The sequence below is a fragment of the Hemiscyllium ocellatum genome, chromosome 2, assembly GCF_020745735.1.
Source record: "Hemiscyllium ocellatum isolate sHemOce1 chromosome 2, sHemOce1.pat.X.cur, whole genome shotgun sequence".
Lineage (NCBI taxonomy): Eukaryota > Metazoa > Chordata > Chondrichthyes > Orectolobiformes > Hemiscylliidae > Hemiscyllium > Hemiscyllium ocellatum.
Window position 1 is genome coordinate 83,655,047 of NC_083402.1, and position 72,089 is coordinate 83,727,135.

The 72,089-nt window shown below is 40.1% G+C and overlaps 1 protein-coding gene across 1 annotated transcript; it reads left to right on the forward strand.

Moving 5' to 3' along the window:
- Positions 1-617: 617 nt before the first annotated feature.
- On the forward strand, positions 618-50,973 carry psat1 (phosphoserine aminotransferase 1). Its single transcript, XM_060838049.1, has 9 exons — positions 618-804; positions 21,568-21,628; positions 21,707-21,776; positions 29,831-30,036; positions 30,125-30,297; positions 37,879-38,048; positions 40,752-40,880; positions 44,012-44,149; positions 44,354-50,973. The coding sequence occupies exons 1-9, from the start codon at positions 742-744 to the stop codon at positions 44,457-44,459; spliced, it is 1,116 nt and encodes a 371-aa protein (XP_060694032.1). The 5' UTR covers positions 618-741; the 3' UTR covers positions 44,460-50,973.
- The last annotated feature ends 21,116 nt before the right edge of the window (positions 50,974-72,089 follow it).

Below are 72,089 nucleotides of genomic sequence, written 5' to 3' on the forward strand. Positions count from 1 at the left end.
TTGTATGGAAGCCGCAAACCGGTGTGCCGGAAGTGTCTCTAATGGCAATTACGGAAATCTCAGTGGGAAGCAGAAAAGAGAAAGGAACATGATGATGTCAAGTGTTATTTACGGCCAACATGTTTATAAGCTCCAGCTGATGTATATACCTCGATTCAAAACATTGTACTCCACAATTCGTTTCAACTACATGGGAACATAAAATCAAATCATCCCTCCCTCTAAAAATATGCATAATTTCATTACAACGAAAATACAGGGCATGAATGAAAGCTCTGAATAAACAAAAAGCTGTTTTTTTTTCTCGGGCGTCAGATTTCCAGTGAGGAGTTTCCTTGCATATTTGATTAACAGATTCGTTGTAAATCTTCCCCAAGGTATAATCTGAGCATGTTTGGGGGATAGTTGAGTGACTGAGTAGGAAGGAGTGAGAGCAGTCATTCACCCGCCGGTCTGCTGCAATCGGGGCCATTCTTGCACCAAACTGCAGCGCTCACGCAGACCGCGCGTGCTGGAGCCAACAGCCAATTGGATACAACATGAACCATGGGAGAGCCAATTAGAAATCACCGACTACAATTGCCATGTGAAATGAACCAGTGAGCAGCAAGCGATGCCGTGAAGGGTTCGCAGAGAAGCAGAGACATATCCATATATTTCAGCGTTTAATTCAATATCGAGACACAGGCGTTTATAGATACATTTAAATATTCAGATACGGGCATATATACACGATCCGAAATGGAAAGTGGCAGGAAGCAAATTATCAACTTCGGGGCTGGTCCTGCCAAGCTACCACTGCCGGTGAGTTACTGTATCACTCGTGTTAAGGATTAAATTGTTTAACACTGAGATTGGGGTGCCAGGGAATTGAATAGAAATACGTTTGGAGCTTCAGATGTACGTGTAGGCGAAAAGTCCACATCACAAGAAATGAATGGAATAGAGCGCTTCTTATGAATTGTACTATTAACGATAACGCCGCATAAATTTTGATGAGTAGCAACTGCCTACAGATAGAAGAAGAGATTTTTTTTAAAAAAATGATTTTAACATCGAATATTTGTATTGTGTGTTATTAAGTGTTACTCGTTTGTTATTTCCTGGAGTAAGCGATTCACTCTAATCAGATGTCATCTTTCTGTGCCTTTTTTTCCCTGAAGTATTTCTCTCTGGCTTAATTTCCCATTTCGCTTGATGAAAAGTGAAGTACTTGTAGGTGGTGTCATCTGTCTTCTAAATGAATATTACTTGATATCCTCCTAATAAATTCTAGGAAAACTGTATAAACGTTTAAAAGATCCACATTTCATGCATACCCCTGCTCTTGAGTGCGTCGGCAGTAAGCTCCAAAAAAAACTTTTATATTTTCCTTTCGACCTCGCTTTTCCGACTTCTTGGCGAAAAGCCAGTGGATCACATGCAGGGTTTTTTTTAGACCAATTATGGATACTTGTCTTTAGCTTATTCTGTTTCTCATTTATATGCTACCCCTTGGCCATCTGTTTCTGCATTTATGTATTTAAATTGTCAGTTTGCTTGTTGACACCACTATTGAGTAGAAATTTGCTCCAATTATATAGCAAAGCCATTGTTTATGATGTGAAGGCCAGTGTGTAGTTGAATTTGGTTGTGACACTATTTTGAGGAACTTTACAATGATGTCCCGGAATGAAGACATCGACGTCCATCAACCACTCCTTCTTTCCCCGTGCATAGAATTCAGCTCTACGTTTTTTTGGTCAGGATCACATTATAACTTTTATGCAAACATAAAATAGATCATTAAATACCATTTAATAGTCCTGTGACAATACTTGTGTTGAAACCTAGAAGTAGGAGTAGGAGGGGGCCATTTGAACTTTTGTGCCTGCCCTGCCACTTAATGTGATCATTGCTGATCTGCTTTCTCCCTATATTACTTATACCTTTTAAAATCTAAAAATGTATCAATCTATCTTAAATATATTAAGTGACTTGTCTGTTTTCAAAATGCAGAATACAAAAAGATGTTAGTGGCTCAAATGGAGTTTGTTATTTTTTCAATACAGGATGTACCTGACAGCTTTACCCATTATTGGATAGATGTGTTTCTAACTTGACCAGGAATGCAGTAATTCTGGATCACAAGTGTTCAGCATTGATAAAACACTTTTTTATATCCAGTGTATTTAGCTGTTCCTTCATACCTTGTGAAGTGAATCAGATTGACTTGTACTGGTGGAGCCAAGATGATTTCCTGACTCAATGCTTCAAGCTTGTTGCAAATGTTAACTGCAGACATTTGCAAGCTGGATTGTGCTGCCTGTTAATGCGAGAATTTGATGGAGCCTCTGTTATTTGTCCCCTGAAATTCACAATTGGATGTGGCAGGTGTGCAAAAGTTTATTTTTGATTCGGAGGTGCTGGTATTGGACTGGGGAGTACAAAGTTAAAAATCGCAAGCACCAGGTTATTGTCCAACAGGTTTTTTCGGAAGCACTAGCTTTCGGAATGCTGCTCCTTTGTCAGGTGGTTGTGGAGAATACGATCATAAGACACAGAATTTATAGCAAAGGTTATATATGATGTAACTGGAATTATATGTTGAAAAATACCTGGATTGTTTGTTAAGTCTCATCTTTTTAGAATGACTATGTTGGTTTCAGTTCTTTAAAATTTCAGTTCCCAGAAATTTCTTAAAGTTACATTCTCAAATGAACTGGAGCAGTAGGTGCCATGTTGGCCCAAATAATGCATTGAAGGTGTGAGGTACCGTGTGTGAGGCTGTCTGTGCCCCAATGTTCAGACTGATTTCAATCTAAAAAAGGGATTTACAGAATCTGCCATGGATTCATGCAGTTTTTGAGCAAAATAGAATGTAATTCTGTAAGTATGTCTTTTTCAATATATAATTTGTTACATCACACCGAATAAATGTTTGCTATAAATTCTGTGTCTTACGATCTTATACTCCACAACCACGTGATGAAGGACCAGCGCTCCGAAAGCTAGTGCTTCCAAATAAACATGTTGGACTGTAACCTTTTAACTTGTGATTTTTAACTTTTTAGTGCAAAAGTTGTGTTGTGAGTGAATCTAAGAACACAAGAACAGGAGTGGGCCATTCAGCCCAAAGAGCCTTTCCACCGTTCAGTGAGATAATGGCTGATCTAACTCCATATATCTGCCTTTGGTTCATATGCTGTAATTTTTGTGAAGCAAATGATATTATTTCAGATTTAACATTAACAACTGATTCTGCATTCACTGCTGTTTGTGGAAGAGTTCCAAACATCTACCACCCTTTTGCATAGAAATACTTCCTATCATTGTTCATGGACAGTCTGTCCCTCGTTAGCAAATTTGTGGATGATACCAAAATTGGTGGCATAGTAGACATTGAAGGTTTCCTAAGATTAAAAGAGGATCTTGATCAAATGGGTCAGTGAGCTGAAAAATGGCAGATAGAGTTCAATCTGGATAAATGCAAGATATAGCATTTTCGTGCAACAAACAAGGGTACGGCTTACACAATTAATGGTAGAGTCTTGGGTAATGTTGTAGAACAGTGTGGCTTAGGGTTCAGATACATAATTCTTTGAAGTTTGCATCACATAAAAAGGGTGGTTAAAATAGCATTTGACAAACTTGCCTTCATTGCTCATTCCTTTGAGTATGGGATGTTGTGTTGAGGTTGTAGTGGACATTGTTGAGGCCTCTTCTGGAATACTGTGTCCAGTTCTGGTCATCCAGTTATAGAAGGATATAATCAAGTTGGCAAAGGGTCAGAAGAGATTTACCAGGATGATGGAAGGTTTGAGTTATAAAGAAAGGCTAGGACGTTGGACCAAAGGGTTCTATTTCTACAACTCTATTGACTCTGCTGCCTAGATCAAGAATTTCCAAACAGTGGAAATAGTTTATCTTTATTTATTATGTCTTTATCTTGAAGACTTCAATTAGATCACCCCTTAACCTAATATTATACATTAACATTCTGGTTAAAGGAATTGAGGGCGTTGTTACAGTTTGCAGATGACCAAGATAGGTGGAAGGAGACGTCATGTTGAGGAAGTGGAAGCTGCCGAAGGACTTGGACAGGCCAGGGCAGTAGGCAAAGAAAACATTATGCACTGTTTGGAAGAATAGAACCATAGATTACTTTTCCAAGTTGGGAATGGCTTTGGAAATATGAAGCAGAAAGGGACTTGGGAATCATAGTTCAGGATTCTGTTAAAGTTAACAAGCAGTTCAGTTGGCAATTAGGAAGGCAAATGCAATGTTAGTATTCATTTTCAAGAGGGCAAGAATATAAGAGCAGGGCGCATCTGCAAAAGGTTCTGGTCAGACTGCATTTGGAATATTGTGAGCAGTTTTGAGCCCCTGTATCTGAGACAGGATATGCTAGTGTTGGAGGGAGTCCAGAGAAGCTTTGCAAGAATGATCCTGGGAATGAAAGACTTGCCATATGAGGAGTGCTTGATGACTCTCGCTCTGTACTTGATGGACTTCTGAAGAATGAAGGGGCAGGATCTGATTGAAACTTACAGATTACTGGGAGGCCTGGATAGTGGGGATTGGAGACGATTCCAATCATAGGAGAGAGAATGGGATTGAAAAACATATCAGTTCACGATTAAATGATGGAGCAAACCGTGAGCCACATAGTCTAATTCTGCTCCTATATCAATATCTAATGGTCCTATACCTTCTAAATTTTCAAAAACAGGCCTCCACAGCAACTGCTGGAGTCCACGTATCATTGTTGTAAACCTAAATTGTACTATATATCTTGGTTAGCCAATAGATCTTTCCTAAGTACCGACAGAACTGGTGTCGGTACTACAAGTTGGGTCGGAACAGTGTGATGAAAGTGTAAGGGGTACTGTACCTTTTAAGAGAGTTAAAAGCTAGCAGAACAACCTGACACTGCACCAAGTGTTCTGAACAAGGTAACAATGTAATATTTGGTCAAACAGCTAGAGTAGCTGGGTTGCCTGGAGACAAAAACAAATTCATATTTGGCCAATCAGTATAAATTATACCCCAATACCAAATACTAATCAAGTTTGAATTTAGCATTTTGACAATATTAACACCAATGAAACAATCTGATGCTTTGGGGTATAAAACTGGAAACAGTTGGAGGAGAACTGCCAAAAGACCAACAAATGTGAGCTGCTAGTGAGAACTCTGTGACGTGCGTGTCTAGAGAAGGATTTTGCACAGAGTAAAAAACATTGACACCAACTTGGAGAACAAATCTGCAGAGGAAGATAAAAGAGAAGATTTGACAGCTGGCTGGTTCTGAAATTTGAATTTTGCTGTAAATCTTAATGGGAATTTTATCTGACTAGTATTGTAGAGGGGAAGGTAAAAGACAGGTTACAGAAAGGAGTTGTAAATAGTTGTTAATTAAATATTCTCTGTTAGACTTTTAAAGTAAAAATTAACAACTTTTTTTTTAATAGTGACTTTTGGGAACAGTTCCTTGTCCTTTGATTTTTAACAGATTACAAAGTAGGTTAAATTATTTCTGTTACAGGTTTAAATTAGCAGGGGGCATTTACCCCACGTCATAACAGGATTTTGTATAATTGCAGCATAATTTCCACATCTTAGTACTTCAGTCCTCTAGGTATAAAGGCTGGCATTCCATTATCTTTCTTGATTATTTTATGCACCTATTTGTGACAATTTAAAAGTCAATGCACCTGAACACCAGGTCACTTTGGACATCTGCGTGTTTAACTTCATACTAACTAGAAAGTATCCTGATCTTTCCTTTTCAGTCCAAAATGGATAACTTCAGCTTGCTTACATTTAACTCCATCTACCATAGTTTTGTCCATTTACTTAATTTATCAATATGCCTTTGTAATTTTCTGCAGTCTTCTATAATGTTGCCTAACTTTTTTTGTCACTTTTCAAATTTGGATATGACTTTCTATGCAAATACCCAAGGTGGTGTTAATGTGAATAATTGAAGCCCTAGTACAGATCCTTTTGAGACACTACTGGTCACATCCTGCCAGTTTGAGTCCCTATCCATTATCCCTTTTTTTTAATAGTCTGCCACTTAACCAATTTCCAGCCATGCCAGTAGTTTTCCCTCTGGTCTGTGGACTTCTACCTCAGTTAACAGTCTCTTACGTGGGGCTTTATCAAAAGCTTTCTGGCAATCTATATAAACACAGTTAGTTCCCTCTCCACTATCTTAGCTCCTTTTTGAAAAATTCAAGTGAGGTTTGTAAGTCATGAATCTATGCCCGTTCTTCCTGGGTGAATGATAGTTTAAGTTGTTCTGTCATCCAATTCTTAATTATAGACTCGAACAATTTCCCCACCACAGATATTAGGCTAACTGGTCTGTAATTCCCTGCTTTTCCTCTTTTCCCGCTTCTTAAAAATGGATTGACATGTGCAGTTTTCCAATCTACAGAGGGTGAATCCTGTATCTAGGAGATCTCCTCCTGCTTTTAAAGTTTGCAGACCCTGACTAAAAATGGCTGAAACTTGGAAATCAAAAATTCTTGGAAGTAAATGTATGAGTTATTGTGGGCTAAGAAGGCAAGGGGTTACATTATATGGATGATAGGTCAGAAAAGATTTACAAGGATGTTGCCAGGGTTGGAGGATTTGAGCTATAGGGAGAGGTTGAATAGGCTGGGGCTGTTTTTCCTGAAGTGTCGGAGGCTGAAGGGTGACCTTATAGAGGTATTGATAGGGTAAATAGACAAGGTCTTTTCCTTCTGGCGGGAAAGTCCAGAACTAGAGGGTATAGGTTTAGGGTGAGAGGGGAAAGATTATATTAGTTTCCCTACCACGTGGAAACAGGCCCTTTGGCCCAACAAGTCCACACTGACCCTCCAAAGAGTAGCTCACCCTGACCCATTACCCTATTCTATTTTTACCCCTGACTAAATGCACCTAACACTATGGGCAATTTAGTATGACCAAATCACCTAACCTGCACATCTTTGGATTGTGGGAGGAAACCAGAGCACCCAGAGGAAATCCATGCAGACAAGGGAAGAACGTCAGATGCAGGAAGTCGCCAGATGCAGGAATCGAACCCGGGACCCTGGCAGGTTGTGAGGTGGCAGTGCTAACCACTGAGCCACCGTGCTGTCCACAAAGATATAAAAGAGACCTAAGAGGCAACTTTTTCCACACAGAGGGTGGTGCGTGTGTGCAATGGGCTGCCAGAGGAAGTGGTGGAGGCTGGTACAATTGCAACATTTAAAAGGCATCTGGATTGGAATATGAATAGGAAGGTTTGGAAAGATATGGGCCGGGTGCTGGCAGGTGGAACTAGATTGGGGTGTTTATCTGGTCAGCATGGACAAGTTAAATCAAAGGGTCTTTTTCCATGCTGTATACCTGACTCTGACTGTGACACTAAACTACTGAAGATGAGTGGGACCTTGATATGTGTTGCGATAGATCTCTGAGTAACAGGGCAAGTAAGATAGGTAAATATCCACTATGCTTTCTTAACTATATTAGCTGAAGCATGGCATAACCTCCCTCCTTTTTGTATTCTGAAACCCTATAAAATGCTGGTTAGGTAACAACTAAAGAATTGTTGCAGTTATAGAAAGGATGTGATTGTGCAGAAGACTTACCAGGATGCTGCCTGAACTAGAGAGTCTGAGTTTTGAGGAAGATTGAATAGGCTAGTGTTGTTTTCCTTGGAGCAGTGAAGGTTGAGAGGGGTCCTGATAGAGCTGATAAGATTAGATAATGTGGATAATAACCAGGGATCATAGGCTTAAGGTAAAAGTAGAAGGCTAGGAGAAGCGTTGAGGACTTTGTTTCTCTCTCTGAGGGTTGGGAGTCTGGAACTTGCTGCTTTCTGTGCTGCAAATATTTATTTATATATAAAAGGATGTGGGTTGTAGCTATGGATAAGTCCAGTGGTGCACAAAAAATCTAATAAAGTAATCCAGATACTGAAACTGACAGTAAGTTGCTGTTGCTATTTCTGTTACTTGAAGATTACATTTGGATCAGAGTTTAGCAGAGTTGTCCCATTTGTGGTCAGGACTCTTTCTGCAGGCATGTAGTCCTCTGTTTTCAGATTCTTTGGGTTGACACCTCCATTTTCTTGTTTGCTTCTGGCAAGCTCTCTTCTATACTCTTCACTGAATTAGAATTGATCCCTTGACTTGATGGTAATAATAGAATCAGGGATATGCTAACGCAGAAGTTTAGATTATGGTGGTGTACAACTTTTGTCTACAGCACCTCTTAGGTGCCCATTTATGAGCTGTGAGATCAGTCTTGATAAGTTTCCTAGTTTCAACACTAGTAAGGGCCATGATAAACTATAAAGTATTTTCATTGTGAAGACAGACATTTGTGTGGGATGGTCATTTGTGCCATTACCATCATGAACAATGACAAAATACTGCAGATGTTGGAAATCTGAAACACTCCTACAATGTTGGAGAATTCTGGTCTGGCCTTATCTGTGCAGAGAGAAACTGAGCTAATGTTTAGAGTCTAGTGTGACCTTCTTCACAACTAGCTCTGGATCGAAATGTTGATCCTTGATTTTCTCTCTCCAAAGATGCAGCCAGACTGCTGATTTATCCACCATTCTTTGTTTCTGTGCTGAACAAATGCAGCTGTGCTGGAATAATGTGAGGTTAAGTAGCTTTTCATTCCTTTCAGATCTGGGCATATAGTGAGAGAACACAGTCTGGCAGCTTTAACCTCGCTATTCAGCCAGTCATGAAATCCAAACATACTCTCAGTGGGGTCCTGCAGAACAAATTTCTGATTTGGTTATCTCCAATGCTTCTTCCAAATGGTGTTCAATAAGGGAGTATTGATTCCACATTTGCGAAAGAGAAGAGGAGATTTCCTTGTCTTCTCTTTCTAAGATTTATCTTTGACTCTACATTAACTCTGTTTCTGTCTCACTAGATGTTGCCTGAAGTGCAGACTTCTAACAGCAGTCAATGTTTGTTTGTTTTTATTTCCTTCATGTTTCGGAGTCTGAATTCCAGGTTGAAGGTTCCCAGGGCAGATACCCATATATCACTACCACCAACTCTGAAATTGAGGATACCAGCGATGGTGATGGAGAGTTGGCTGTAAGATAGGAATCTGTCTGATTTTTGACAGGCTGTTTGACTGGGGTTTGTAGGAAAATACTTCAATTTCAGATGCACAGACTAAAGCTGGTGTGGTTGTAGAGTTGACTGAACTGGATATACCTTTTTGTCTTGCCTGATGCCTAGGTTGATGCCAAGTCATGTTACTCTTGTAAATCTTTTTTAAAAATGATGGTGGCATGCTATGTGATTGGAGAAGACAGTTGCTATGGGTCTGGGTTTGGATGAGCCAAATTAGATATGAACAGGAAATTCCCTTCTCTAAAGAATTTGCTGAACCAGATGGATTTCATTTTTCAAGTCTGCTCATTTCATGGGCTTCTACTGGCACCTTTTTTTGAATTGCACAGTCTCCGTATGGTCTTCAGGCTTTCCATTTTGGTGCACCTGGAGAGAAGGACTGATTTTGTTTTACAAACAATTACTCTATAGAACTACCAACATACAGAGGTAATGTTGTAGATAGAGAGGGGTTGTGTGATGTGTAGGTGTGTACAAAAAGGCAGGTTCATGATTATCTGGAAGGCAGGTGAGACTCAATGCAGGTAAGATTAAATGACAAAGGGAGTTGATAATAGGACAAAGCAGAAAATGGAGCTGGGATAAATGGTAATAGTAAAATTAGGACATGGAACTGCAGCTCTCCCATGTTGATTCTGGAACGCTGTGAAAAGCTTAATTGAAAGATTAGATGGTGTTTCCCATCTTCCAATATTATTGAAACAGTATAGGTTGTCAGAGTGAATTCGAGAATTCAACTGATAGGCTTGGTTACACCTGTGCCCTAAAGAGGTTAGGGCACCATACATGGTGTCCCACCATACGTGGAGGAAAATAGTGCAAATGTTGAATGCATTTTGAAGCCAATTGGATAAGTGCCATCTGTCCAAACATTTAGTACAAGATACAGTTTCGCTACTGAGAATAAAACCTAATAAAGTAAGAAATATATAATAATGGAAAGTGTGACAATTAAGAGTTTCCAACATGACATGTTAATTTTAACACCAAGTTATATAAATATTACAGAAAGCAACATGGCAGACTACGCTTATACAGTGTGTACTTCCTAGTCAAGAAAATACAGTGCAGTATATCATGGATTCCTTCCAGGTCTCAGCCTTTTCATATTTAATTTAGGTGCTCATGATTTTTTTTTACTTAAGTTTTTTCTGGAAATTGTGGATAAGTAAACATTGGACCCACAATGAACAAGTTGCACAGATAAGTGGATTTGCGAATGACAACACATCACTGTAGTCTGGAGACAGAATAGATTGCTCAAGCCTACTCCATGCTTTGATCTCTACCTCAATACTTTTTTGTAAGTATCCTATGTAACTCCCTTGATTGGTTGGTCACTGTCTCCTGCAATTTGATTTCCTCAATGTAAAGCATACTGTATTGTTTGTGGATTGAGTGTATTGATCACTAAGTCCCTATTTCTGGTCAGATGTTAGTGACTGCACAGTAGGAAAAGAAAAGGGAAAAGAACAAAAGTTTGCCAGGAAGAGCTTTTGCAAATGATTGAGAAATAAATTAGTGTTGTGGTGCACGGCCAGAAATGCTTGGAGGTGATAGAAATGGTGATTGATGATAAGTTTAAGTGTAGAGGCTTATGTGGGGAATGATACAAGGGGAATCCTTATTTCCAGAAAAAGGAATAAGATTACAAGTGCAGACTTTGACTGCATCTGCTTCAAAGACCCTGTCAACCACACTGGAGGGTTTTTTCAGTTAAGGGAAAAATTTACAGTATGCTTTACCAGATATTTCTGTCTTCAAAATAGATGAGATGGAGAAATTGGAATAATGGAACAGAATTCCTACAACAGACGAAGTGGGAAGAAGTATATTCAAAGTAGCTGGCATGGAGTCTGGACCTAAGACTAGACACTGGAGTGGAGACTTAGGCTCTAGATCTGGCATGGATCATGTGAAGGGGAGGAAAGGTTGGCAACTGAAAGAAAATGTGTTTTTCAGTTTGGGATGCAGTTTGGGATTGGCACCACTTAAGTTTTCTGTGTATTATAAAAATCAATGAGGAAAGGAAATCCGTGTCGGATGAGTCCAAAGAGTGTTCCACTATCTCATAAAAGACAAAAATAGCTTAGGATTCTGAAGCTTTTCATAAAAATAGATTTTTGGAAGAAGTAAGGAGCCAAAGGTGAGGGTCTTCAATGTGAGAGCAAGTTCAGCCCAGTGGAAAAGCGTGATAAGAGGTGAGGATTGGTTGAGTGTTCGACCTGGAAGAAGTGGAGAGGTATTGGGTGACTCTGGTGGAGGCATAGAGGAATTTTTCCCATTTTGTGTTCTAATACAATATAGATGTCACAGGCAGAGGCAGCATTTGTTGTCCACCCCTAATTGCCCTTGAACTGAGATGACTTGCTAAGCCATTTTAAGAGTCAACCACATACAATCGAATAGGCAGATTTCCTGCACTAAATAACATTGAATAAGATTATCCTAGCTGATAGCTGTCATGGTCTGCATTATTGAGACTAGCCGTATATTCCAGGCTTATTGATTGATTTTAAATTTCACTAGATGCCATGATGGTATTTTACTTCATTTCTAGCCAGGGCACTAGTTAGGGCTGGAAATATTGTGGATATATGGGGGAAGAAACTAGATCAAGGAGAATGTTAGGCTCTTTTCCTGAAGTTTCACACACGAGATGTAATTCACACACCAACTTCTGCAAACAGTTAAAGTTTATTAAAACGTACAAGCTAGGTGAGCCCTTTGACCCTCTTCATGGGTGTGCAAAGTCAAGTCAGAGGCCCCGAACAAAGAAACCACATCACCTTTATACTGGTCAGTTGGTAATGCTCACAGATACTCTGGATACTCCCTCACAGTCACATGCCACTCAAGACAACCCAGCCACTCCCTCACAGTCACATGTTACCGCAGGTACAATGGTAGGATGGGATCATCCTCGGAGATGATGTAAATGCCCTAATCCCAGGGAATCGTTATGTAGACTATTTCCTAACTCAGTGATTCCCTAAGACAATCCCATCCCTAAGATATGTGATATATCTTGCTTCGAGAGATGGCTATGAAAGCACTTCTAAATGGAAGAGATTGAATGATAGTTTAATTTGATAATAGTAGGGGAGTAGTAACAAATAACTGACTAAATGGAGTGGAAGTCATCTGCATTCCTGCATGAATGTCATCCCCACCCACTTCCAGAATGTTCAGTCAGTGCAGTTTAACCCTTTAATGTTCAGCGAGATATTCCAATTTAATCTTTTAATATGACAAAAACACTTAACCTGTTATTACCCTGAGTAGTTGGACACAGTGCTTCCTAACATGATTCTGTAGCACAACTCTCTTCAGCCTCAACTAGATACACCATGTTTTTTTTACCTGAATGGAGAGCTTGCAATCTTGTGCTGGTTAGAGGAGCTTTGGGCCAAACTTGCTATAACTAAATAGAAGGAGCAAGATATATTTATGAGAATCATTTATCACAGTACTTAGAGCAAGCAGTAAGTGATGTCTTGTTAAACTTCAAAGATAGAAATTCTTGGCAAAACTCAGCAGGTCTGGCAGCATCTGTGGAGAGAAAGTAGAGTTCAGGTCCAATGACCCTCTTTCAGTTGTGGACTGAAACGTGAACTCTGCTTTCCCTCCACATGCTGCCAGACCGGCTGAGCTTTTCCAACAATTTCTGTTTTAGTTAGTGATGTGGGTTTTTCCTCCAGCAAGATATGATACCTGAGTATGTTGTCCCTCATAACTTAAGAAACTATTTGGATAAAGTGATCAAACAATTTATTTGCTTATTATGGCTGGCTATTATAGAAACTATTACATTCACAGGCAAGTGTTTGGGCTAGTGTTAGATGATTTTAGTATAGTTCGCTTTAAATGATGCTGGGTTAGATGTCTTCTGAGGTAATTATCCATAGCACGTGACTTGAGGGTATAATGATATTAAAAGATGAGTATGAGACAACACAACAGTGAGCCTTCCAAAGTTTGATAAGTGTCTGACTTGAGGTTTTGAAATGTAAGCCTGGGTATGGAAAGAAAGTCGAGTTAAAACATTTTAAATTTGGAGTACAAGTAATTGTGTACATTTACATGTTTATTACTCTGTTTAAGATAAATGATATTATTTTATTTCAGTTCAATTTTTTTGTACTCCATTTAGTTTAAACTGCAGGCCTTGTTCAATAGAATCTGAAAATTCAGTATTTAATATTACTGTTCATAAAAATCCCAGTTATGTTTCATGGAGCAAATTTTAAACACAGCTGTAATTATGCAAGCCTCTTTAAAGCAAAGTTATTTTTTAAATCAAAGTTTTGGAACATTTAGCAAACATTATTACACAGTTTAAGATTTTGTTACTTTGTGGGACTGTCTTTAAGTGAAAATGAAGTGTGTCTGACAGTCATCATGTCTGGACAGTTTGGTGATTTTTTTTTGAAGAGGACCTTGATTATTTTACTGAGAAGAATGTTCGGGACTTTACACTGGGAGATAATGGGAGTGGTCTGTACTTTTCATTGATAGGCTGAGCATTAAGTCCCAGAAAAGTGTTGAATTTTCAGGTTGTATACAGTTGGGCTCTAATCTGTCTTTATTCCCAGAGAAAGGTTGGGATTTCAAGGATATGAGGCATATATGTTTCATGTTGCCATAGAAATCTTCTTAAGGAGGGTAAGGATTTGAGCTACCCTTGAAAATGCTCATGCCAGGGTAGAGACAGCAGCTAGAGGCTGCAAATTTCTTTTGGTTCACTACACAAGAACACAGATGAGATTTTTCACTTTGAATTGGAAAGACCAAATATGTTAGGAGATAAAACAAAGCTGGAAGATTCACCTAACTCGTGCTAGAGGAGGAATATCCAAGGATCAGGAACCTCATTGTAACCATCTGAAATTGCAAGTTACTAAATTAAGGTGGGTGGGGAGAAAAGACAGAAATAAATTTTTCTGCAGCTAAGTATTACTTTTTATTCTGGATGCAATGCATCTTATACTTTAAAGGATAACATAGAGTATGCCTTCAAGTGATTTTACAACTGTTGAATTCTTATTAGAAATAAACTGGATCAGGAGTAGTTCCCTGATGACCATGATCTAATGGGTTCAAGCTAGTCAATTCAAGAAACACTTTATTTTGGGTTTGTAAGATTTTAGATAACGATCCCATAGGAGAAGCTATGTGAAAATGTTACAATCCTCCAAATAGCCTGCTTAATTTTAGTAATTAGCTATGAAAAAAGCATCCTAGATTTTTACAGGGCTGGGATTTCTCTCTTCACTTCTTCATTTTAATGAACTGTCTAAGATATTGGGGCTTGTTTCCAGTGTAATCGAAAAACCTAATTTCACAGAAACTAACAAATATTAGTTTTAAGTGGGTATGTAAACTACAGAGCTGACAGTGATCAAAACTCTAATAGAATCCAGCTTAATGATATTCATAATTATTGAGGAATATATAACAATTTTTTGAAGAATAGAATGTATCCATCAATGTTTAAAGTATTTTTTGACATATTTAAAACTGATTTAAGGAAGGTATCTTCTCCTGCTGTGCGAAAATATCATTTGACAGATTTTAGAGGTTTTAGTTGTGGTTGTCAATTGGCTGGATAACTGGTTAGTGAGGCCAACAGTGTGGGTTCAATTCTTGCATCAGCTGAGGTTACCATGAATGATGCTATTACTTAATCTCTCTGCCTCCTAGCCCCCGCAGCCCACCCTTATCACCTGTGGTAATCCTCTAGTTAAAACAGTTGTTTCTCTTAGAAAGCACCCTATGGTTTGTAGGTCTGTGGTGACTTTACCAATTATAAGAGGATCCTGATACTTATGAAATTTCACAGAGAGGTCTTGGTCTTAGTTTTTACGGTTATTTGCATACCATCTACTTGGCAAATATGAGTGTTAGACTTCTGTATAAAGTCCTCTCACTTGAATGTGTCATTTTATCACTATTCCTCAAGTATTTGGTGAAAATTCCTTTATAATAAAAGCTTTAATTTAATCTATTTATTTGTTTTTTTTTCCAACTATCCCTTTATCTGTTCAGTCTGAAGACAATCCTTTACTTTAAAGCCTTTTCAGTAAAGATATTTCATTTGAGTGCAGTTTATCCTAAAATAATTCATGCGATAGTGATTTTTTTCCCTCCATTTTATGCAATGGATGGTTCTAGTAATCCTCCTGTTAATTAACATCTTACGTTAGTGCGTGGTATTGCCATGCACCTTTTCCTGGCTTTCTAGATATTTTTAAACTCTATACAAATACATTTTTGTTGCCTTTGCTGAGTATAAGTTGAACTAATTGCAAACGTATGTTCTACCTAATTAGTTATAATTATTTCTCAATCAAACTTAAATTTCTAACCAGATATTATTATAACCTGTGAAGTCCTTTACTTCCATTGTGCAAAAAGGGAATCCTTCTGTTCTGTAATTTTAATATATGTTGCCTACAAAGTAGTATTTTCAGTCTTTAATAGCATAAGTCTTGTTATCCTTCAGCAATTGACTTGCAGCTGTGAGGCTTATTCTTTTTATCAGTATTTGAACTTCAGAACAAAATGTTTGGTTCTGAAAAATATCTTTAACAATGTCCCTTACTATATATTTAAAGGAGAAAGTGAGGACTGGAGATCAGAGTTGAAGAGTGTGGTGCTGGAAAAACACAGCCAGTCAGGCAGCATCTGAGGAGCAGGAGGATTGACGTTTCGGGAATGAAGGGCTTATGCTTTTTGGCTATGCTTTGACTATATATTTAAAGTCGAACTGAACTTTTTTTTAATGATCGCATCTTAACATTCCCTTTAAACTACGGGGTGGAGGGATGAGATTGTTATTAGAAATCTGAAATTGGAAAAGTTTTTTGGAAACACTGTGTAGGTCGTCATCTCGAGCTTGCTGCAGTGCTTCACCGAGTCTCTGTGCAAGATGGAAGAGCAACACCTCCCGTTCCTGCAGCCTGTTGGACTCCATATTGAATTGAATAATTTTAGGATCTGAACATCAACTTCCATGTCCTTAACTCACTTCCACATCCCTGGTCTGTCATGGCATGGGCTGCTTTCATCACAGCCAACCCATTTTAATCATACAATGCTGCCTAATTATCAGCTTTTTTTCTTTTTCCTCTGGCTCACCATTATTTTCCCCCCAACATCACCCCCCCCACACCACACCCCAGCCCCAACCACATGTCTTCTGCATATATACCATCCTCCACCATTTTTTATTGCTACCATCCACTCTGAAAAAGGGTTACTGGCTCTGCAACTCTCACTGTTTTCTCTTCAGATGTTGTCAGGCTTGCTAAGGTTCTCCAACAAAAGCAGAAGTTACTGCATTTGAGAAAAAGAACTTGGGCTGGATCTTATCTCTTTCTTGCTTTGGTTAAGTTTGAGTTGCACTGAGCTTTTTTTTTAATATAAGCAAGTTTTGAGAAGATTTGTAGCTCAGGTTGAGATCCTGGATGTAGATTTGCTCACTGAGCTGGAAGGTTTGTTTTACAGATGTTTTGGCATCATACTAGGTAGCAGAATCAGTGTGTCTCTGGATGAAGTACTGGTTGTATGGCCCACTTTCTAATTGTGTTTGTTTCCTTGGGCTGGTGCTACCATTTCCTGTAATTAGAGAGTGGTGAATGGGATCCAAGTCAATGCAGTTGTTGATGGAGTTATGGTTGGAATGCTATACTTCTAGGAATTTTCATGCATATCTCTGTTTGGTTTGTCCTAGGATGGATGCGTTGTCCATCACAGAACAAAATTACAGCCCTACTCAAAAACTTAAGAAATCTGGATAAATAAACAAGGCCAACTTCCAAAAAATGAAACCAGACAGATCCAACACACCACCACGCTTCTTCGGATTACCCAAAATTCACAATCCAGAAGCCCCCCTCAGACCCATAATCTCGCTACCTAGAATACCAATTTACAGATTAGCCAAGGAGCTACACCAAAGACTAAAACACTTAGTAGAAGACTCACGCTACTCCATTCACTCTATCCAAGAATTCCTGAAGACCATCAAAAATACCAAGATTGAGGATGACATAATGGTCTCCTTTGACGTAACAAACCTTTTCACATGCATCAACATCAACCTGGCCAAGGAAACACTGACTACACTATTAGAAGAATCAAGACACGTACACCAAACACCGCCAACTACATCAGCAAGGACAATATTGTCAAGCTAGTGGACCTATGCCTTACCACTCACTCCTTCAACAAACCAATGGAACACCCATGGGATTTCTGCTATCAGGGTTCTTAGCAGAAGCAGTAATGCAGAGATTCGAACAAACAGCTCTGCCAACCATCCAACCCAAACTTTGGGTCTGCTACGTGGATGACACTTTTGTCATCACTAAACAAAACAAATTAGAGGAAACCTTCAAGGCCATCAATAATACCCTTACTGGCAAAAAATTCACTAAAGAAGATGAAAACAACAAACTGCCATTCCTAGATGTCGCAGTAGAGCCAACAGCCAATGGGGAACTTCAAACCAGTGTCTTCAGAAAAACAACACATACGGAACAAATACTGAACTACAGGAGCAATCATCCCAACACCCACAAACAAAGGTGCATTAGAACATTATTTAGCAAGCCACTGCACACTGCAGCACAGAGGAACTACGCAGAGCAGAGGAAAATCACCTATACAGTGTATTCAAAAAGAACAGGTACCTAATGAACACCGGCCGCCGATTTCTGAGCAACAAACTGCAACAAGTAGACAAAACATGTCCAGAAACCCTAGCTACTCTCCCCTACATCAAAGACATCTCTGAAATGATTACTCCGATCTCTTGGGCATCATAGTAGCCCATAAGTGAACTAACACACTAAAACAGCAGCTAATGAACTTGAAAGCCCCTATTACAGACAACAAGCAAAACTAATGTCATTTACTAAATACCTTGCAAGAACTGTAACAAACCTTACATTGGACAAACAAACAGAAAACTCGCCACCAGGATACATAAATATCAACTAGCCACAAAAAGACATCACCCACTCTCACTAGTATCTTTGCATACAGATGAGGTGGGGCACCACATCCATTCTAGGACAAGCCAAACAGACATGTGCGAGAATTCCTAGAAGCATGGCATTCCAACCAGAACTCTATCAACAAACACGTTGACTTGGATCCTAATTACCACCCCCTGAGAAAAAGAACAGGGAATGATGTCACCAAGCCAAACACATAAATAGAAAGCAGGCCATACCACCAGTGCTTCATCCGGAAGCTCACTGATTATGTTACCTAGCTTTTTTTTAAGGTTTATTTGCTGTGTGCCCTGGTCCTTTTTTTTTTGCTGTATCTTGCCAAACTTGCCTCATTTTGCCTATTTATCCATCCCTTGTGGTATCCCTTTTGTCCAATACCATTCCAGCTTACTATGGGTCATTTTCAGAACAACTCACCACTGCCAGGAGATCCTGGATTTGACTGGTGTCTATAGCATTGGAATCATCATTAAAGGCTGAAGAGCACTTGGACAAGCAGTGTCAGTCTGGAGCTGCCCTGTACGGTTCCTAATGTTTGCTCCAGACGTGACAGCCAAGGGAAGTCTGTCACCTTGCTTTGCTGGTAGGGACCTGGAGATGTATAATATGGATGTCCTCTTCCCCCCCAGGACCAACGGGGGGAGCCCCAACACGAGACCATGCCAATTTAGCCTGAGGCTGCCAACCAGGACAGTTCAGTCTCAGCAGTTTGGAAGAATGCACAGCAATGTAAGAAAAGGTCAATATGCACTACAATCTTCCCTCACTTGCTATCACCCACTTTTTAACTTCCAACGCCACTTCATGTCCTCTGAGCTGCCTAGTCACTTGCTCGAAACGCCTCCCCACCTACATCAAAAGTAACAGCTGTGCCAGCCACTTGTCTCTCCCTTTTAATACCTGCCTCTTTCCATCCAAAAAATGCAGGACTGCCGACAATTAGGATCAGCTTCAATTAGGCTGTGCTAATACAGTAATACCATGAGTCTGGTTTCTCTGGCTGAGGGGTCAAAGTGCAGAAAGGCAAACTGGATGCTGAGAGTATCCCTCTGAGTATGCTCGGGGAGTGAGTGAGTGAGTGTTAAGATGGCTAGTGAAGATCCCACCGATGCAACAAGATCCAGGTCATGGACTGGATGTTCAGTGCCCTTGCTGCAGCATTACAATGCTAGTTGCTGCTGCAGCATTGAAGCAGAGACGTATATTCTGATTGGAGATATTTCTAGAGGCTGTCACGTGTCCGATGTCGCGGATGTGGGGTGTGTCGCTCATGTCCATGGACCATGCCCTAAGATATTGGAGCCAGGCACCAACATGGATATTCTTGGAGGAAGTGGTGAACTGAAGTTGCCAGGCAACCACTCTGACTCTCATGTTGACTAGTCCCAGCATCATTCTTTTTTTTTGGTGCATTTGCTAAGCGAGGAAGCTGAATATTAATAAGCTGATTTTCTTCTGGTGTTAAGGTTATTAACAAGCTGTAAACCCCTTTAATTAGCAACTTGCCTTGTGTAGCAGGAAACTCAGTTCTCCATTCAAAGGCCTAAACGATGCAGAAGGCTGCTCCTGGTGTCGTGGTAGGCTTCATGAGATCTTTTGTACGATTCTACCACAAATTCCACCATGCAGATCAGACCACTGTAAGGTTCTGTCTCCTGCTTTTGTAGATGGCAAAGTCTCCAGTTCATAATGGTTTTTGGTGAGGAGCTAGGAACTGGTTTCCCTTCACTGTGACTCTCTCTCTCTCTCTCTCTCTCTCTCTATTAGCCAGCACAGTATCAACTTAAAACAATTAAAACTTTTTTTTTGTGGATACTTATGCTCGTTCCAATGTACTTGTTTTAAATGGAGCTAATTAAACCAGGCTTTCAGGATTGAGTTTATTGATTACTAAAATGGGATAAAACAAATGATGTACGCACATTAGAAATGGCTAAAAAAAGGCAAGATTTTAAAAATCAGTTTGTCTATCTGAGGAGTAGATGGCTATTTTAAATTAAGATTTTACAAAAGGGATTCGAACAGGAGTAAGGTAACGGCTCTTTTTATAAGGTAGGCTGTAGTGTGCTTTATGGCACCTTTTTTAGGGTATTAAAGGTTCTTGCTGCTAAGTGTCCAGAAGAAATGACTGTCTAGGACCCTTGTGCACCTGAAGGCCTGGTCAACCTTGGCACCAAACTAGAGAGTATGAAGAGCTTCCTACAAACAGGATAAGAGACTGAGAGTGGACAACGTCTCACCGTTCATATTGTACAAGAGTGAAATTTTCTGTTTGTATTAGATGGACACCGGGCTGAGATTGGAAGGACAAAGTTAGACAGTACTCTTTTTAACCAGTGCAAGACTAAAGTTGTTTCAACAAATACCAATTTAACCTGCACAGTCTTGTGTAAGGAGAGTAACCACAACAGCTGATCCAGTGGCATTGACTGACTGCGTGACAGTTGAACAATTGGTTTGGTGATTCTGGCTTCAGCAAATTCTTTTTTGAGAGGAGTTGTCTAATTTCTTCTGTAATGGTTTCAGACCGAAGTCTTGCTTCTAGCAATTGGTTTGTTTTTTTTTTCACTTGCAAGCAAGGTTAGATTAGATTAGATTACTTACTTACAGTGTGGAAACAGGCCCTTCGGGCCAACAAGTCCACACAGACCCGCCGAAGCGCAACCCACCCATTTACCCCTTACCTAACACTACAGGCAATTTAGCATGGCCAATTCACCTGACCTGCACATCTTTGGACTGTGGGAGGAAACCGGAGTACCCAGAGGAAACCCACGCAGACACGGGGAGAACGTGCAAACTCCACACAGTCAGTTGCCTGAGTCGGGAATTGAACCCGGGTCTCAGGCGCTGTGAGGCAGCAGTGCTAACCACTGTGCCACCGTGATAGCCAGTAGATACTTTTAGCAATAATCCTCACAGCATATACTAGCCCACTAGCACTTGAACACCAGACTAGGCCATACTGAGCTGGTTTGTAACCCTTTCTCTTGTGAATGATCCTGGAAGGACATCGACATCTTTTCAACCAGACTACTCTTTCTTTTATCTACTGTAATTATGGCCTTCATCTGACAATGTAACTCTGAGGGTGATTCAGGTTTTTTAAAATTGTATATTTCGTTCAGAAATAATCTTTCTGAAGTTTCTCAACACCATTTAGGGTATAATATTCCAGGCTACCTCTCAAAGCTAAGAGTAATCCACACAGGAATTTTCTAAATAGTCCCTCAGTTGCATTCTCAGCCATCCCAGACTAGTATGTTCTTTCTAAATAAAAACAAAGCAGCCTGTCTTACTTAAAAGTTCAATATGCTTAGAAGTAACTTGGGTCTATAATCTGCTGTTGTGATAAATATTATGATTTGATGTATTAGTGTGTCATTATTTTAATGGATAATGTTTCATGTCTCCAGGTCTTGCTCCAAGCACAGAAAGAACTGCTGGATTACAAGGAACTTGGAATTAGTGTTCTAGGTGAGCCTGCAAAACTATAGATTACTTTAAGTTAACCTCATGCATTTATGCTTCAACTTTTTTTTCTTGTTTCAACAGAAATGAGCCACAGATCTTCAGACTTCATCAAAATTGTCAACACAACAGAAAATGATCTGCGAGAACTGCTGTAAGGATAACTTCAATTCACTTACTGCAATTAGGAGTTTATAGAATATAACACTATTTTCACAATCACCCTGGTTTTTGTGGTTTACCAGTCATGAAAATACTTTTACAAAAATAATCATTCCAATGTAAAAAATGTAGCAGCTAATGTAGACTTGGTCAACTCCCACCAGTAGCAATGTGACAACAACCAGATGATCTTTATCTTTTTTTCACTTGTGATGTTGATATGAGAGAAATACTATCCAGAACTCCGGGAATAACTCCCCAACTCCCTCTTTGAAGCTGTTGTTATAAAGACCATAAGATATAGGAGTGGAAGTAAGGCCATTCGGCCCATCGAGTCCACTCCGCCATTCAATCATGGCTGATGGGCATTTCAACTCCATTTACCAGTATTCTCCCCGTAACCCTTAATTCCTTGTGACATCAAGAATTTATCAATCTCTGCCTTGAAGAAATTTAGCGTCCCGGCCTCCACTACACTCTCTGCGGCAATGAATTCCACAGGCCCACCACTCTCTGGCTGAAGAAATATCTCCGCATTTCTGTTCTGAATTGACCCCCTCTAATTCTAAGGGGGTGTCCATGGGTCCTAGTCTCCTCGCCTAACGGAAACAATTTCCTAGCGTCCACCCTTTCCAAGCCATGTATTATCTTGTAAAGCGGAGGTTAAACACACCATGCCCCCACCTCCCCAAGAACTAAAACTGAAATGCCCAGAGAGAAGCACCTCGCCCTATAACCTGTAAAGAATGTGAAAAGTGATATAAACTAATCTGCAGGAACTTTATTGTGGTTAAATACAATAAATCCCTGATACTTTTTTAAAATCAACAAGTAACAATTTATTTATCTAACTCCAACAATGAATAAGTTAACTAAACTATTAACAAACTAAATAAATCCTTCCTAGCTACTAAACTATTTCTGAATAAAACAAGATTCTAATGGCATGCTGTTTCAACAAATACAAGTCCCAATCATATACAAAAAAATAGAATTTGGTCTCTTGAAATTAGAGCCATGTTTGTGTCAGGAAGGTATCCTCCGATTCTTCAGTCAGGAATGCCTTTTCCGTCACTGGTACTGTTATTGTTTTTCAGATGATGCGTTCTCTAGTACATAAGTGAAAGCCAATTTCTTCCTTAACAGCTGGGGGCAGTTGGCTCTGGCGAGTGGCAGGTAGCTCTCCGATCTTTGTCCAACTGCCCCCTTCTTTTATACCCGGGATGACATAACAATATTCCTTACGTAGGATTGGTCCAATGTTGTCAAAGTCATCCAATTTTAAAAGTTTTTAGTAACTGAAAGGCCTGGTTCAAATTGATTTGGCTAAATTCAAAAACCTGTTGTCTTTGTAAAAACTGCTGCTTGGCCTGCTAACTGTACAGCCTTTTGATACAAATGTTTCAGTTCAGGCTCTCAATACACCTGCAAACCCCCTAGCTGCTGCTCACAGACATTCATTTATATCTCTAAACACCAAAAGAAAACCCATCTTTTAAATATGCCACACAATGTTTTACCCCCTAGCATTTTACAATTTTACATACACCAAATTCTACTTTCCAGTCTTCCAATGTACAGTTACTTTACCCAACTTTGCAACATTGTGAAACTGAATTCTTCACGCCAATAGGCATGTAGGGCCTAAGTTTAACACTTTATCTGAAGTTCATCACCTCCAAGAATTAATTGCGTCCTCAGTTCTGCAATGGTGTGCCAGCTTTGAGGTTTTGAACTTCAGACCTGAAATCCAACTTGAATCCAGTACTTTGTGGTTTCAGAGGCAGTCTGTCAACTACCTTCGCCATTGCTGACACAGTAATCAATGATCAATATCCCTAGTGAGAATACAGTTGAACATCTAGGGATGATGAAATCTCAGAATAAATTAGTTGAACATTTTTAAAGGATATAAGAGCATGTACGAAGCTGGTGAGATGATGCCGCATGATAATGACATTGGATTAGAAATACAAATATCCCAGGCCAGTGTTCTGGGGAACAAAAACTGAAATTTAGCAGCTCCGTCGGCATTTGTGGAGAGAAAACAGTCAATGTTTTGTGTAAAAAATGAGGTCTGCAGATGCTGGAGATCACAGCTGCAAATGTGTTGCTGGTCAAAGCACAGCAGGCCAGGCAGCATCTCAGGAATAGAGAATTCGACGTTTCGAGCATAAGCCCTTCATCAGGAATAAGAGAGAGAGAGCCAAGCAGGCTAAGATAAAAGGTAGGGAGGAGGGACTAGGGGGAGGGGCGATGGAGGTGGGATAGGTGGAAGGAGGTCAAGGTGAGGGTGATAGGCCGGAGTGGGGTGGGGGCGGAGAGGTCAGGAAGAGGATTGCAGGTTAGGAGGGCGGTGCTGAGTTGAGGGAACCGACTGAGACAAGGTGGGGGGAGGGGAAATGAGGAAACTGGAGAAATCTGAATTCATACCTTAATGTTTTGTGCCCAGTGTCCTTTCCTCGGAATGAGAAGTCTGAAGAAGGGCCACTAGACCCAAAATGTTGACTCAATTTTAACTCCATAGATGCTGCCAGACCTTCTGAGTCTCTCCAGCAACTTCTGTTTTTTTTGTTTCATACTTCTAGCATCTCTAGTTTTTTTTTGCTCAATGTTCTGGAGACATGGGTTTGAATCTCACCGTGACAATGATGAAATTTTGAATTCAGTACAAATCTGAGATAAAAAAGCTAGTGTAATGCTGTTTTTTTTTTATTAAATGAAAAACCCATCAGGTTCATTAATATCCTATTATGAAAGGGAAACTGCCATTTCCACCTTTGTCCATATGTGACTCCAAATCCCCAGCACTGTGGTTGACAGGTAACTGTGCTCAGGCAATTAAGAATGGGCCATAAATGTCTATCCAATGAACCGTTTTACAAATAAAATCACCTTCTGATCACTTAATTTACTCTGAAATGTTTTACAGGTCTGTTAATGTAAGTGGCTAACCAGAGAATTTGTTTGCTGAATGAGAGTTTTAACATATTTGTGCAGTCAGGACAAGTGCAAAGCTTGCAGATAACTGAAAATTTTGATAAATGTAAAGTGGTGAGGGAACCATGTCGAACTTCAAAATTACATTGATAAGTTGATGGAGTGGACAGAGAGGTGGCAGATGATGTTCAATGGGGAGGTGCTAAGTGATACATTTTGGTAAAAAGAATATGGAGAAACAGTAGAGTGCTATTGTTAAAGCTGTACAAGAGCAGAGAGATCTGATGTACACTTATTTCTCATTATCCACTGATTTGCCACCTGTGGATTTGTATACTCATGAGATCGGATCCAGTTCCATACTGTATGAACAATTTACTGTAGTTACTTCTAACCTTGTCTTCCTCAAGATTGCTCTGATAAAGGTGTGTGCATTCTTATGGTTTTAAAAAATTAGCTAACCAAATATTTTTATTGTATTAAAGTATTTGTTTGTTTGTTTCAAGACATATTGGGTACAAAGGAGAGGGTCTTAGTGGAATCTGCATTTTTTTTTGGTTATCCACAGGAATTCTGTGCCCCTACCAATGTCTCGGATAAGGAGGACTGAGTGTATCTGCATGTGTCATTCAGGGTAACAGGATGGGTAGAGAGATTTTATTTTTAGAAATCCTGTGATATTCTAGACTTAATTTAATTGGGGCATAAGAGCAGCGAAATTATGCTGAATTTGTGGAGCCTTTAATGTCACCTGCACTCGTTTGAGTGCAGTGAAAAGTTTATAATGTCGCCACATGGCGCCATCTTAGGTACCTAGTACAGATACTTTTAAGAGTTACAGAATTAAAATAGTAAAAAAGAAAAAGACTGACCTGGGAATACAGTGTTTTAAATGTCTGAATGAGAATGAAAAGTTTCTTCAAAATACTCAAGTCTGTGCCTATCAACATTCAAACACGAGGCCTAGCTGTCTCCATGCTCTGGCCTCAGTCCCAGACTCTCCTCCAGGATTGTCCCTCTAGCTGGCCTGGGCTCTCCCTGCTCCAGCTGTGACTTGGCTCCCTACTTGGCCTGTGCTGGCTCTTCTCTCACTTTGGCCGTGGCTCGCTTCCAGGACTCTGCCTGCATTTGCTCTGCTTCTGCTCCAGCCGTTACTCACTTTTCTGTTTAGACCTCAACAGGAATGTTGCATGCACCTTCCGGAGGGACGTGAATAAACAGAACGGTATGCAGAAGAGGGTTTCAAGAAGCTTCAGTCATAGAGTCGCAGAGATGTAAAGCATGGAAACAGATTCTTCGGTCCAATTTGTCCACGCTGACCAGATATCCCAACCTAATCTAGTCCCATTTGCCAGTACTTGACCCATATCCCTCTAAACCTTCACATCCAGATGCTTTTTAAAAGTTGCAAATGTACCAGCCACCATGTCTTCCTCTGGCAGCTCATTCCATATATGCACCACCCTCTGCATGAAACAGTTGCCCCTTAGGTACTTTTTATATCTTTCCCCTCTCATCCTAATCCAATGCCCTCTAGTTCTGGACTCCCTCACCCCATAGAAAAGACTTTGTGTATGTATCCTATCCATGCTCTTCATGCTTTTATAAACCTCTATAAGGCCACTCCTCAGCCTCCGACACTCCAGGGGAAACAGCCCCAGCCTATTCAACCTCTCCCTATAGCTCAAATCCTCCAAGCCTGCCAATATCCTTGTAAATCTTTTCTGAACCCTTTTCAAGTTTCGTAACATCCTTTCAATAGGAAGGAGACCAGAATTGCATGCAATATTCCAAAAGTGGCCTTACCAATATCCTGTACAGCCACAACATGACCTCCCAACTCCTGTACTCAATACTCTGATCAATAAAGGGAAGCATGCCAAACACCTCCTTCACTATTCTATCTATCAGCGACTCCACTTTCAAGAAACTATGAACTTGCACTCCAAGGTCTCTTTGTTCAGCACTCCCCAGAAACTTACCATTAAGTATTTAAGAACTGGTTCAAAGATAGAAGACAGAGGGTGGTGGTGGAGGGTTGTTTTTCAGACTGGAGGCCTGTGACCAGTGGAGTGTCACAAGGATTGGTGCTAGGTTCTCTACTTTTTGTCATTTACGTAAATGATTTGGATGTGAGCATAAGAGGTACAGTTAGTAAGTTTGCAGATGACACCAAAATTGGGGTGTAGTGGACAACGAACAGGAGATGGGCCAATGGGCTGAAGTGGCAGATGGAGTTTAATTCTGATAAATGCAAGGTGTTGCATTTTGGGAAAGCAAATCTTAGCAGGACGTATACACTTAATGGTAAGGTCCTAGGGAGTGTTACTGAACAAAGACCTTAGAGTGCAGGTTCATAGCTCCTTGAAAGTGGAGTTGCAGGTAGATAGGATAGTGAAGAAGGCATTTTGTATGCTTTCCTTTATTGATCAGAGTACGGAGTACAAGAGTTGGGAGGTCCTGTTGCGACTGTACAGGACATTCACTGTTGGAATATTGCGTGCAATTCTGGTCTCCTTTCTATCGGAAAGATGTTGTGAAACTTGAAAGGGTTCAGAAAAGGCATACAAGGATGTTGCCAGGGATGGAGGATTTGAGCTTTAGGGAGAGGCTAAACAGGCTGGGGCTGTTTTCCTGGAGCGTCGGAGGCTGAGGGGGGACCTTATAAAGGTTTACAAAATTATGAGAGGCATGGATAGGATAAATAGACACAGTCTTTCCCCTGGGATCGGGGATTCCAGAACTAGAGGGCATAGGTTTCGGGTGAGAGGGGAAAGATATAGAAGAGAACTAAGGGGCAACTTTTTCACGCAGAGGGTGGTGCATGTATGGAATGAGCTGCCAGAGGAAGTGGTGGAGGCTGATACAATTGCAACTTTTAAGAGGCAGTTGGGTGGGTATATGAAGAGGAAGGGTTTGGGCGGGTATGGGCCAGGTGCTGGCAGGTAGGACTAGATTGGGTTGGCATATCTGGTCGGCATGGACGGGTTGGACCGAAGGGTCTGTTTCCATGCTGTACATCTCTATGACTCTAAGACCTGCTCTGATTTGCTTTCCCAAAATGCAGCACCTCCCATTTATCAATATTAAACTCCATCTGCCAGTTTATGGAGCAGATACTCCTCAGCCCATTGGCCCATCTGATCAAGATCCCGTTATAATTTGAGGTAACCTTTTTTGCTGTACAATACACATCCAATTTTGGTGTCATCTGCAAAACTATTAATATACTTCCTATGTTCACATCCAAATCATTATTATAAATGACAAAAAAGTAGTGGACCCAGCACCGATCCATGCGGCATATCACTGGTCAAAGGCTTGCAGTGTGAAAAGCACCCTTCACCACCACCCTGTCTTTTACCTTTTGCGGGAGGATAGATTGGAGAGAAGGCTGAGGGAAGATTTCATGGAATCTTTAAATCACGTGGGTTCTGGACAGGGTACATCGGGAAAGATTGTTCCCACTCATGAATGGGTGAAAAACCAGCGAGCATAGTCTTAGTGATTGACAAAAGAAGCAATACAAGATGAGACTTCTTTTCTTGCTGTGAGTGCTTGTGCTCTTGAATGCATTGTCCAGAAATGTGATAGAGTAGGTTCAATTGAGGCATTTAAGAGGGCATTGAATAATTCTTTCCCTATAACTCTCTAAATAGAAAGGCAGGAGCCTTTCTGCACTGTGACATTCTGTGATTATGCGACAAAATTATGTTTCCAATTGTAAGTTGTATTGGTTAGAATTGGTGATTGTATTAAAATGGTCAGAGACTAGCAATTCAATTTGCATTACCTAGTTTAAAGTCTCAGTCTTGACTCACTGAATTGCTATATTGTCTTTTCTGAATGTGATTTTAAATACAGCTCTACCAGCCTCATTGGGTGAACTAAAAAGATCCCAAGGCACTTTTCAAAGATTAGAGAAATTGTGGCTGTTACCTTTCCCTCTGCTTTAAACTGATAGCCGTATAGAAATATTTTTGTATGCTTTTGCTGATTGACTCCCCAGTTGCAGATGGTGTGCAACCTGCACACTTACAGCTATGTCCTAGAGCTCCGACAGCAATAAACACAGCATCACCTTTTCTTGCTGACTGTCACTGTCACTTCTGCTTCCCTTCACCTCTCCTCCTGGCTTAACTGGCAGGGATTGTGATTGAGTGATAAGGGGAGCCTAAAGTTTTAGATGGTAAATTGCAGATGTACACAGAGGTGACATTAATTTGGGAGAAATGTAGCAGGGACGGGTGGCATCTGAGTGCTTGTTCAGTGATAGGAATTGATGAGTGTATTCTTATTGGATGTGAAGTGCTTTTGGAACATTTGAAATTGCCCAAGTGTTAAGTCCATTTTTGTATTGAGGTTCTTACACACTTGATGCAACTGCACCTCACCAACATCTGTGAACAAGCTAGATGTTATTAAGCAAAGTACAATACAAGCTTTGGGGAAACACTGAACACTGAACACTCTTTGCCATTCCTGCGATGCATGTCCAGGAAAGCTTTCTGAACAAAGGAAACAGTCCTTCCTTTATACAAAATTTTTTCATCACATCCAGTGATGTCCACCAGACAATCCCCAGTCACTCCGTCAGGGTCACATGCCACTCAAAACAGTGTTTCTGGAGGTGAGGTGGTCACTGCAATGTAATGCAAATTATTCCTTAATGGTCAGATCTGGTGTGAATTCTATTTTTTTTTAACCAAGTAGAGTTGTCAGAATTCCAACTTATTGATTTCTGAATAGGGAATGATGATGCAAATGGATATGAATGGCAAAGGAATGGCCATGTAAATGGTTCTGAATAATGGGAGAGGATGATGTAATTTTCTTACAATATATCTGTAAGTCAGAGGCATCCCATTTCCTGTAGGTTAGCAGAGCAAATTAACTCCTTTGCATATCAAATTACTTGCGTGATATTAGTGCTGCAGTTGGAGGAACAACTATTTAACCTTTGTGATATTTCAACAAAGTTGCCATTTAAGAATATTTGTATTCTAATTATATTTAAGCTAATCTCAGCAAAGGTTTACAGCAGACTTTGGCATTCCTCCTCAAGGAAGGGGAAGATTCACCTGTGTTTATATGTCTTTAATGCAGGAATATTCCAGAAAACTACAAGGTAATTTTTCTCCAGGGAGGTGGAACTGGTCAGTTCAGTGCTGTCCCTTTAAACCTTATTGGATTGAAAGAAGAGAGGAGTGCTGATTATGTGGTGACTGGATCTTGGTCTGCTAAAGCAGCCATTGAAGCAGCGAAATATGGAAAAGTGAATATTGTTCATCCCAAACTTGATGCTTACATAAGTAAGAACTTCTTGTGTTATGGATCCATTATGGCCAACTGGATATGTAAGATCTAATCTTTTTTAAAGACAAAAATCTTGTTTTCCAGCAATTCCAAATCCAAGTAGTTGGAATTTGAATCCAAACGCTTCTTATGTTTACTATTGTGCCAATGAGACGCTGCATGGTGTGGAATTTCCCTTTGTCCCAGACACAGAAGGAACTGTGCTGGTCTGTGACATGTCGTCATGTTTTCTTTCAAAGCCAGTAGATGTCTCCAAGGTAAGGCCTTTTCACCTAACTTTCAAGACCACCTATGTCTTTACATTGCAGTGGGTATTCTTAGAAAAAAAATGGTGTATTAAATGAAAGATTTCAATTGCATGGCGGGGATCAGGAAAAATAGTTCGTCCAATGAGGAAAGTTAGATAAAGGTATATGAAAATCTGAATGTTTTGAAAAAGAAAATGAGATGAAACAGCTTCTGATTATAGCATGAGGATAATGCTTATAAGGTAAATGATAAAAGAACCAGGCAAAACATGACTGGGGGGGGGTGGGTTGGGGGGAGAAAGGTTATGGCCTTGAAAGGTGATGGAAAAATTAAATCAAGTATTCATTGAATTTCCTTTTAACATTGTGGAAACATCTTGCACAGACTGAGGAAAGAGTTAGAAATGGGACATTTTTCTCCAGTTACATAATTATATGTAACTGGTTTTAACTTTGTATTATCTGCTTTCTAAAAAAATGGGATTACAGGACACATAAATTCAGTAATACATTCTGCAGTTTCAGCAAACTGTCAGTAATAACCACTAGAAAAGCTAACTTAGATCTGGAGTTTGATGTTAACAAAAATTTGTACTTGGCATGTTAAATAAGATGACAAAATGATCCATGGGCTGTACAGTTAGTCATAGAGTTGTACAGCATAGAAACAGAATAGTCGGTCAAAATTATCCATGTTAACCAGATATTCAAAATAAATCTAGTCCCATTTGTCAGCACTTGGCTCATCTACCTCTAAACCCTTTATTTGTGTACCCATCCAGATGCCTTTTAAATGTTGTATTTGTACCAGCCTTCACCATTTCCTCTGGCAGCTCATTCCATACATGCATCATGCGCTCTCTTTTTTTAAAGAAAGGAATTGTCCCTTTTTAAATCTTTCTCCTCTCACCTTAAACTTATTAGATTAGATTAGATTAGATTAGATTAGACTTAGATTAGACTTACAGTGTGGAAACAGGCCCTTCGGCCCAACAAGCCCACACCAAACCGCCGAAGCGCAACCCACCCATACCCCTACAATTACCCCTTACCTAACACTACGGGCAATTTAGCTTGACCAATTCACCTGACCCGAACATCTTTGTGACTGTGGGAGGAAACCGGAGCACCCGGAGGAAACCCACGCAGACACGGGGAGAACGTGCAAACTCCACACAGTCAGTCGCCTGAGTCGGGAATTGAACCCGGGTCTACAGGCGCTGTGAGGCAGCAGTGCTAACCACTGTGCCACCGTGCCGACCCTAGTTTTATATTCTCTAGTTTTGGATCTCCCTACCCCGGAGAAAAGACCTTGGCTATTCACCCTATCCATGCCCCTCATGATTTTATAAACTTGTATAAGGTCAGCCGCTGACTTTCCAGGGAAAACAATCCCAGCCTGTTCAAGCTCTCCAACCCTGGCAACATCCTTGTAAATCCTTTCTGAACTCCTTCAAGTTTCACAACATCCTTTCTATAGCAGGGAGACCAGAATTGAATGTATTCCAAAGGTGGCCTAAACAATATCCTGCAATATGACCTCCCAACACCTATACTCATGCACTGATCTATATTAGCAAACATACCTTGAATATTAAAAATTTATTAACAAAATCTAATATGTGTAGACACGAGTTATTGTTGTGGTTCTGTTCACCGAGCTGGGAATTTGTGTTGCAGACATTTCGTCCCCTATCTAGGAGACATCCTCAGTGCTTGGGAGTCTCCTGTGAAGCGCTTCTGTGAAGTTTCCTCCGGCATTTATAGTGGTTTGTCTCTGCCGCTTCTGGTTGTCAGTTCCAGTTGTCCGCTGCAGTGGTTGGTATGTTGGGTCCAGGTCGATGTGCTTATTGATTGAATCTGTGGATGAGTGCCATGCCTCTAGGAATTCCTTGGCTGTTCTCTGTTTGGCTTGTCCTATAATAGGAGTAATGTTGTCCCAGTCAAACTCATGTTGCTTGACGTCTGAGAGTGTGGCTGATAGCTGGTCGTGTCGTTTCGTGGCTAGTTGGTGTAATGGATACGGATCGTTAGCTGTCTTCCTGTTTGTCCTATATAGTGTTTTTGTGCAATCCTTGCATGGGAATTTGTACACTACATTGGTTTTGCGTGATGGTACAGAGAACACCGAACGTAGAATTCACTACAAACGTATACAGGAAAGCCACACACTCAGACCAAGTCCTGAACTGTGAAGGCAACCATTCCAACACACACAAAAGAAGTTGCATCAAGACACTGTTCAAAAGGGCCACAATACACTGCAGCACACCAGAACTGCAAAAAGAGGAAGAAGAACACCTCTATAATGTATTCGCTAAAAACAGATAACCCCACAATTTCATCAACAGATGCCTAAGGGAAAGACAACGGAATGAGGATATGCCACAATCCAAAGGACTAGCCACGTTACCATACATCAAGAACATTTCTGACTGACAGCCAGACTACTACGACCACTAGGACTCCTAACAGCACACAAACCAACAGCCACTCTCAGACAACAACTTACCAGGACAAAGGACCCGATACCCAGCATGAGCAAAACTAATGTAGTGTTCAAAATCCCATGCAAGGACTGCACAAAACACTACATAGGACAAACAGGAAGACAGCTAACGATCCGTATCCATGAACACCAACTAGCCACGAAACGACACGACCAGCTATCCTTAGTAGCCACACACGTGGATGACAAGCAACATGAATTCGACTGGGACAACACTACTATTATAGGACAAGCCAAACCGAGAACAGCCAGGAATTCCTAGAGGCATGGCACTCATCCACAGATTCAATCAATAATCACATCGACCTGGACCCAATATACCAGCCACTGCAGCGGACAGCTGGAACTGACAACCAGAAGCAGCAGAGACAAACCACTATAAATGCTGGAGGAAACATCACAGAACTGCTTCACATGAGGCTCCCAATCACTGAGGATGCCACCTAGACAGGGGACGCAATGTCTGCAAACAAATTCCCAGCTCGGCGAACAGAACCACAACAACGAGCACCCGAGCTACAAATCTTCTCACAAACTTTGAACACTTATTTATGAGCAATGAGATGGGCCAAATCAATCTCAACTTTTTTTATTGTTTTCTTCACCAATTTACTTTAATTTTGCACACTTTTTAAAGCAAACTCCATTTTTCCCTAAGGCTCTGATCCTTATAACCTGATATTTCCATTTATGTGCAAGCCTATAGTGATCTCCAAGCCATGACATTCCTTTCCATGTGTAATTTGGTGCCAAGTTGTATCCAAGGTTTAGAGCATTTGTTACACAAAATTTTAAATTTTCATAAATTTTAACGTTCAACATTACTGTTCTTTTTATGTTTATGCTAGAGGCTATTGTGTTTAAATTAAATCATTGAATTTTTGCAAGCCAGAACACAGTAGATATGTTGATCAATTTTAATAAGTAAAGGATTTGTTTGAAGAATGTATCTGATTTCACTGGTTCCATTACTTTGTGGTGATAGTGCTGTTTAATGACTCTATAGAACTTTATTGTTTAAACATTGAATTGCCACTACTTTTCCAGTGACAGCTGATTACATGATTGATTGATTGATTCAATATTGATTTCTGCCAGTTTTAGCAAATACATCACTTTGCCTTTTCTAGTGCATTCCTTAAAGGTATAATCCTTATGACCCATCCTGCTGCCCCTCCGTGTTTCAGAGCTGAATGAAACTCCCAACAATCTTTCAGTAGTACTTTGGAGATCTCTTTTTGGATGAGATGGCAAGCTGTTTACTGCTATCTGGAGAGAAATTATCCTAACGCAGTTTGAAGAAGCGGAATAATGTTTCGTCATTTACATTATTTTGTTTTTGGGGAGGTTGTTTTCTATAATTAGTTGTCATGTTTCCTGCATTACCCTGCTGAGGTAACTACACATAGACACATGAAATAGGAACAAGAGTAGGTAAAAGTGAGGACTATAAATGCTGGAGATTAGATTCAAGGTGCTGGAAAAACACAGCAGGTTAGGCAGCATCCAAGGAACAGGAAAATCGACATTTCGGGCAGGAGCCCTTCATCTAGGAACAAGAGTCGCCCATTTGGCCCTTTAGCTCCACCACTCAGTATGATCATGGCTGATCATGCCACTTGGTATCGTGCTCCTCACTTTTGCTTCATACCCTTGGATTCCTTTAGCACCAAGAACTATTTCAAGCCCCTTCTTGAAAACATTCAATGTTTAGCCTCAACCACTTTGTGGTCAAGAAATCCACAGGCTTAACACTCCCTAAGTGAAGAAATGTCTCCTCATCTCAGTCCTAAATGGCCTACTCGGTATGCTTAGTCTGTGGCCCCTAGTTTAGGACACCCCACTCATTGGGACCATTCTTCTCGCATTTACCTTGTCTATCCCCCTTTTCTTTTAGAATTTGATAAGTTTCTGAGATTTCTAATCCCTTTACTACTTTTCGAAATGCCAGACAACATAATCCTAACTGATTCAGTCTATCTTCTGTTCTACCATCCCAGGACTTAGTTTGCTAAATCTTCATTACGCTCCATCCATCGCCAGAACATCCTTCCTCAGATAAGGAGTTAAAAGCTGCATGCAATACTTCAGGTGTGGCCTTACCAAGGCTTTGTACATTTGCAGCAAGACATCTTTGTTCCTATACTCAAATCCTCCCTGTTTGAAGGCCAGCATACTTTGCCTCCTTCAGCACCTTGATGCACTTGTATATCCAGGCACTGAATGTAAGCATGCAAGGACTCCCCCTTTTTTTTCAATCATCACCACTCTGATAATCTGTCTTCATGTTCTTGTTACCAAATCTCACATTTATCACATGCATTTGTCTACTCACTCAGCTTATCCAAATCACACTGAAGCATCTCTAAGTCGTCCTCACAGCTCATCCTCCCATCCAGCTTTATGTCATCAGAAAATGTGAGATCTTACATTTAGTTTCATCATCAAAATCATTAATGTAATTTATGAATAGCTGGGTTCCAAGCACAGATCTCTGCTGTACTTCCCTGGGCACTGACTACCAATAGAAAATAGACCCTTTTATTCCCTCATTTTCAGTGCGTGCCAGTTTTCTTTTGATATCCGTCTACTACACCCAATCCTATGTGCTTTAATTTTACATGCCAATTTCTTGTGTAGGACCTTATCAAATAGCTTCTGAAAGTTCAAATAAACCACATCAACTAATTATTCTTTGACAACTCTACCAGGTACAGCCTCTCAAAATTCCAATAAATTTATCAAACCTGGTTTCCCTTATGTAAATTCATACTGTGTCTCATCCTGTTACTATTTTCCAAGTGCTATGCTATTAAATCTTTTATAATAGACTCTAGCATTTTTCCTATTATCAATATCAGGCTAAGGGTCTAAAATTCTCTACTTTGTCTCCTTTCTAAAATAGGTTGTGTGCCTTTTTGAGCAAAATAGAATGTATCTGCAAATGCAAATTCACTCCATAGACTTATCTGTGTGTGTGCATGTGAGGAAGAGAGTGTGTGTGCGTGAGTGTGATGGAGTATGTGCCTGTGAGAGGGTGTGTGCATGGGTAGAGTGTTGGGGTTGGGGGATAGAGAGAGTGTGTGTGTGTGTGTGTCACAAGTCTAGGGGTGAATTTATATTTGCAAAATTGCATTTGCAGATACATTTCTATTTTGTTCAAAAAGCACTCAACCTGCATGCAGTCAATCCATGTGACATTTTATAAATTCCTACTTTGGAAATAGAACCAGTCTGACGCAAGTTTGGGATACAGACAGACTCTAATCTCACACCTTTAAGGCATTGTCTGAGCTGAGAATTGACCTTTTTTATAAAACCTTAAATCATCTTGGGAATGTGACTTAGAGTCATAGACTTGAAAGAAATTCTGGGATTTACATATTAATGAATCAAAACCTGCAACTCCTTCTAAAAGGTGAAAGACTTAACAGCAATCTAGGTACAATTACATCAGTTGTCTGACACTTTGACCTTGTGCAATAAATTTGATGCCTTATGATCTTGCCTCACTAGCTCCTGATGAAGGAGCAGTGCTCTGCAAGCTAGCAATTCCAAATAAACCTGTTGGAATACAACCTGGTGTTTTGGGATTTTTAACTTTCTAAAAACTGAAAGTCCTGGTTATTCAATTCCCAACTATGGCCACCGGCAGCCACAAGATTGTAATCCCAACTACATAGTACCCCCCAATTATAGTAATTTGTGTGACTAATTCATACACCTTTAATACGTGAAGCACTTGCAATAGGCGCAAGACTCTAAGTACTCAAGAAATGAAGCAGAGTTTCAGATTCTAGGGGACATCATTGTCATCTTTTAACATTTTGTCCTGCTCATTATTTTGCATTGAGGAAGAGAATGTCTTTTCTGCCAATGCTGCTGTTTTTTGTTTTTGTTGTTTCTTCTCTACTGTCTCCATGAATAGGTTCCCATCCTCCCATTTTAGTTTGAAACCCTCCCCAACCTCACTGGCAAATATTCTCCTCAGGACATCCGTCCCAGTCCTGCCTAGATGCAACCTGGTCACACTTTCCCTGAGAACTGGTTCCAGGAATCTGAAACCGTCCCCCTTGCACACTTTCTCCAGTTATGTATTCATATGAACTGAAAACAACAAATGCTGGAGATCACAATGGTCAGACCGTATCCATGGAGAGAGATCAAGCTTATCTTTTGAGTTTAGATGACTTTTTTCTTTCAGAGCTGAAGTGAAATGTGGAGGAGGCAGCATTTATGCGATAGTTTCGGGGGTGTGGAGGGAGTGGTTTGTGGCAGTGGTGAGATGTAGCGAGCTGGTGGGATCCTTGTCTGAGGGAAGAGCAAAGCCTCTTCAGAGTAGGCATTCCTTGAAGACATGTGGCAGTTGATTAAACACAATGTGGGAGTAAATTACTGTAGATGCTGGAATCTGTACTGCAAACAACAAATGCTAGAGATCTTTCACTATTTCTACTCTGATTAGTATGTGAATTGGTAGCAATCCTGAGATTCTACTTTTGAGGTTCAACTTTTAAACTTCCTATATTCTGCTTTCCGGACTTTATTCTTTTTCTTACACGTTGGTTTCAAAGACATAGGTTGAGAGAGTTGTTCGTTATTCCTGTTCAGAATGCTCAAAGCCACTCCCCTTTAAAATACATTAATTTTAAATATTTTGCTTTTGATATAACAATGTTTACATCAATATATATAAATGCAATATTTCTTTTCTTTGGCTTGGAATACTTATCCCTTGCATCTTTTGGATCTTTTGGAACCTATGCTTGGATTCAGTCAGAATACCTGGTAGCTGAATCCAATTTGCTGAAATTTTTAATGAACTACTTAACTTTTATATTTGTTCAAGGGGAAGTAGGATATTATTGGCGAGGCCAACTTTTATTGACGTTCCCTAATTGCCTTTAGGCTTGTTGAGCTACTGCCTTGAGTTGTTGTGCTGATTGGGAGAGGGTGGTGTGGTGGTCGATATACCCACTGTGTCATTAGGAAAGGAGTTCTCTAAGCTTTTGTTTGCATCCAAATTTCCAAGCTTGCAGTCCATCAAAATTAATAGAATTTTGCATGCTGTTATTCAACAGTTTGGTTTGATTTTCGCTGGTGCTCAGAAGAACATTGGTTGTGCGGGAGTGACTGTGGTAATAATCAGAGAGGATCTTCTGGGATTTGCATTGAAGGAATGTCCAATAGTGTTTGACTATAAAGTACAAGAGAGCAGCAATTCTCTTTACAATACTCCTTCAACCTATAGGTAAGTGGTTTATATTTTATCTTGCATGTCTAAATTGTTAAGCGCAGGTATTTAGTTTAATAGTTTTTTTTGCGTTAAAAAAGCTGTTCCAAGTTGCAGTTTCGTTTTCAGAGATCATCGTTTCTATTAGAGCTTTTTCCAAGCTTTCAAGTCTTTAGTGGGTCTGTATTGTGTGTAGATGGTAAAACAAGTCGGGGCAGCTATAAATGTTTGGCTAGGTGCCAGCACCCAGAAAAGATAGGCTGAGTTGCTAAATCCTGCTTATTAACATTCCAGTGTCTGCATCAATATTTGTTCATAATGTGTTGAATTTGGACTTGTTACAGTTGCACAGTGAATACAAACTAAACGCTCAAACACATGTGAACCTTGAAAGGGTTCAGAAAAGATTTACAAGGATGTTGCCACGATTGGAGGGTTTGAGCTATAGGGAGAGGCTGAATAGGCTGGGGCTGTTTGCCCAGGAGCATCAGAGGCTGAAGGGTGACCTCATAAAGGTTTATAAAATGATGAAGGGCATGGATAGGATAAATAGACAATGTCTCTTCCCTGGGATGGGAGAGTCTAGAACTAGAGGGCATAAGTTTAGGGTGAGAAGAGAAAGATTTAAATGGGACTGAAAGGGCAACTTTTACACTCAGAGGATGGTGTGCATATGGAATGAGCTGCCAGAGGAAATGGTAGAGGCTGGTACAATATTTAAAAAGTACCTGGATGGGTATATGAATAGGAAGGATTTTATAGTGATATGGGCCACTTGCTGGCAAATGGAAGAAGGTTAATTTAGGATATCTGGTCTGCTGAAGTAGTTTTTCCACAAATCCAGACAACACGAGTTTCAGTACAACTGTAGATGCGTTATTATTGGACAGCTGGTGAGAGATTCTCAGTGACCCCAAAGGAGTCATGTGGCCTGCTTGTGGTGGCATTTCTCAATGAATCCCTGCTCCACACACACATGCAGAATATTTTATAGGAATTTTATTGTACAGAGGTTGACAAGTCACATAATTGATTGCTGTTACATTGTTTAAGTCTGATAATTACAATTTTACAATGCCCGATGATTGCCGATTTCCTGTGATAACTAGCCAATGGTTTACAGGGACAGGCTATCATATTCTTCATAACCATATATTTATAGATAGAGATTTTAGACTGAAGGACTTTGTTCTCATGGTTGGATACACATGCCCATGTTAAAAGGTAGGGGAAGCATGATAATGGGATCCGGAGGCCATTAATAAGGTTATGGCCAAGGCCATCTGTCTTGACCAGGGAAGACAAACACCTTTTTTGTCTGAGGCTGCAAGTGAAATCCATGTGTGAGGATTCTGTTCTCCGGGAGTCAGCTACCTCCCCCCAGCCCGCTGTGCTGTCCCGTCTCATTCTGTAAGAGGACAGGTTTGCAATCGATACTGCAGTGAGTCCTTTTAGCAGTGGAATGTTTAACCCTTGAGTTCCCAATATGTCATGATAAAGAAGTAAAATTGGAACTTATACTTTTGTGGCTTTCTAATGTCCTCAGGTCGGCATGGACGAGTTGGACCAAAGGGTCTGTTTCTATGCAGTATATCCTTATGACGCTATGTTAACTCTTGTCACTTCAACTCTTTTTAAATGCCCTAAATGTTTCAATTACTGTCAATAAACTGGAAAAAGACTCTTGATGTCAAATCTTCAGATATTAATAGTCTCGAGGTTTGCCTCAACCAGATCTTTATTTTCTTTTTCTAAAAATTTGTTTTTTCCCTATATCTGATTTGAACTGAACCAGTTTACTTTGCACCCAGTGTCCAGTTTTCCTTTTGTTTATTTCTCGATGCTTCAACCTTTGTCGGTTTTGAGTCACCATCTGCTTGGTTTCCCCCAGCTCCCATATTCAACAACTTTAAAATAACTTCTATACTTATTCTTGCATGTCTTGATGATTCTCACATCGATGCTCTCCATAGCAAAACCTGAGCATGTTTTGGCATGTTTCCTTACTGCTCACAATGAACTATGCTAATAGCACTGAAAATAAGTGACATGAAGTAAAATAGAGCTGGTATGAAGTCTCTGAAATTTTATGGCTGTTACTATTAATATCTTTTTGTACTTGTATTCCTGCATAAAGTTGGCACTTGTAATTCTAGCTTTAAAAAAATCCAGCATATTCATGCATTTTATATATATATATATATATATATATGTGTGTGTGTTTATTTATTTATTTATCTGTTTGTTTATTTATGGTGACTAGTTTTATATTGATTTTGGAGATGCCGGTGTTGGACTGGAGTGTACAAAGTTAAAAATCTCACAACACCAGGTTATAGTCCAACAGATTTAATTGGAAGCACACTAGCTTTCGGAGCGACGCTCCTTCATCAATCACCTGATGAAGGAGTGTCGCTCCAAAAGCTAGTGTGCTTCCAGTTAAACCTGTTGCACTATAACCTGGTGTTGTGTGATTTTTAGTTTTTTATATTGTGTTGGAACTTTGACGTTTCAAGTATGTGCATGTATATGCTTGTGCATCTCACAATGGAGTCTAACCTTATGTCCTGCCGAAAGGGTGATGGAAACTTTCAATGTAAATGAACCAGCTAGTTTTTAATCTACTGAAGCTCAAAATATCTTTAGTCTTGTTTGCTCTGGCATCTTGCCCTGTCTGCAAAATGTGTACAATGTAGTAACTCAGATTTGTTTTTCTTTCAGCATTTACATTATGGGTTTGGTCTTGCAATGGATTAAAAAATGTGGTGGTGCTCAAGTGATGGAACAAAACAGTATTGCTAAGTCAAAGCTGATTTACAATGTAATTGATGGATCCAATGGATTCTATGTGTAAGTTTTCTTTTGTACTATACTAAACTTCTGAACATTTTAAATTGCCATGTTTAAACTAAACTTAGTCCTGGAAATAGCATGAGGTTTGGTAGCAAGTGAGTTTTTTTTGTGGGTTAGCGTAAGATGACAATAAGCCAGAACTGTCCCTCCAGTACCCAAGAAAGCATGTGAAAAGTGCCTTAATGACTACCGCCCAGTGGCTCGCACCTCCAATAATCATGAGGTGGTTTGAGAGGCTGGTCATGACCCACATCACCTCCAGTCTCCCAGCCTGCCTCGACTGCCTACAATTTGCCTATTGCTGTAATTGGTCTACAGCAGTCATCATATCCCTTGCCCTGCACTCATCCCTGGAACATCTGGATAATGAGGACATCTACGTCAGACTCCTGGTCATTAATTATAGCTCCGTCTGCAGCACCATTATCCCCTCCAAGCTGATCTCAAAACGGAGAACTTGGTCTCAGCATCACCCTCTGCAACTGGATTTTCAGCCTTCTGACTCAGATTTCAATCAGATGAAAATAGATAACAGTACGTCCTCCTCAATAACACTCAACACCAGAGCCCCACTCCTCCTCCCCCAAGAATGCATCCTCAGCCCTATACTGTACACCCACGATTGTGTTGCCAAATGCCATCTACAACTTCACTGATGACACCATCGTAGTAGGACGGATCTCTAGCAATGTTGAGTCAAAACACTGAAGAGAACTAGAGGGCTTGGTGATGTGGTGCAGTGAGAACAGCACCTCTCTGAATGTCAGCAAAACTAAAGGACTGATTATTGACTTCAGAAAAAAAGGAGAACACGCCCCCATTTACATTAACGGAGCTGAGGTTGAGAGGATGGAGAGTGTCACGTTCCTCAGAGTGATAACAACTGACAGCCTGTCCTGGACTTCCCACATAAATGCGAGCATCAAGAAGGCACGGTAATGCCTCTTATACCTTGGGCGGCCCCGGAAATTTGGCATGTCCATAAGGACCCTCATCAACTTCTACAGACGTACGATTGAAGGCATAATGTCTGGGTGTATAATGGCCTGTTATGGCAACTTCTCTGCCCAGGACAGTAAGAACCTACAGAAGGTTGTGTGCACAGCCCAGACCATCACAGAAGTTGGCCTTCTGTGCATGGACTCCATTTACCTGGCTTGTTGCCACGGAAAGGCTGTCAACATCATCAAAGATCCCTCCTCCCCCCCTCTTCTATCAGGCTGGAGATACTGATGCCTGAGTACATGCATCAGCAAGTTCAGGATTAGCCTTTTCCTGGCTGTTATTAAACTGATGAATGAACTCTCTAACCTCAAATAATGCTGATCTTGCTAATGTTGATCGTGCCTAGCGAACGCCCTGTGCAATATAATTTGTATGCCTCAAGTTTTCTTTTTACAACCTTTTTGATCTGTACTTCCCTTACTATGATCCGCCTGCACTACTCTTAAAGAAAGCTTTTCACCGTACTTTGGTACACATGACAGTAAATCAATCGGAGAGTAGAGCGAATTGGAGCCACTGCCCCTGCAACTTATCGAGTCCCCGCATTCTAACCGCAGGAACTTGCAGACTTGAATTTTTTTTTTGGAAGAATGGAAAGGAAAGCTGGAAGGCATGGATGGCTGCAGTGATATTGGCCTGTCCCCACACCCTCTCATTTTTGTCTGCTTCCCTTGTCCTTCTAGATGGTAGTGGTTCTGGGTTGGAAAGTGCTGTTGAAAAACCATTTGTCAGTTGCTGGAGAGTGTCATCAGTGTGATGCACAATAATGCCACTGTGCACCAAAGATGGAGGAGTGATTTGCTTGAGATGTATAGGATACTGTTCAAGATGTTGTTTTGCCCTGGTGGGTTTAAGATTTTAAGTGTATTGATCCAGGTATCACGCTTCTGATTTATGCCTTGTAGATAGCAGATGGGTCTTCATGAGCCAGAAGTACTCTGTACAGGAATCTGACCTACTTTGTAGGTATACTGTATTAGTATAACTGATCCAGTCTTTCTGCTCACTGAACTGTAAGAGTTGAGGGTGGATTCATTGATAGTCAAGGAACACAGCACTCCATTCTAAGTGATTAAAGACTTAATAGCAATCTAGGTTTGTTCAATACATCTCATTAGTTGTATGATACTTTGATCTTTTTACTATAAATTCTGTGCCCTATGATCCTGTCCCACTAGCTACCTGACAAACCAGCAGCGCCCCGAAAGCTTGTACTTTCAAATAAATCTGTTGGACTATGATCTGGTGTTGAGATGTTTAACTTTGTCCAACACCAGCACCTCCCACGTTTATGGCTTTCATCTGAATGTTAGTTTTCATTTGTTCTGAAAAATCGCCTTATTTTTGATAAACTGCATTGATAATTGAGAACAGTGGCATCTGAAATTTTTGACCAGACTTTACCTCTGTTTCCATAAGAATTAAAGTCATATAGAGTTTGGTTTACATGTGCAGACACCTCCTTACTCATGTAAAAGTTGGATGAGGTTTCAAGCTACACAGGAAATACTATAGATGAACTGCTGAGTTAACACCAGTTTAAGGAGGCCTCCAATTGTTGTCAAACTCAAACCCTCCTTCACTGAGTGCGAATCTGAACATATGAATTCAGTGGAGGAGTAAGCCACTTGGCTGTTCGAACTTACTCTGTCCTTCAGTAAAGAACATTTCCACTTGTCCCTGATAACTTTTCATAATGTCCCCAATCTTGCTCCAAAGGAACACAAATGGTTTAATATGAGAGGAGTTATGAATGGTCCTGGACATTGTGCAAACTTTCCACTTCTGACACTTTTTTAATATAATGGAGGGAAGGGCATAGGACTTTAACTGGAGTAGGCCATTTGGTTCTTTGATGCTGGCCATTGGAGCTGATCATGGTTGATTCTCAGATTCTGCCCTAAGGACTTTCTGTTGTAATATCCTGAGGTTAAGCTCAATCGGTCGCTGACAACATTTTCCTTTTATGTCTCCAGCCAGTCTTCTCCATGTCACTTTATTTCCCCCATCCCTGCCATTGACTTCAATTTGCAAAGATTCCTTGATGCCATGCTCTCATAAGTGATACCTTGACATTGAGGGGTATCATTCTGAACTCTGCTCAACATATTTTTTCTTCTTAGGAGTCTACCTGCTTCAATCTACAGAAGTAGAATGAATATTCCATTCCGCATTGGAAATGCTAATGGGGACAGTATTCTTGAAACTGAATTTCTTGACAAAGCTGCTAAACGCAATATGATATCATTAAAAGGCCACAGGTAAATCTCTCAGCACAAATTATATAACTTAGTGGAACTGTGATTCTGATACTTCTTTGGGAAATCTTTTATAAGTCTTTGGGAATTCCACTTAATAACTAAGGAATATGCAAATGTGTAAATGGGTCTCTTTCAAAGGTGGGATCTGATGTTTATTGAATGTTTGTATAAATAGCACTAATTCCATATGATCTGTTGTACTAGGTCTGTTGGTGGAATTCGTGCTTCCCTCTATAATGCTGTGACAGTGGAAGAAGCTCAAAAACTCGCAGAGTTTATGATCGACTTTATGAAGGAGCATCATGTATAAAATATTTCAGTGTTTTGGTTTTATCGTTGCATTGTATTTCTGAAATGTAGACCTCTAGATTTTCAAGAGATGCTGGAAATATTCAGCAGATTTGGTGGCATTGGTAGAAAAACGTTTTTTGATTTAGTATTTCTGGTTATAGAGAGTAGTTGGATATTGCAGAACTTTAATCTTACCGAAAAAGATGCATTGCCAAAGCTTCCCTCCTTACGCTTATCAGGATAATTGACTAATTTAAAGGAAAATAACAATTTTTGTATGAGAGTGCTGATTCGTAAAGTGTTGCCATGGAGAGTACACCAAATTATAGTTCGTTGTCTGTTAACTGCCACATTTGCTTTAAATTTCAAACCAGACAGGTTGGTTGACGATGGTATTGCCCTGAGAACCATTGACTCTCAAGTCAGCAAAATAAGTGACACTGATTCACTGGATCATTTTTCTCAGGGCAGTGTCTTGATCAATCATTCGCTTCATCTCTTTTGAAGGTTAAACTAAGGTTGGTGGCAAACAGTCAACCAACTATTAATTGGGAACTTTCTCTATGGCAACACCGCTACCAACCATTATTCTCTCTCATGCCATGTAAATATTGGTTTTCCACTTAAATTGATAGTCTTACAAATTATTATGGTAATTGCAATACAAAAATTTTTGACAAACAAAAATCTTTGACAAAATGTCGTCTCTGAGAAAACTCAATTTCCAGTTAATGATGGTTTTGATAGTGGATCATTGACCTTAAACAGTCTCATGCTTTACAGCCCTGCAGAACATTTCCAGCATCTTTAGCTTTGCTTTAATGTGTGTCTTGTTAGTGAAATACATCTAAGAATCTTTAATCATTTATAAATCATGCTATATTAGTCTTTTTTTTTAATTCTGGCACACCTGAACTATCTATTCAGGTTATCATTCTCTGTGATAAACTACATTTTTTAGTGGAGGAACTACCACTGAATTAGCCAAGAACCAATCTCATTACAAAGCTTTTTTTTAAAAGTATAGTCTCTCCCTTCAATCCAGGCTCTCCTAAGTAAAGCTAACTTTCTAACTGATTTTGTGGCTGTTTGCAGGGAAAATGGTGGTTGCACAATTTGCAAGTAAAATAAAACCTGAAGAGTATGGATAGAATGTAGCTTTGCTCTACATTGTAGAGCTGATCAGATATCCTGGCATTTCACATGGACCTGTATTCAGAGTTTAGAAGAATGAAACGTTTAAAATTCTAATTGGGCTGGATGTAGGAGATGCAGGGAGGACGTTTGCTGTGGTTGGAGAGCCTAGGACTAGGGACACAGTTTCAGGATATGGAGTAGAACTGAGATGAGGAACAATTTCTTCACTCAAAAGGTAGTGAACCTGGGGAATTCTCTACCGCAGAAGGATGTGGAGGCCAAGTTACTGAATATATTCAAGAATAAGATTTTTCAATTTAAAAGGCCTTGAGATAAGGGGATAATGGTATTGAGATAGAGGATCAGCCATGATCACAATGAGTGGTAGTGCAGGCTTGAAGGACTAAATTGCCTACTCCTAATTCCTAGGTTTCTATATTCAAGATAATGAAATCATAGAAAAGATAAATATTTTCACACTTTTTTTTGCATTTTTTTTATTGCCTTTGCCTTAGCCTAGCCATTTATGACAATTGAATCATTGCATTTTGTTTGGCATAACATTGAACTTGGTTTTTGTACTTAATCTAGAAACTGTCTTTTATGTTAGAATTTGCTGCCAGGTAGTCAAAATGCAAATGAACAACTGTATTTTAAGAAACCTGAAGTTTGACATTTTCTATTTTGAACTCCTTTGGTACATGGACAAACTTTGGTTCATCAGAAATCACAAACTTTCTTGTGGTTCAGCAGATTGTTGTTACGTTCCCATTGCCCAGCAGTGGTTAACATCTGAGTTTGTTTCCCGAGAGGGTGGTGGATGTGAAGATGGTCACTGATTTCAAAGGAAAATTAAAGGAACGTTTAAAGGACATGAACTTTCAGAGCTGCAGGAATAGAGAAGGGGATAGTGTCTGATTTGAATCACTGTACAGAAACTGAGTTGACCAAATGATGACTTCTGTGCTAAGGCTCCGACTAGGGCATTTTAACTATACACAACATGACAGGTGCACTGCTGGACCTACTTAGCATTAACCAAACATAATTTAACATCTAATCCAACGACAACTTGTAGCAGAAATTTAAGAAGTGAATAAATACCTTATTTAAATGGTTAAGTGGAATGAGTGACTCAGTAATTTAGCAAAAGCATTTTTAAAAAATATTGCCAGAAATTTATAGAATGACCTGAACTTTTAATGTTTAGAACCGGTGAAAAATGGTCATATCTCTTCCAGCAGGATCTGCAAACGAAAACTATCTTTGGACAAGCAGTTCCTGGAATTATTGTGATCAACTATTTGTGGCATATATGTGCTCCAATGCATAAGCATTCTTCAGCCAAGCAGCTATCCTGAATGCATTCTGTGATTTGGTATGTGCTGTGTCTTGACCACCTGCTGGTGATTGCTATTTCACTGTCAGTGAGAAATGGCAGCTAAATGGCTGAGAGCCAAATTACTACAAACTCAAATGTGTCTTGTTGTTAGTTGGTGATTTGTGCCCATAACTAAGCCCCTGATTTAAATCAAGAGGCAAGATAATTAATATTAGCATGATACTTTAAAATATAACTTGGGAAATGTTGATGGGCTTAAGGGGATTCCTTTCCCTTGTTGGTAAATCCAGAAATAATCTCTGAATAAGGGATCAGGATATGGAAGATATAGACTGTAGGGAAATAAATGGTGACATCTTGCAAAATGTCCAGATTACAGAGGAGGAAGTGCTGGATGTCTTGAAATGGGTAAAGGTGGATAAATCCCCAAGACCGGATCAGGTATACCCAAGAACTCTGTGGGAAGCCAGAGAAGTGATTGCTGGGCCTCTTGCTGAGATAGTCAATAGTCACAGGTGAGGTGCTGGAAGACTGGAGGTTGGCAAATGTGGTGGCACTGTTTAAGGAGGGCAGTAAAGACAAACCAGGGAACTATAGACCAGTGAGCCTGACCTCGGTGGTGGTCAAGTTGTTGGAGGGAATCCTGAGGGACAGGATGTACATGTATTTGGAAAGGCAAGGACTGATTAGGGATAGTCAACATGGCTTTGTGCGTGGAAAATTGTGTCTCACAAACTTGATTGAGTTTTTTTTTGAAGAAGTAACAAAGATGATTGAGGGTAGAGCAGTAGATGTGATCGATTATGGACTTCAGTAAGGCATTCGACAAGGTTCCCCATGGGAGACTGATTAGATCTCATGGAATACAGGGAGAACTAGCCATTTCATACAGAACTGGCTCAAAGGTAGAAGACCAGAGGGTGGTGGTGGAGGGTTGTTTTTCAGACTGGAGGCCTGTAACCAGTGGAGTGCCACAAGGATCGGTGCTGGGTCCTCTACTTTTTGTCATTTAGATAAATGATTTGGATGCAAGCATAAGAGGTCCAGTTAGTAAGTTTGCAGATGACACCAAAATTGGAGGTGTAGTGGACAGCGAAGAGGGTTACCTCCGATTAAAACTGGATCTTGACCAGATTGGGGAAATGGGCAGAGAAGTGGCAGATGGAGTTTAATTCAGATGAATGCGAGGTGCTGCATTTTGGGAAAGCAAATCTTAACTGGACTTTTACACTTAATGGTAAGGTCCTAGGGAGTGATGCTGAACAATGAGACCTTGGAGTGCAGGTTCATATCTCCTTGAAAGTGGAGTCGCTGATAGATAGAATAGTGAAGGAGGCGTTTAGCATGCTTCCCTTTATTGGTCAGAGTATTGAGTACAGGAGTTGGGTGGTCATGTTGCGTCTGTACAGACATTGGTTAGGCCACTGTTGGAATATTGCGTACAATTCTGGTCTCTTTCCTATCGGAAAGATGTTGTGAAACTTGAAAGGGTTCAGAAAAGATTTACAAGGATGTTGCCAGGGTTGGAGGATTTGAGCTATAGGGAGAGGCTGAACAGGCTGGGGCTGTTTTCCCTGGAGCGTCGGAGGCTGAGGGGTGACCTAATAGAGGTTTACAAAATTGAGGGGCATGGATCGCGTAAGTAGGCAAAGTCTTTTCCATGGGGTCGGGGAGTCCAGAACTAGAGGGCATAGGTTTAGGTGAGAGGGAAAAGATCTAAAAGAGACCTAAGGGGCAACTTTTTCACGCAGAAGGTGTTTCGTGTATGAAATGAGCTGCCAGATAAAGTGGTGGAGGCTGGTACAATTGCAACATTTAAAAGGCATCTGGATGGGTATATGAATAGGAAGGGTTTGGAGGGATATGGGCCAGGTGCTGGCAGGTGGGACTAGATTGGGTTGGGATATCTGGTCGGCATGGACAGGTTGGACCAAAGGGTCTGTTTCCATGCTGTACATCTCTATGACTATGGCTATGACTATCAGCAATTTTAGGACTTTATTCTAGGAGTTGTGGGTCTCTGAATTCTCGTATTCCAGAGGGCTGGGGCATTTCAGTTCCTAAATATACTTGAGACAGATCAGTAGAGTTTTGTTTTTGATCTCTCTTCGCCACAGTTCCATATATCCATCAGTGACTACACTGAATGATAACCCAGATTGGAAGGGCTAGGAGATTTATTACTTCTCCAATCTCCTATGCATTTTGAGAGTTTCCCAGTTCCCCACCCCGCCTCACCCCGTATAAAGATTCATTCCTCTTTGTGTCTCGGCAGCCTTTTTGTTTCTTTGAAGATATGAAGTGTTTTGAAGGAAAAATTTAGTGGCATAGTTGGATGAAGTTTCGTGACGAAAACCATTTTCCTTGTCACAATGATTAGCATTTGGAATGCTTTTCCTGAGCATGGTTGATACAGGTTTTGAAGGAGAGAAAATTGAAGGGTTAAAAGAAACAGATTTATTAATTTGCAAGTAGCTGAATATTTGTACGCATCTATTAATTGTAGATTGCTCTGCTCTGAATTTTAAACCTGGAATACAAGGTGCACATCACATGGCCTTTTTTTTTCAGTTTTGGTTTCTCAGGCCTCATTCCAATATCTCAGAACTACCTCCTATCTGAACGTTATGGAAATTTAATGCATTGGTAGGTGGGTAGAAGCAGAAAACTGGGGCAACAAGCAGTGTCCAAGAAATGAATAGACTTTTTAAAAAAAATTGTGTGTAGGCGTCAGTTTGAACTTTTGATTTATGGATATTAAAACAAGTACATTTTGTGCCAATGAATAACTTGGAAAATTAAATAACAACTATAATAATGAAGGCTTATTTGATTTTTGTTGGGGATTTAATTCAGTTAATTACCTCCGCATGAAAAATGTGAGAAAATATGGAACTGTCAATGTATTACTTGATAGCCCATTCATACACCCACAGTCAGATTTTTCACTAAGCTGTATCATCTCTGGAGAAATTTTAAAATTGGTTTGGATGTTCACATCTGGAACCCCTACTCAATTACTGAACAATATTATTTTGACTGACAGGTGGGGAAATGGGACAGGCAAGATTCTCACTGGTGAAAATGTGTTGCTGGAAAAGCACAGCAGGTCAGGCAGCATCCAAGGAACAGGAAATTCGACATTTCGGGCATAAGCCCTTCATCAGGAATGCTTCCTTGGATGCTGCCTGACCTGCTGCGCTTTTCCAGCAACACATTTTCAGCTCTGATCTCCAGCATCTGCAGACCTCACTTTCTCCTCGAAGATTCTCACTGGGAAAATCTCAGCAGAGCAGTTTGAATTACTGAGTTCAAACATGCCCTGTTCTTGCTATTTCAAGGGCTGTTACCCTCAATGTGAGGGTTTGAAATTTAAGGAGTCGCCTTTAAATTCAGATGACACTTCAACTGACCTAGCATGCCCTTCAAGAGCATTTATGACATCTTACTTTGCCATCCCCACCACCTCTCTTGACTCCTCTGCATTCGCTCATTGCATATTGTATTTTCAACCTCCAGTACTGGCTGAATAGGTGTTTCCTCCAACCAAATATTGGAACATCAAAAGCCCTTGGGTACAGGTCTCATTGCTAACTCCATTCCTGAGCCATTGATTTCATCCCTCTCATTGAGCAGCGTTTAAGACATAACTGACTAAATGAATGAATCTGACTGTTTGCACTCTTGGCTTCTTCTTGGACTCAGTTGGAATGTCCAGCTATGTATCTATGCCATCCCTGACCTACCACCATCTCTGTGACATGTCTAGTCACATGTTTGACTGGAAGCCCTCATTTCAGATCTTTGTTACCTTGGGACTCGCCTGTTTTAATGCTCTTCTGACTATCTTCCATTGAGTTTCTACTCTCCCAAAACTCTGCCTTTCAAGCATGACCTGTTCACCCATCACCTCTGTTTAGTCTCACTGAACTCCCTTAGCATAAAGTTCAGGAAAGACTTGATTTTAAAAGGCTAAGTTTGCAGACTAACAATAGAGGGCACAGATCTGATAAAGGTTAAACAAAAAATAGGGCTTTAATTTCTTATATTTTGTCACAACATAACTAGATTGTAATTTTTTTAGTTGATTGTCTTATGTATGAATGTATGAAATTACATATTAAAACATTTTAAACAAATTTTCGTAGGTCAAAAATGCTTTCTTGTGTGAAAGTGGAGGAGTTATTGAATCCAACGTTTATGATTTAACTGTGTACAATATAAGTTTGCTTAAGTTTCAAACTTGAGTAACCACTAACTCATTTAACAACTTGGAATATGTTTAGCTTTACAAAAACTTAATTTGTTTTAATTGAGTGAGGAAAATGCTCAAAAACCTTTTCATGAACTATCTGAAATCCAGAGAAGAAAGATGTTTTTGATAAATTAAATGTTTTGCTTGTGATTGAAAAAGGAGCAAGTGAGAGGCAGCAGAGAACATGGGCCAGTGGTGGACAGGACTGTTTTCTGATCATTTTGTGCAGGCACAAATCTATAGAAGTGCCCACTCGCTGATATGAGCAGCTTGTGCAACACTGATGGATACTGAGTGCTGAACATGTATGTACAACTGTTCTGGACCAAGCAGATTCACCACCTGAAGACAATTTTTAAAAATGCTTATTTACAAAGTTAAAATTTCTCAACACCAGGTTATACTATAAACCCATTCATATTCTTGCTTTTCCCCATCTCTAATCTCCTCCCAGTTGACAACATTTGAGATATCTGTGCTCCACCAATGGTTTTTATTCTTGAATGTCTCTGATTTTCATCACATCACTATTTTGGGGTGATATCTCTAGTACAAAGGCTAGAATTGCCTTCCTAAACCTCTGTTAAGCCTTTCTACCTCTTTCACCATTTAAGATGTTCCTGTAAATTTAATTCACATGGACTGAAGTACCACAAGAAGTGGAGGCATTCAAAAGGCATTGGGATGGGTATATTTAAAAAGGAGAGTTTGGAGGGATATGGGCCAAATGCTGGTAAATGGAATGAGATAAATGGACATCTGGTTGGCATGGATGAGTTGGACTGAAGAGTCTTTTTCTCTGCTGTACATCTGTCACTCTGTCTCAACTCGAAGATCTTGTTGACCTGTCCTAGCATGTTGTCCTTTAATGGCTTGATGTCGAGTTTTATTAAATGCTTGTGAATTGCCTTTGATATATTATTGTATTTAAAATGTCATAAAAATACAAGTTGTTAATAGTTGCCACACAAAGCACATCTTTGTCTCTGCTTATACTGTTGTTCTTGTTATGAATATTAAGGAATATACAGGAATATATTGCTGATTAAATAAATGGTGATTCTGGAATGGTTTTGGGTTGATTGGCAAGTAGTAAACATCATTCCGCTATTTAGGAAGGGAGAAAACTTGGAATTATAGACCTGTTGGCCTTACATTGGTAATAGGGAAAATGCTCGAATCTATTTATAAAGTTTGTGATAAATGTACAATCAGATAATAATCTGATTCGGCGCAGTCTCGATAGAATGATAGAACCCTACAGCATGGGAGCAGGCCATTCAGTCTGCACTACCCCTCCAAAAAGTTCCCCTGTAACCCTGCATTTCTCATGGCTAATCCACCTAACCTACACATCCCTGGACACTATGGACAATGTAGCACAGCCAATCCACCTAACCTACACGTTTTGACCATGAGAGGAAAGCCACGCAGGCACAGAGAATGTGCAAACTCCACACACATGGTTGCCCAAGGGTGGAATTGAACCTGGGTCTCTGATGTTGGGAGGTAGTGGTAGTAACCACTGAAGCACTGTGGGATTTGTGAAATGAAAATTGTTTGTTGAACCTGTTGGAGTTTTGAGGTACTAACAAAATTCATGAAGTGGTAGTTGATGGATGTAGTATACTTGGATTTTCAGAAACCTTTTGATAAAATTCCCCTCTGGGAGGAAGGGGAATTTAGAATTGGGGATAACAGTCTGAGAACAAAAGTAATTTATTTAGAACTGAGATATTTCTTCACCCAGAGTTGTGAATCTTTAGAATTTTTGATTGTTGAGCTACGGATACTCGATCATTGAGTATATTCATGACAGATGATGGTAGATATTTATATACTAAGAACATTGAGTGCTTTGGGTATTTTTAAAGGAAGGTCAATTCTGGCAGATTAGCCTTGAATTAGTTGAATGTCAAAACAATCTCAAAGGAACAAATAGCTCCTTCTTAATTCTTATGTTTTTGTGTAACAGCCACCCTTCCCTCAGTAGCCAATCCATCAGCAAGAATTCATTCAGCTAAAAAAAATCAAAATTTAAAAGCAAAAGCTGTTTAGTGATGGGTAATTTTCAGACATTTGTCTAAAATCTGCCTTCCAGAATTCCACACAAGATTGAAAATCTGATATAAACAGTGAATGATTTCTTCAATCCATGCACACACAAAACCAAACAATTTGTGTCAATAAACTATCAAACCATAACTAAATCTACAGATTTGGAGCCATTGTGTATGAATGTGCACCATATAACTTGCAAGTACTAATTCTAGAGAAATCTCTCTCTAAGTGAGGCTGACCTGATATAATCAGGATCTCCGCATCAAAGCCATTTTCACAACTAGTATTTTGCTTCCAAATAAGTCCTCCCTTCATTGTGAAAAGAGAAGCCATTAATCTGCCAAGGACTGGATCTAACATTGGCCTAGAAATTCCACTGGGGACATGGTTGTTGCAGTAAGATAGATTGGAGTTGTGGGCTGGCACCATGCGGAAATTGCAATGCAGCTGAATTTGTTGGAATTGAATTCTCTGGGAAATTGAAAATTTCCTTGCAGCTGTTACCTGACTTTGGAATCTTCCAAAAATATCCTGAACTCTGACTTCAATGAGCTGCAACCTTCTCACTTGAAGTTTAGTTACCCAGGAGAGGTAAGAGGAATTAGAGCCTATTCTGACTCCTGTGTTGCTATTAAAATGAACTCGACTCATTACTGACACCCACCCCCATCCCCAGATATACCACCTTGGCCTGGTGTTTAACCCTCCTCCAGCTGCTGACTATGCAGGATCCAGACCTGATCCCACAATCTCTCTCACTCTTTTGTGTTTGTTCTTGCGCTCTCGCTCTCACTCCCAGCTCACTGCCAGTACTCTCCAATCTAAACAAAACCCTCTTTCACCTGATCTCTCATCCCATCTTACGTGCCTATCCATTTACCTGCCACCCAACTTCTGACCTACTTGCCCCCTACACACTCAGTCATTATAGCACCAAATCTCCCTTACCCACCTTGCACCAACGTCACTCACCCACCCACTGACCTGGCACTGCTCTCTTAACTATGTGTCACCCTAGCTCCACACACACCCTTTTCATAGTGACTGCAGAATGTTTAAACCACAGAATATGACGCTGGTGAAAGAGTGTGTGGTTTCTGTGCTGATCTACTCTTTTGCTGACTGCAAACATTCCTGAATTTGTCTCTATTGCTTTGTTACACAAAGCTCCTGGCCATGAATTAAAGAGCAGAACTGACCTAAATGTAAGTGTCTTTTGCTTGGCCATCAGAGTTGGTAATTGGGTTTCCAATCCTGATCAGAAAATCTGGGTCTGTTTCATAACATGAAACAGAGGACTCTTTGTTTCAGTCTTAAGGGCTTAATTCTCTGCTATATTGTTGAGCTGAAGGACACAAGTTTGTAACACAGAAACCTAATCAAAATTAAATCTACATTAACATAGGAGTCATTAATCTCCTCAACAGGATCAGTTGTTGTCAAGGTGTATTGCTTTTGTGCATCTACTGTATGTTGGTTACATACAGCTCCGTATGTATCAGAGTGGTGCTTTTGGAACTGCCCCAGATCTATTATGTATGCAAGTCAGAAGTCTAGCAAATCTTTCAGGCCCTGTTGCCAAATTGCACAGTGTATGCTACAATCAGTTTCCTCCTGCTCTCATCTTCATTTGAACCACCCACTGAAAGGAGCAATACAGCTTCACATTCTCAGTTAAATTTCACAGCAAACATGTACACCAGTTTTCACAGCTATCCCTCATTTACAATCGTTATCACTGCCTTTGTCTTGTGCTCTGTACACACTCACTACCTCTCACCAGCAAGAAGGATCTTGCTCCTCTTTCCCTTTTGGCACTAGCATTTTCCAGCTCCTTTTCAGTTCTGAAGCAGAGCCACACTCGGCTCAAAACGTTCCTTCTCTTTCTCTCCACAGATACTGCTTACATATAGAGTGATACAGTACACAATAGGCCCATTGAGCCTGGTTTCGCATTTAAAACGAAGTCATTGCAAATTTTCCAACTAACCAGCAGGCCAAGCAAAAGTTTCCCTACACAGCCTGTGCCCAAGTCAGCCTCTTTAAGTTGCTATGTATGTGTGGGCATACAAATAGATTAAGAACGAGCACATTTAAACAAACTGACTGCCACCACAAGAAGAAAAGTAGGTAGCGCTTTGGTTACTGTTCATCTTCCTAATTTCTTCCCCTGAGTTATTTGATTTCGGTGTTCTCAGAACCAGTCGTCAGTCTTTAGGGTTTCCAAAGCTATCTGGAAGTTTCCAGTACTATCCTATTTAGAATAACAAACTAGCTTGCCTCAGTCCTGCTTCCTGCTGCCTTACGTATTGCACAGGGTAAAACTAATATGCTTATGTACAAGCAGGCGTTACTGAACGACATTAGTTACGCCAGCAGAGAGGGTGATGTGACAAAATGCAATATACAGTGCACTCCTTCCCCACTTAAAAATAACTTTTTAAAAAATATCAAATGACACATGCATGTAATTTTTCAGAGTAAAAAATGACCAAATTCACACCAGCATCTGATAATTGAACAGGTTGGGTTGCTTATTTGTTTCCAGTGTCATCATATCTGAAATGCTTACGATCGATTATGCCAGAGTAACGTACAAATGAGGAAAACCTTTTCCTTAACACCCTTACATGTTGAACAAAGTATCACCATCTGAAAAGAAGCAATGACAATGACAAATAAAGCAAAGAACTGTGAATCAAAAACAAATTTCTGTAGAAGCTCAGCAAGTCTGGCAGCATCTATGAATGTTTTGGATTCAGTGATCCTTCAGAACATCAAATCTGTGCATATTGGAAATCTCGAACAGAAATTGCTATAGCAACTCCGTAGGACTTCAGACTTTAAGACAGGTTACTGGACTTGTAAATGTTAACTGTTATTCTCTTCATAGAAACTGGCAGACCTGCTGATCTTCTCTAGAGATGTCTGTTTTTGTCATCAATTATTTTTCTTTTATACTTTAATTAAACTCTTCAAGTTTCTTTCTCCTTCTGCCTTGACATCTTGCCCGTTTTCATCAGGTTGATCTGGTTTTTCAACGTGAGGTGACACTGGCTAGCACTGCTGCCTCCCAGTGTCAGGAATCTGAGTTCAAATTCTCCCAAAGGGTGGAAGTTCAAACACCTCACAGATACTTGCCCATGTCTGTTTGTGTTTCCTCCCACAGTCTAAAGACGTGCAGGTGAGGTGGATTGGCCCCACTAAGGTGCACAAATTCTAAAGACGCAAGTGAGGACAGTAGGCCAGATAACAGACACTAAGAGTCAGTATCAATGCTGCAGAACAAGGAAACTGCACTGCCTGCCTTGTAAAAATGCTGTAGAACAAAGAGTCAGAACATGTAGATATTGAACACAGTTACAGAGCAGCAAAAGCTACAAACACAGATATTTGTGAGGTGGAGCAATATACAGTAGAAGAGAAATTAGGGAAATTAGTGATCCAAGCCAGTCATTTTAGTGAAGAGATATATGTCAATGTAGATTTGATTAATTTTAAGCTCAATATGAAAGCAAATTATGTTATATTTACAGATTGTATACCATGTGTGAAGTAACACCGGTTACAGCCTATAACAGTGAAACAACAAGGTACAGGAAGTGTAGATTTTGAGATTACCGGTCTGCTGGAGGTAACTCTGCACCACAAAGTAGTACAGAATAGATACATATTTCACAATCGATACATTCAAAAGATCAAAGTTGGACATAGCAAGTATAAAATGTACTTTGAGTAGGAGTACTCTAAATTGTTAACAGTAATAAAGAGACTTAATTTTGAAGAAAGATGTGATGCTGTTATACTTCCATACACTAAGGTAGATACTGATTGCCTGAATAAAACAAGGTCAGAAGCAACTTGAGGAAATGCCCAGGTATCATTTTCCCCATTGTAAAAACTGATTGAACTGTCTTCAGTCATGGGGCCATAAGAATTAGTATTGTTCCTTACATAGCTCAGCAAGGTGATGAGGAGAGAAAAACACTCTTTATCTATAGTAAGTGAGAATGTAACCAAATTTTCTAAAAGGAGACAAAATTCGATTCTGATGAAGTCATTAGATTAGCATTCACAACTATTTAACACATTTGTCACTCTGTTTGGAAGACTGTGCTTCCACACATTGCCGTTTGGGATTTCCCCAGCTACAGGGGTTTTGCAATGGGCTATATCCAATATGCTGCAATGTTTAGAAAGTATCATATGCCATATAGGCAACATATCTATGATGAGATGGTCGAAGATCATGACCACATGGTTTATAATGTCTACACATTGAAAATAAATGTAAATTTTCTGAGGGATCTTTTGTCAACAATGATGGAACAATGGCAAACCAATGGAAACAAAAGCTGTTTAGGGCTTTCACACCTGAAATTTGTTCGTAACCTGCAAAGACTTCTCGGGAAGGTAAGATAGTTGGCAAAATTCTCTGCCTCATTTGGCTCCAATGACTGAACTGTTGAGACAACTCCTTACTGAAATTGAAGACTGGTGTTGGAATCAATACCAGGGGGATCCTTTCCAAAAGGTGAAAGACATGCTGATATTAACTCATTACAATGTATACTTCCAAACCATTACAGTTACTGAAACTTCAGCTATACTGTTAGGAGCAATGCTGTTTCAGGAGCAACGGGATGGGCATCAGGGGTACTGAGCCTCCGGAGCGTTGGCAGACATGGAAGCACATTAAGGAGTCATTTAGAACGAGGCTGTCTTCGTTACACATGCTCATGAGAAATTTCCAGATTATATTCTTGGCCTGAAAGTGTTCATAGAGATGAATATCAACAATTGATATCCCTGTTAGATGAGAAAGTGTTGGCAAGGATGTGCCCATGGATACAGAGATTCAAACTCTGCTTTCTGAAGTTTGCCTATGAGAAAAGATGTGTACAGGCAAAGCTGTAAATGACAATTGATGCATTTCCAAGAGTCAATGTTGACAACCTTATAAAATGTAATGAGGAATTTGTTTATGAAAGTAAGTTGTATGATTTGCTCCTGGCACAACATTGTAGTATACAGAAGCCAAAATAGGGTCAAACAACTACAAATGGAAGAATGACCCAAAAGTGTGTTACTATTCCTTTCTGGCAAGGAATGGAATCCATGAAGACCTGTTTAGAGTATGGTTAGCATTTCACAATAGAAGACTTGCTGGTTTTTGAAGCAAGTTTGGTTGTTCTAGATTTACTGCGGGAATGAACAGGAACAGGCAGATTATCTTACCTTATTGCTGTTGACTATTTTTACCAGTAGTAAATAAAAGTTATACACCACCATCACATTTGCAGTTGTTTGGGTCTTGTGTGAAATATTTGCTAAATGAAGAATTCCTGACATAATGGTTTCTTCAGGAGGTATTGACATTTATACATCCTTGTCAAATTACTGCACTCTCGATTCTTCCTCTGCACGATCCATCCACCAAGACCTTCAGGGCCCTTTTGGATAATCACACACCCATTTCACTGTAACATGCTTCAAAATCTTTTTTGCAACTTTCCAGTTTAATAACATAATTCCTCTAGCAGGTGATCAGAATTGTATGCAGGACTCCAAATACAGTTATTTCTTCTATAACACGATAGTTGCATTCCTGTGCGACCCTACACTCTGCAAGAATCATGCAATACAAATCACACTTAAAGTGTTGGCGATGCAATTGCACTATTGCTAACATGTGCTTTAAAAGTTTGTGCTTTAGAAACAGCATCGCCTATTCGTCAATCGCGTTACAGTGAATTCGCATTGATGAAACACATGTTACATCAGAATGACCTGAAAGGCCTTGCCAATGTCTTGTCCAGCCAGAACATAACCAACTCTTGCACTCAATGCTCTGACTGTTGAGTATTGAACAGTTTCCAGTCCTGAGCTCCTTGCAGTGTCTCTTTATGTACATTTTCATTTTGCAAGTTAAAAATAGGAGAAAATAGGAGTTTACAAATTTACGTGGTCCAGGTACAATGACATCCAGCCATAATATAATTTCACATATTCAATCCTGACATTTGCTTTTTTATAGACTTCCAATGTAAAAGTTGTTCTTGTAAGATAAACAAGAGCAAAAGGACAAAACTTTACATTGAATCATTATAGAGTAAAATTTACTAATTTTACTCAGTTGCAATGCCATTATATCTGATTCAATCTTCGCCTTCTCAAAATGCAGGGTGAATTCTATAATATTATTGTCAAAGGTCCCCTGGAATTCCTTCACCTTCAGCTTCCTAATCAGGTCCACCTCATTACTCTTCACGATATCCAGAACTACCTGTTCCCTTGTGCTCCAAAAATAAAATCTTGTAGACATTCCAGAAATTCCTTTCCTTGAGATCTGCTAGCCTATCATTGTAGCGCTATATTACCAAAAATGTTTAGTCTGTCCTTTTTTTTTATCTGCTGTTTTATGGTGGTCATTGTTTCAAACTGAGTAACAAATTAATTTATAAAATCTAAAAGCAACATACAATGGATGCTGGAGAACTAAAATAAAAACAGAAAGTGCTGGAAGATCTCAACAGGTCTGGCAGCATCTGTGCAGAGAGAAACAGAATTAACATTTCCTTTATAACTGGATCAAATTGATAAAAAATACTTCTGCACTTGAGTATTACTCAGTGTTACTAAGCTTTATTGGAATGAAATAAAGCAAAGGACATTAACAATAGTTTTAAGACACTGCAACAGATTGCAACATGTAGGCTGCATGCCAAAAGTGCACTATTTCTGGAGTCATTGCATGGCATCCCCAAGTCTAGTCAAAATAATTCTCTTGTAGAAGTAGATGACAGGCTCCAATTAGGTTCAATCATTTGAAACATAAAATCCTTTGACTACGCAAACTAACTGATGAGCCTTGGATGCTTTGAGGAATTTGTGGCTGAAATTTGGCTCAGTAAGGCTGAAGCCATGTTGTGGAATGTTTACCAAATACTCTGGGGTACTTTGCTGTCAAGAACAAAGTTATATGTTTACATCCCAAGGAAATATATATTGCAGTGACTCACATAGGAATGAGCACAGGATTCCATGAGATCTAACCTTGCTAATCAGTCTCCCATGGGAAATCTTGTCGAATGCCTTACTGAAGTGCATATAGATCACATCTATTGCTCTGCCCTCATCAATCTTCTTTGTTACTTCTTCAAAAAACTCAATCAAGTTTGTGAGACATGATTTCCCATGCATAAAGCCATGTTGACTATCCCAAATCAGTCCTTGCCTTTCCAAATACACGTACATCCTGTCCCTCAGGATTCCCTCCAACAACTTGCCCACCACCGAGGTCAGGCTCGCCGGACTATAGTTCCCTGGCTTGTCTTTACCACCCTTCTTAAACAGTGGCATCACATTTGCCAACCTCCAGTCTTCTGGCACCTCACCTGTGACTATCGATGGTAGGGATTAATCCACCTATGTGCATTTCAAGATGTCTAGACCTCCTCCTCTGTAATATGGACAAGCTTCAAGATGTTACTATTTATTTCTTCAAGTTCTCTAGATTCCATATCCTTCCCCACAGTAAACACTGATGCAAAATTCTTGCTTAGTATCTCCCCCATTTCCTGCAGTTCCACAGAATGGCAGCCTTGCTGATCTTTAAGGGACCTTCTTCTCTCCCTAGTTACTCTTTTGTCCTTAATGTATTTGTAGAATCCCTATGGATTCTCCTTAACTCTATTTGCCAAAGCTATTTCATGTCCTCTTTTTGGCATCATGATTTCCCTCTTAAGTATACTCCTACTGTTTTTATACTCTCCAAAGAATTCACGCAATCTCTGCTGTCTATACCTAACATATGCTTCCTTCTTTTTGACTAAAATCTCAATTTCTCTAGTCATCCAGCATACCCTATATCTATCAGCCTTGCCCTTCGCCCTAACATGAACACACTACCTCTGGACTCTCACTATTACTTGTTTGAAGGCTTCCCATTTTCCAGCCATCCTTTTACCTGTGAATATCTACCCCCAATCAACTTTTGAAAGTTTTTGCCTAACGCTGTCAAAATTGACCTTCCTCCAGTTTAGAACTTGTAACTTTTGAATCTGGTCTACCCTTCCCCATCATTACTTTAAAACTAAAAGAATTATGATCACTGGCCCCAAAGTGCTCCCCCAATTACACCTTAGTCACCCGTTCTGTTTTATTTGTATCTTCTCTATTCTTGGACACACTTAACAAGTTCCTCTCCATTCAAACCTTTAACAGTATGGCAGTCCCAGTCTATGTTTGGAAAGTTAAACTCCTCTACCATAACCACCCTATTATTCTCACGACAACTGAGATCTCCTTACAAATTTGTTTCTCAATTTTCCACTGACTACTGGGGGGGGGGTCTGTAGTAAAATCTCCATAAGGTGATAATTCTTTCTTATGTCTCAGTTCTATCCAAATAACTTCCCCGGACATTTTCCTGGGAATATCCTCCCTAAGTATAGCCGTAATGTCATCCCTAATCAAAAATGCCACTCCCCCTCTCAATCCTTCCTATTGCTTCTATACCCTGGAACATTAAGCCTCCAGTCCTGTCCATCCTTGAGCCACATCTCTATAAGCACTACGATATTCTGTTCCCATGTTTCCAACCATGCCCTGAGTTCATCTGCCTTAATTATTAGGCCTCTTGCATTGAAATAGATGCAGTTTAATTGATCAGTCCTACCTCATTCTTTGCTTTGTTCCTGCCTGCCCTGACTGTTTGACTTTCTCCTTTTCCCACGTGCACCAGGCTCAGACTGATCTCTTTCCTCAGTATCTCCTTGGGCCCCACCTCCTCCACCCACCTAGTTTAAATCGTCCTGAGCTGCTCTAGCAAATCTTCCCACCAATGTATTGGTCCCCTTCTAATGCAATCTGTCCTCCTTATACAGATCACTTCTACCCTAGAAGAGACTCCAATGATCCAAAATTATGAATCCTTCTCCCCTGCACCAGCTCCTCAGCTATGCACCCATCTGCTCTGTCCTCCTATTCCTACTCTCACTAACTCATGGCACTGGATGTAATCCAAATAATACAACCCTCAAGGACCTACTTTTCAAATTCTTTCTAATATCCTATATTTTCTCCTCAGTACCTCATCCTTTTACCTTTCTGTGTCTTCAGTTCCAATTTGTTCAATGACCTCCTGCTGGTCCCTCTCCCCTTTCAGAATATTCTGCACCCTCTCCAGGATTCTCTTGATCCTGATACCAAGGAGGCAACATACCATTCTAATGTCTCGTGGTCAGCTGAGAAACATAATCTGTGCCTTTCACAAGGGAGTCTCCTGTTACCATCGAACGCTTTCAACCTGACATGCTCCTTGTTATAGTAAAGCCAGTCTTGGTCCCAGAATTCTGGTTGTCAGTGTTACATTCTCCTGAGAGACCATCACCCCCTACATTTTCTAAAACAGCAGACTTGTTTGAGATGGGGATAGACACAGGAGACTCTTGCACCACCTGCCTTCCTCACCTACTTTTCCTGCAGGTAACCCATCTACTGCTGTGTCTGCGATTTTTTTTCTCTTCCTGCAATCACCATCCATCGCACCCCTAACTCTTGTAAATTCCTCACTACCTCTAACGGTTGCTCCAACTGATCTATGTAATCTAAAAGGATTTGCAACCAAACATACTTCCTGCAGACATAATCATCAGTAACACGGTAATCTCCCACATCTGACAGGCAGAGTGCATTCACTCTACTAAAGGCCTTCTTTGCAGCTTAGCAATATACAGACCTAGAAAATAGGAAATAGCAACAGTCATGTTGCTCTAAAACCACTGGTCCAGGTCTATTTAGTACCTCTGCTTTATATTTTTAAAGTTTAATCATGAGACAGATCTCATAAAATATATAATAAAAATACCCAGTCGACTCACTGTTGCAGATTTAGAAAAAAATTGTAATGTTACACATTAGAAAAAATGGCCACGTAACTGCTGGCCTGCTGTGAGCTCCCCCACACAAGCTTCTTCAAGGTCAGCTGTGAATTTCACTGTTTATTTTTCTTAGAATGCACTCTGATATCCAGAGATACTTGAAACTAAGCAGCAGAAGCAGTCAGCTGTGCAGATTCACTGTGCCATTTTCTCACCTCCCAAGTGGTCCCTATTGCTCTCTCTTTCTCTTTTAAAGTGCCATTGTTTTGATCTTTTTTTCTAAAGTCCCAAAACAAGGCAACAACTTATAAAACAGTAATTACTGCTCCAAGAATTTGAGAAAATCGACTTCAACATTGAAAATCCATCAAAATAGGAGCAGGTCTTACAGCCACAATGTCTTCCTGTCCTTCATCTCAGACTACCCAGGATCCTTTTTTGTGCTAATAACATGCACAGAACTTCAGACCACACTTGTGCTTACATCAGAAGCGACTGAAAATCCTGTAGAGTATCCTGTGAGAAAAGATGGACCAGGAGGAAGGATATTTATGCAAAATATGGGTAAAGTATTGTATGAAAATGTTCATCATGAATTGGTATCAGTTATTCTGAATCTCTCAGTTACCATCGTGGTATCCAAAACCTTTACTTAGCATTTATAATGAATTTTTAAAAAGGTTGTTTAGTCGAGAAGTCGTCAGAATTAAGGGACAAACAGGAAGTACATTTAAACAATTAACTTTTCAGGTTAAAGGTATATTGAGTGCAATGAATTATAACAAAATTTAGTAGTCAGGCAGGGGATACAACCAACAATGTTGTGTTTCATAGAAAATAGAACTGTACAGCACAGGAACAGGCCCTTCAGCCCACGATGTTGTGCCGAACATGATAGCACATAAAACTAACCCCTTCCATCCGGCCTTGGTTCATATTCCTCCATTCCTTGCCTATTCATGTTCTTATCTAAAGGACTTTTAAATGCCTTTACTGTTCTGCCTCAACCACAATCCCTGGCAGTGCATTCCAGACTCCTACCACTCCCTGGGTACAAAACCTGCCCCTCATGTCCCCTTTGAACATTTCCTCCCTTTCACTTTAAATGCATCCCTCTAGTCTTAGAGATTTCAATTCTGGGAAAAAGATTCTGACTGTCAATTCTATCTATGCTTCTCATAATTTTATAGACTTTGATCAAGTCTCCCCACAACCACCACTGCTCAAGAGAAAACAGTCAGAGTTTTTCTAGCCTGTCATAGAGTAATACAGTCATAGATATGTACAGCATGGAAACTTCAGTCCAACTCATCCATACCATCCAGATATCCTAAATTAATCTTGTCCCATTTGTCAGCACTTGGTCCATAACCCTCTAAACTCTTCCTATTCATAAATCTATCCAGGCACCTTTTAAATATTGTAATTGTATCAGCCTCCACCACTTCCTCTGGCAACTCATTCCATACATGCACCACTCTTTGCATGAAAAAGTTGGCCCTTTGGCCCCTTTTATATCGTTCACTTTTCACCCTAAACCTATGTCTTCTAGTTCTGGGCTACCAAGAATCGTTCCATTGACCCAGTGTTTTGCATTCCTGTTATTCTTCCCAAAGTGAATTACCATACATTTATCTGTATTGAACTCCATTTGCCACCTCTCAGCCCAATTCTGCAGTTTATCCAAGTTCCCCTGAAACCTGCAACATTCTTCCACACTGTCCACTACTCCACCGATTTTAATGTCATCTGCAAAGTTACTAATTGATCCACCTATGCCTGCATCCAAGTCATTTATAAAAATTACAAACAGCAGTGGTCCCAAAACTGATTCTTGTGGCACACCATTAGTAACCGAACACCAGGCTGAATATTTTCCGTCAACCACCACTCGTTGTCTTCTTACAGAAAGTCAATTTCTAATTCAAACTGCTAAATCACCTTCAATCTCATGCCTCTGCATTTTCCCTAAAAGTCTACCATGTGGAACTTTATCAAAGGCTTTACTGAAGTCCATGTACACCACGTCAACTGCCCTACCCTCATCCACATGCTTGGTCACCTTCTCAAAAAACTCAATGAGGTTTGTGAGACACGACCTGCCCTTGATGAAACCATGTTGACTATCTCCAATGAAATTGTTGCTTGCTAGATGATTATAAATCCTATCTCTCATAATCCTTTCCAAAACTTTTCCTACAAAAGACATAAGGCTCACTGGACTATAATTACCTGGGTCATCTCTAATATCCTTCTTGAACAAGGGCACAGCATTTGCAATCCTCCAGTTCTCTGATACTAAACCTGTAGACAATAACGATTCACAGATCAAGGCCAAAGGCTCCACCATCTCCTCCCTGGCTTCCCAGAGAATCCTCAGATAAATCCCATCCAGCCCAGGGTACTTATCTACTTTCACACCTTCTAGAATTGATAACACCTCCTCCTTACTAACCTCAATCCTTTCTAGTCTAGTAGCCTGTATCTCCGCCTTCTCCTCAACAATATTCTTCTTTTCCTGAGTGAAAACAGATAGAAATATTCGCTTAGCACCTTTCCGATCACCACAGGGTCCACACATAACTTCCCACATCTGCCTTTGACTGGCCCTACTCCTACCCTAGTCATCCTTTTATTCCTCACAAACCCATAGAAAGCTTTATGCTTCTCCTTTATTCTACCCGCTAAAGACTGCACATGTTCCCTCCTTGCTCTTCTTAACTCTCTCTTTAAATCCTTCTTAGCTAATCTGTAACTCTCCATCGCCTCATCTGAACCATCTTGTCTCAACATCACATAAGCCTCCCTCTTCTGCTTAACAGGAGATACAATTTCTTGAGTAAAGCACGGTTCCCTTACCTATCACTTCCTCCCTGCTTGACAGGGACATACCTATCAAGGGCACGCAATATCTGTTCCTTTAACCAGCTCCACATTTTGATTGTCCCCATCCCTGCATTTTGCTACCCCATTCTATGCCTCCTAGGTCTTGCCTAATTGCATTATAATTGCCCTTCCCCCATCTATCGCTGTGGCACGTACCTATCCCTTTCCATCATTAAACTAAACATAATCGAATTATGGTCCCTCTCTCCAAAGTGCTCACCTACCACTCAATCAAACACCTGGCCTGGTTCATTACCAAGTACCAGATCCAGTGTGGCCTCCCCTCTTGTTGGCTCTTTAACATACTGTGTCAGGAAACCCTCCTGCATACATTGGACAAAAACTGATTCTTCCGATGAACTAGAGTTATAGCATTTCCAGTCAACATTGGCAAAGTTAAAGTCCCCCATAAAAACCACCCTGTTCCTTTCACTCCCACATAGAATTGTTTTGCCAATCCTCTCCTCCACATCCCTGGAACTTTGCAGAGGCCTATAAAAAATTCTCAGCAACGTGACCTCTCCTCTCCTGTTTCTAACCTCAGTAGACGGGTCCTCATCAAAAGTCATTTCAACCACCATTATACTGTCCTTGACTTACAAACCCACACCTCCTCCTTTACCACCTTCCCTGATCTTAATAAAAGATCTCAATCCTGGGACGTGCAACATCCATTCCTGACCCTGTTCTATCTATGTCTCTGAAATGGCCCACAACATCGAAGTCCCAGGTACCTATCCATGCTGCAAACTCACCTACCTTATCCTGACGTTGAAGTAGACACACTTCAAACCAGCTAGCTGTCTGCCAGCACACTTCTGTGACCATGAAATCCTGTCCATATCCTCCTGTGCAGTGGAACTACACCACAGGTTCCCATTACACTGCTGAGCTAGTTTAAACCCACCCAAATAGCACTAGCAAATTTCCCACCCAGGATATTAGTACCCTTTTGGCTCAAATGAAGACGGTCCTGTTTACAGAGATCTCACCTTCCCCAGAATGAGCTCCAATTATCCATATACCTGTAGAGGTCATACCTTCCCCAGAATGAGCCCCAAGTTTCCTGATTATCCTTATTTCCCTTCTCGAACACAGGAAAAGCATTAGCTACTCACCAGTCCTGTAGGACCTCTCCACTGGCTAATAAGGATGGAAAGATCTTGGTGAAGGCTCCAGCAATCGACTCTCTTACCTCTCTCAGAAACCAGGGTAGATACCATTGGGTCCTGGGGACTTATCCAACTTAATGCTCTCCAATAGATCCAAGACCACTTCTTTCTTGATCTCAAAACATCCTCACATATTAGCATGCTCCACACAGATCTCACTAGGCTCCATATCCTTCTCCTGGGTAAATACCAACACAAAGTACTCATGTAGGATCTCACCCACATCCTCTGCCTCCAAGCACAAGTTCTCTCCTTTGAGTAGTCCTACCTTCTCCCAAATTATCCTTTTGGTTTTAATGTATCTATAGAATGTCTTGGGATTCTCTTTTACCCTACTTGCCAAGGTCATGGCCCCTTTTCACTCTTCTAATTTCCTACTTGAGTACTTTCCTGCTTTTGTTATATTCTTCATGGGTCCCGACCAATTTTAGCTTCCTAATCCTTACATATGCTTCTTTTTCCCTTATGACTAAATTCACAACCTCCCTTGTTATCCCAGGGTCCCTTACCTTGCCACCCTTGTCCTTCCTCCTTACTGGAACATGCCGGTCTTGAACTCTCATCAGAAGATCTTTTAACAGTTCCCACATGTTAAACGTGAACTTGCCTGATAACAGCTTCTCCCAATTAACATTCCCTAGCTCCTGCTTAATACTGATGCAATTTGCCTTTCCCCAATTTAGTATCCTCCTGCAAGGTCCTAACTTATCTTTGTTCATAGTTATCTTAAAAGTTAAATGATCATTGTTTCCAAAATGCTCTCCCACTGAAAGGCTTGTCTACATTGGATTCCAGCATCTGCAATTTTTTTGTCAACTGGCCAGGCTCATGAGCCAATACAATGTTCAGTAAGACCCCTCCTCGGGTTGGACTATTCACATTGTATTTCAACAAACCCTCTTGTTTGTATCTAACAAATTCTGCACCATCTATGCCTCTTGCTCTAAGTGAGTCCCAGTCAATACTTGGGAAGTTAAAGTCACCCACTGTGACAACCCTGTTTTTATTGCATCTTTCCATAATCTGTGTAAATATTTATTCCTCAATCTCTCAGTGGCTGTTGTGGGGGCCTATAGTATACAGTAGAACCTTGATTATCCAAACGAGATGGGCGGCAGAGTATTTTATTCAGTTAATTGATTGTTTGGATAATCGATCTGACCATTAATAAGCGGTAATTTATGAGTGCCGGTTATCTAAACATTTCTCGGTTATCATGCAATACACGTCATAATGCTGTTTAACTGATAACTGAATGCTGAGTTGCCTAATGCCGTTTTTACATAATCTTGAGATCTAGTTTGGATAATCCAAGATTTGGATACTTGATGTTTGGATAATTGAAGTTATACTGTAATCCTATCAGATTGATTGCACCCATCTTATTTTTGACCTCTACCCATATTGCCTCAGTGAATGAGCCCTCCGTATTGTCAACATCGTAGAATCTCACATTGGTGTGATTAACTGGTTAGTAAAGGAAGCAGGAAAGAGTAGTCAACATCAAATATATAACATTGTTTAACATAATCAGTAATTGGAAAGTAACTGTACTGCAAAGGGAATATTTTGGAAAAATTAAAAAGGATACTGAGAAAGGCATACAGGCTGCGTGTTAATGTTCAGCAAAATAGTCTGAGAATCAAGAAATTGAAAACATCCTGGAACATTCTTGTGAGAAGAAATCTTAAATTGGGAAGTAACATACACACAGTTGCAAGGGTTGTATTATTTCACATCTTATTGTTATTATTATTTTGTGTCGTTGGATCTGTGTTGTGTCTATCACTATGATGTTTTCATGTTGGTTTCAGCAACAAATGCAGTAGATGGAAAGAGAAACAGTCTTGTTAAGATATGATCATTTTAAACCTGCAATGAATGAAGCATAATGCATGTTTATCATTGTGTACATTATTACTTTTGTGATTTATTTACTGACCATCACTCTGTAATTCATTTATTGATTATTGTTTTACATACATCTGTACCGAATAATGAAATAGTGCATCAATTTTAAATAGTGCTTGGTGTAGCAACTCAGCTTGGATATGAACTCATATGGTGGAAAATGGCTAATTACTAGTGTTTGTTCATCATATTAAACATAATGAACAAAGAGGAGGAACTGTGACAATATAAATTTCACAACTTTAATAACGTCATGGATTGAAAGAATCAGCAGTAACTCTTTCTGGAATAAATTATTTCTTGAGATGAAAGAGGCAAGGAGAAACTGTCATAAAGGAATTAAAAGAAACATCTGAATTAACCATCTCTGGAAAGAACCAACATAAACAAGCTGTTTCCTGGGAGAGAGGTGACAACACTGTTTAGTAATCTGCTGCCTTGTGACAAATGGGCAATTAAGACTGTCTGTAGAAGTAATGTTTTGAAATAAAGGAGTTAATTGCAAGAAAAACTGTGTTTTATGCAGGTAGCTAACTCTGAATTTAATAAGGAACAGGGAAGCTGCTTCTGATAAAAAAAAAGCTGCAGAGTTGAGGTCTTCAGAAGAGTAATCAATGTTGGGGATGAAACAACCTATTGAATCATCATAATGTCACACCATAAACTTGAAAGAGAAAAAAAAGTCTAAGAATCCAACACCAGAACAAGTCAGTAGCAGAACTTTGAAGACCGACATAGATTGAACGTTGGACACTTTTTAGAGACAGATTGGTGTTGGTTGGAATCCTGGCCACATTCCACCATTAATTGGATAACAGCTAAGCTGTGAGGTTTAACTTGCTTACTTGAGGGGCCTTACTTTGGTTGTTACATAAAGTTTAAATTATTGTTTCAGTGTTGATTGTTTTGCGGGATTTCTTAGTAAGTATACGAATTAAAGGTAATTTTGGGGATTTTACCCCACAATGCATATAAGAAGGAACAGCCTTACTGGGAGCATTAAGCTGCCCATTATATTCTATTCCACCATACATGACAGTGGCACACTTTGAATCAAGTAATATGTATGGATGCAGGACCTCAATAGGAAACATACAGCAGATCAGGTGTGATCGTATATTGTTTGTACAGCTGAGGAGATTATGCAAAGGAACCCAGAATCTCATCCAATTGTGGATCAATTGTCTATCAATATTTGGGTTGGACAAACTCAGTGAGGTATGTAGTGGCAAAAGGGATTTTTAGACCCCGTACAGTCGAGAACATAATCAAGGTCAAAAATCCCCAAGCAGAGGCTTACCATCTTTCAACTTTCACGAACACCTTCTGGAACAATAGTGAAACTTTCCAATCACCTGGATTTGTGAAGTCAGAGACTTCGAGGGGATGGGATAAAAGTAATTACATACATGAATGTATCAATGTTAGTAATGGGACAAAAGCTTGTCAGGGTATGTTGTATGTAGCGTTTGGTTCTGGAATGGTTAATAGCAAGAAGTGCAGAACTCAGTAGAATATTGTCATAAGGACTCAGATTGGGAGAGCAGCTCTGGATCTTGAAGGAGATAGACCTATCTTCCAGGTTTCCTCAATTTAACTACCAATATCTATTCTGTTAATGTAACTAGAAAAGGCCTACCAAGGTGTGTTTAGATCAGAGTGGTCCTGGAAAAGCACAGCAAGTCAGGCAGCATCCAAGGAGCTTTTGCCCGAAATATCGATTTTCCTGCTCCTTGGATACTGCCTGACCTGCTGTGCTTTTCCTGTACCACTCTGATCTAAACTCTGGTTTCCAGCATCTGCAGTCCTCACTTTTGCCTATCAAGATGTGCAACAACTCTAAGTAACTAGTGAGAAAAGCTGTTTACAGAAAAGAGAGCCTTAATTACAGCAGTAACCACTTCAATGTCCACAACCAAAGCTGTCTCAAGACTTTGTTTAAATGAATTACAACACACTGCAACACGCAGAGATGTTAAAAAAAGAAATCTATGCAAAGTCTTTCCACTAATGGGTACTCTAACAGCTGCATCTGCCAATACCTAACACACAAACAACACCAAGAAGACAGTGTGTGCCCCAACCTACTGACCACCATACCCTTTATTAGAAACATCTCAGAACTGACTACAAGACTTCTACGCCTAGCACATAAACCAACAGCCGCACTTTGCCAGTTGCTATCCAGGACTAAAGACCCGATGCTCACAACATGCAGGAGGAATGTAATACAGACGTGCCTCGACATACGAACGACCCCGTTCACGAACAAATCGGTTTACGAACAGGATTGTATGTAAAATTTTGCTTCAACGTACATACGAAATTCAAGGAACGAATGAAGGTACGAACGCAAAAAGCCCGTGTGCAACCATGTGGTTTCATTGTTCAGCTTTGCTACACGCGCTTTGAACACAAAAGCTCTCGGGCCCCGTGTGATCTCATTCAGTTCGTCTTTGGCGCACACGCTGTGAACATCGTTCGTTGCTACGTCCAAGCATTCTTATGCTATCCAAACAGTGGGAAAAATTGATTTGGTTTGCAAACCGGGTCCAGAACGGATTAAGTTCATAAGTCGATGCGCTCCTGTATATGAAATACCATGCAGCAACTGTGAGAAACATTATGTAGGACAAATGGGCAGGAAACTCACCACCAGCATACATGAGCATCAGCTGCAACAAAATGACATAAACAGCTCTCTCTCATGTCAATGAAGGACACTGACAATGACGGACACTAATTCAACTGGGACACTTATGATACTGGAAAAGACAAAACAAAGATAAGCCTGGGAATTCCTGGAGGCCTGGTATTCATTCACTTGTGCCATGAATAAACATCTACAGACCATTACAGTACAAAACTGGAATTAGAACCACCCGCCATGGCAGACAGAAATATATAATTCTGGGAAAATCACAACAAAAACACTTCATCCGGAGCCTATACAACATTGAAGATGTCACCCAGAAGGACGACAAAATGTGTGGAAAACAAT

Excerpts from the sequence above, each read along its gene's own strand:
- psat1 (XM_060838049.1), top strand. The coding sequence starts at position 742 with ATGGAAAGTGGCAGGAAGCAAATTATCAACTTCGGGGCTGGTCCTGCC. Across the intron at positions 21,777-29,830 it reads AATGATCTGCGAGAACTGCT|GAATATTCCAGAAAACTACA; the intron begins GTAAGGATAACT and ends TCTTTAATGCAG. Across the intron at positions 40,881-44,011 it reads GGATCCAATGGATTCTATGT|GAGTCTACCTGCTTCAATCT; the intron begins GTAAGTTTTCTT and ends TTTTCTTCTTAG.